At 41.5% G+C, this 72,089-nt stretch overlaps 1 long non-coding RNA gene across 2 annotated transcripts; it reads left to right on the plus strand.

Moving 5' to 3' along the window:
• Positions 1–31,692: 31,692 nt before the first annotated feature.
• On the plus strand, positions 31,693–39,143 carry LOC115352212. Of its 2 annotated transcripts, none has more exons than XR_003927023.1 (3): positions 31,693–34,690; positions 37,564–37,643; positions 37,773–39,143. It is a non-coding gene; the product is annotated as an uncharacterized LOC115352212 (long non-coding RNA). The 2 variants fall into 2 exon arrangements; XR_003927024.1 differs by having other exon boundaries at positions 37,777–39,143.
• The last annotated feature ends 32,946 nt before the right edge of the window (positions 39,144–72,089 follow it).

Genomic DNA, 72,089 nt, shown 5'->3' on the forward strand with positions numbered 1-72,089 from the left:
GAAGGGCAACACAGCAGGGCACAAACAGTCAAGGGAGTTTCTGGAGAGCATTGGTAACTTCCTGAACTTCCTGACACAGCCGGTAAGGAGCTGACAAGGGGAAGCTCTTTGCTGGACCTGATGTACAAACAAGGGAGACCTGGTCAGGGATGTGAAGGTTGGGGGCAGCTTTGCCTGCAGTGACCCTGAAACTCAGGAGAGCAGATTTTGTCCTGTTCAGGAACTTGGAAAAATCCCATGGAATATGGTCATGGAGAGAAGAGGGGTCCAGGAGAGCTGGTGATTTTCAAGGATTGCTTCCTCCAAGCTCAAGGATGGTCCATCCCAATGAGCAGAAAGTCAAGCAGAAGTGGCCGAAGGCCTGCATAGATGAACAAGGAACCCCTGACTAAAATGAAATAGAAAAAGGAAGCATACAAGAGGGGGCAGCAGGAACAGGTGACCCTGGTGGAATATAGAAACACTTTCCAAGTGCGCAGGGATGGGATTAGGAAAGCCAAAGCCTATTTGGAGTTGAAACTAGCAAGGGATGTGAAGGGCAACAAGAAGGGCTTCTGTGGGTTTATCGTCAGCAAAAGGAAATTAAGACACATGTGGGCCCGCTGCCACATGGGGCGGGGGCTTGGTGAAAATGGACATAGAAAAGGCCAAGGTACTTGATGCCGCCTTCACTCTTTTTTTTTTTTTTTTTTTTTTCTGGCAATCCGCTGATTGACCTCAGCAATCACAGGTCCCAGAGTCCAGTAGGAAAATCTGGAGCAAGGGAGGCAACCTTGATGGTGGAGGATCAGTTTAGGGAATATCTAAACAAACTGGACATACACGGGTCTATGGGATCTGATAGGGTGCTCCTGCGAATGCTGAGGGAGGTAGCAAATACCATTGTAAGGGCACTCTCAATTATCTTTGAGAAGTCGTGGTGATCAGGGGAGGTTCCTGAGGACTAGAAGGCGGCAAATGTCAACTCTATCTTCAAGGAGGTGGATCTGCAGAACTACAGGCCAGTCAGCCTCACCTCAGTCACCTAGAAAGGTGATGGATGCGGCAAAGGCGGCCAGCAGCCTCCTGGCTGCATGAGAAAGAGCGTTGGCCGGCAAGTTGAGGGAAGCGATCCTTCCGCTGTACTCAGCACTGGTGGAGGCCACGTCTGGAGCGCGATGGTCAGTCCTGGGCAACGCAGTAAAAGAGTGACGTGGACATACTGGAGCAAGCTCAGTGAAGGGCCACAAAGATGATGAAGGGATTGGAGCATCTGACGGACAAAGAGAAGCTGAGAGAGCTGGGACTGTTCATCACGGAGGAGAGAAAGCTCTGGGGACATCTTGCCAATGTCTGTAAACACCTCGTGGGTGGAGAGAGAAAGACAGAGCAGACCCTTCCCAGTAGCGCCCAGTGACATGAGAAGAGGCAATGGGCACAAGCTAAAATACAGGAAATTCCATTTAAACATGAGACAGAAATTTTTAAGGTGAGAGTGATCAAACACTGGAACAGGTTGCCCAGAGATGTGGAGTCTCCATCCTTGGAGATACTCAAAACCTTACTGGACGCAACCCTGAGCACCCTGCTCTAGTTGGCCCTGTTTTGAACAAGGGAGTCGGACTAGATGATTTCCAGAGGTCCCTTCCAATCTCAGCAATTCTGTGATCAATGGTGAAAAGGAGAAAGCAGAAAGAAGTAAGACTTTTTCCTGTTATCATAGTTGTATCACTTTAAGAAATACATTGTTATCCTTTAAAAATGGCACAATATTAAAAAGTTTATTACATATTATAAAAGTTAAATTGTAAAAAAACCACTAAGGCACATTCTGGCATGTAAGTAGTCCAATGTATTGATTCTGCTTCTAATCTTAGTAATCAATTTAAATGCCTTCGGAGCAAATCATTAAAAATACTAAACTATCTCATGTCAAGTTTATACTTAAAACATTACTTGTACCCTTACCTTGAGTGAATCAGTTTATACAATATGCTTATGACTGTTCTTTCTAGATAATGCCAAATAATAACAAGACTGCAACATCTTACAGTAGTTAATAGATTATTCGGTTTGTGTTTGTCAGTAATTTATGATATGAATTAGTGTGAAGTCTCACATATTTAGACTTTCACAAAGTACTTCATGTTCGCCTATTGTTAAAGCAGTGCAAAGGACATTATACAATTGAGTTTAATTTTTCATTTTACACTGTAAAATGTAAACTCTTGAACGTAAAGCTATTCTTCATCACAAGGAAAAGAAAAAAATGATTTAAAGAGCAACGTATGAATCTTCTTTAATTCAATTCTATAATTTTATTATAGTAGTGGCTAAAACCAACTAAAATTGGGACAGCTGTGTACGACAGATTTAAGTACAAGTGTAAGCCCATTTTAATACTTGAAGGTGCATCATTTAAGCTGACAAAATAGACAAAAGCTAGTACGAGTATATGAGTATATTCATCAGTTTATCGTGTACGGTGGGTGCAAAAGCTGATCTGATGCATTTCACTTCTACTATCACTAAGATACCTGGGCTCCACAGTGTCCCTGATGGGTCTGTTCTTCTTACTTCTGTAACAGTGTGTAAATCAAGTGCCAAACATTTATAAATATGTCATATGCAACATGGGTTATCATTATATTAGTTAATGAATGTCTGTTAAGAGAGCCTGACTTTCTGCAGTCTAATATTTGTCATAGGGCATACAGAGTAAAAACTGTTACTTTTTAATGCTGTATTTATTTAACAGTTTATTTTCCTATTTATTCTAATATGTAAATAAAACAAAGATACGTAAGGCAGCTCTCATTAAAGACAATAAAAACTCCTAGCAAAGCCACCGCCGTGACTTACTAGAATGTTCTCTTAATGCTGTTTATAGGTTACTTCCATATTCTAAAGTATGTAAAGCTTTTGGTTCACTGCAGGTTTGTTTTTTTTTTTTTTTTTTAAAGGCAGAAAGTAATTTTAATGGCTCATGCACTATTCTCTTCTGTGTGTTTATTTGATATTAATTTTACTATATACACTTAGGAGAAGTCTGGACTCCATAAAATATGCAGAGTGTCAAACTGTGTTTCTGTTAAGTAGAACACGGGCTTCACAGAAATAGTCTGCACATTATCTTCAGGATGTAGAACTCTGTGCCCGGCTTTCTCTATAAGGACCTCCGCGATGGATTGGTATGAAACTAGTGGATTAATGGATTAGTTGTTAATCTCTCCAGCTGACCTTGCCCTGTGGAGATGTCTTACGAGAGTCAGAAATTTGACAATTGTATATGCTACCAGAAGCTCATTAGTGTTTAGATGAAGGGACAGCATTTTGCTGTAATTTAAATGATTAATTTTGGATTAGCTTACAGAGGTTTCTTGGGACTCTGGTTTAGTTGAAGAGCTATATACTATCATGTTAGTATTTCCTCTAAAAGTTTTTCTGAAATAGCATGTGGCCACCGGTAAGGTGTGTTGACATAATTATCTGAGTGTGTATTTAAGAATTTGTATTTGGGTTAGCATTTATTTGCTTGTAGTGACATAAAATAGCCTATTGTATGAAGATAGGTATTGATAGCATTTATATTAACAGAGTAAGAAAGAATCTCTGGCTCGATTCTGCTGTAACACATCATTGACGAGATTTCTGTTGAAGAGTGACAAATGGCAATTTAACAGGGGTTCCTGTGCTAATCCAAATAGAGTTGTCCTTCAGGATCGCATGTCTGCACCCAGGGTGAAGGGCTAAATAAATCTTCAATGTGTATTTCGTTCAGGAATGGGAATATAGCAGTAAATGTTGAAGTCTAGTAGTTTTCTTTCAGATGCCTCAGCCAGAATAATCAAACTGAGTACTTACTGGAATTCTGGTTTAGAGATGTTAGAAAATACTAATAAATTTCCACCACCATTATTCTGTTTTTTCTCCCAACCAAAGATAGTGTTATTTTTCCTCCACCAAATTTTCTGTGGAAAGGTTTATCCTGTCTTCAGAGTCAGAACAGTGTTTCATTTGGAGACAGCCGGCTTTAAGTGGACTTACAACCCCTGAAACAGCAGCTTTAAGATGAGGCCCTTGCTGTAGCTTATCTATAGCATTGTAAATGTAGTTCTGTCCTAACGAAATTACAAATAAGGTTAAGGCAAGATATCTCATGAGTGTACATATTGGCTCCGATTCAATCAACATAATGGTTTTGCTGAGCAAAGAGAAATATTGTTTGGATTTTTTCCAACAGGGTATCAACCACACAATAAAATGATCTGACCTTGTAGCATAATTTAAGATTGTATGTTACAGAAAGCTATAATTTCATGCTGTTGCAGCAAATAATTAATTTACACCATTCTTTCTCAGATGTTACAAAGATAAAATCTTAACACTTTGTTGTAGCTTAAACAGCATTCTGTAGTCTCTTATTAAGTTCTCTCCTGGATTTCTCTGCTCATGGAATTTCACAGTAGATCAAGTTTCAGAATCTCAAATTACTCACTAGAAACCATCCAAGATCTTGCATCTTGATGTCTATGCTGCTAAAACAATATGAGACTCAACTTCAGCTTATTTTCATCCCTTTGTTTTTGCAGAACTTCTGGTTGCAAGAATTCATAGACCACTTCAAAATCCCGGCTGCTGCATCCTTCTCGGATTCACAACCTTTCCTCCTCTCCACCTGTCAGTCCTAGAGTGCCCCAGTCAACCTCACTGTGATGGATTACAGCTCCTGTGAGCTTTTACTGGTTTCGAAAATTACTGTGTAGGTGCTCTGTAAAGTAGCATGACTTTCCAGTAGTTGACGGTGGATCTTCACACAGATGTTTCAGGGTTGAAAGTCTACAAGCAGTAAAGTGGATCAAAAGAAGCCCTAGAAGAGCATACGATAAGAGGTCACTATTGTTGTAGGCAGCCTTGCGTTCTTAGGAAGTAGTCCGGTTAATGGAACATAATACAACTTCCCCGTTGGAAGTTTTCTTACTGGTTCTGGTGTGGAGCCAAGGCTTCACCTGAACCCAATAATTGCATCAGATTCTAATAATGTCCTTGACAGTGTAATGTTTAATTGTAAAATTAATTTCTTAATTTATCATTTTGAAAACCAGATTGAAAAACAGTCAGTAGTCCTGAGATAATTTTCACTGGGAGATTTTTGTGAGTAAATATGGAAGATTTCACACTTTATTGCTGTGGTCAAAAGGTGAATGTTCCAGACTCCTGTCCCCTGGGCAACGTCATGAGCTGTGTTTAAACTCGGTAATGAAAAGGAAATCTGAGCACCCTGATCTAGTAAAGTGTATAAACACTTGATTAACTTGAAATGCGTTAGGGAGATCATTGATAAAGCAGGGCTAAAGCAGTCATGCTTTCCTGGATTTGAGGCCTAGGACCTAAAGCCTATTCAGTTAGCATAGCCTCCATTTCATATATAATGTTATGTCCATGTTTTTACATGTGTAACTCATTTTATAATGACCTATTAGACAATTCTTTAAAACTGTAGTTAAGCGAGAGTGCAAAATGTGAAGACTTTTTCTTAGTATATGGACTTAAGCATTTGCCTGGTCTAACTAAGTGACTCAAGCAAGGATTGCAAATATTTAATTCACAGGCAAATTTGAATTTACAGAAAATTGGCAAGGTGGGTGATTTGAAAAGTGAGATACTTGAGGCTCTTAATATCAAAATCTATTGAACTATGCTGTGGCCAGATGCAAGGGTGGATTCAATTATGTTACTGATAATGATATTGTTACAAAGGACTTAGACTTCGGTTTCTTTTACTAAAGTCACAACAGAAATTATTTCAGTATTATTAGTGCTAAACAATAATAAGTGGTTAGCCCACCTAGATAAATATCCTAATAGGTGCTTTTGTGTATAGGTTCTGTGGAAGATGGGTCTTTGACTTTCACAGGTAATTCATTTAAACAACACAAGGTTGTGTGTTTTGGGATTAAGGCAACAAGTTGTTAACAAGTAATCCAGCAATGCCAAAATGTTAATAGATGCTAGAATGTTTTCTCCATAACTTGAGTCTGACTAAAACCAAAAAAACCCTACAAGTTTTATTATACAATGCCACCATATATAGTTGTACAGGTATGAAATCCATAAGGTATAGGTCCTTTTTGTTAAGACGTTGATCCCCGTAAGGAGAAAGCTCTTCCGTTTCCCCTTTACATTGACACTTGTGCGTCCATCTTTAAATAACAGTTAGTGAAAGCTATTTAGAATATTTATCAGTACCCAAGAGGAAGGCGAGACAGCTGTGGTATGCCTGAGTTCAAAGAGCCCTTCAAATATACCGATATAAATCCACATGTCAGCCTTCGCTAACAAAATTGCGATCAAGTTCTAGAGGATGGATCCCAGGAATTCCTGTGTTGTTCTTGCTAAGCGAATGCACTAGTTTAAAAGGCTAACACCAATGGTTTTATTTCCACTGTTCAGAAGTGATTTCTCTCTCTGTTTGTTAGAATGTCTGTTCCAGTTGAGCATAGCTCAGAGCATGTTGAGTCAGGCAATGACAAATGTATAAAAGGACGCGGGAAGTTTGCAAAAACAATTTCCACACTAGATGTAAGTGCCAGGGATGCAGGAAACAAAGATGAAAGGCAGATGGCAACTGAGGCTGCAGCTGTGAATGGGCAGAATAAGGTACCTATGTTGCATTAGTTGTTTCACACGACATAGGAATGTATGCAATGTTGAACCAGAACAAGTGAGTTATTGTGCTCATCCAGCACTTTTTGCTATGCCACCCTATGCACAGTTTGTCAGAGGTGTATCAAAATTATCCCAAGCCAAGTGTGAATGACAACAGCTTGAAGTACCCTCACCAGTAGAATCTAGACAGTGTGATATTTATTAAGCTAAATGCCAAAGCTGCTGCATTGATATAGGGTTGAACATTAAAGCTTTTGGCTAGCACTTGTTTATAATGTTCCAGGCTATTGCAGCTGACATAAACTGTATGAAACTTCCTTGTCTCCTTGCGTGTACTTCAACCTCAAATGGCTTTCCAGAACTTAGTACTGTTTCATATCCAAATTCTTGTACTCCTCAGGAAGGAAAATGGGAGGGTAAGCCTGTTTAACTCTACCAAGATTCTTGGTGTAGGGGAAGTGGGTAATACGACCCCAATGAATTTAGCAAGGAAAGTATTCTCATACTGGTTTAATCTGCTAGTAATACAAAATGTTACAGGAACTCTAATTTGAAGAAACTCTAGGATCCAGGTGCCGCTGATGTTTTTTTCTCTATTTTTTTTTTTCTTCTTGTTTTTTAGGCCTAAATTGTTATTGAACTATTTGTAAATAGTCCATGCTTAAATGCTGACTATGGAACTATTTTCACTTCCATATTGGTTAAGATGAACAGCTTTGAAAATCGGTAAGGTTTTATGTAATCTCCTGAATGTAGTGGATGTGCTGGTTGTGTTTCATGAGATTCCAACACAAACAAATCTTTGAAAAAAACCTCCCTACTTTTTTGTTATTTCAGGTGGTCCGGGTGTGTTGCTCATACATAAAATTGTTAGGGTTCTTCTAAGACAGCTTCAGAGGTATAATATTTCAGGATTAAAATGCTTAAACAGGAGTAAGGCAACTAAGCTTCAACATTATACCTTTTAAAACTCTTGAAAAGTGGCATTGCACCTTCCAACTTACCCTTAAGCCTTTGATACTTTTAAGGCATAATCTTCTTGTAAAGCAGTTCAAATGTTTGGTATAGTCACTTAAAATATGAATCGACTTCATGCCTAGTTCAGTGTTTTGAATGGTGATTTATCATTAATTTACTGTCCTTGCCAATAAATTTACAGAATTTGCTCTCCCTCAGACATTGCTGTTGAAACTGTTGTGTTTTTTTACAGAATAACTTACAAGTAATAATGATTCCAGAGCCACTGGCCTAGAAAATAAGATACGTGAGTTTTGGTCTCTGATCCATGAACTTCTGCTTGTATATGCAAAGTAAGATACTTCGAGCAGAGGGGATTAAACATCTCCAGGTAATATATCCTTATTTGGCCACTAGCTCTCTCACCTGAATTTGCATGGGAGAAATGAATGGAAATCACTGGTAAGTGTTGACTACTGGGAAATAAAGTGTTTGGGGTTTTTTCAGAAGCTTTGTGAAAAAAACTCTTTATCATCTTATATTTTATTTATAGTAACAATTAAAATTGTTTTATCTCAGAAGTTTAATGTTGAGTGAACAATATTTTAGGCTTTTGTTCTTGATAAGGACAGTTTTAGCTTCTGTTTGGATGCAGTTTGAATGATATTTTGGGGAAAGGATTGAGGTAGGAAAATGCAGTTCCTCTACTGATGCTAAAACCCTAATTATTTTTACAACAGTGTCCCTTAGCATCTAAGTTACAGTTAAGGTTTTGCTGCACACAGCTGGTTGGCAGGATACGAATGCATGGATGGTGACTCATATCTGTGCACTGCAGCTTGTTTTTCCCTGTGTGGTCAACAGAGAGGCTAGCTAGGAAGAGAAACAGGATTAATTAGCGTTTTGACTTTATTTGTAATACAAGTATTGCAATACTGTGCTACTGTTTCCTTTTAATTTTGCACATACTCAGTCGTAAATTATGTTTAAGTCCTATATGAAAAGAGTTTGCATCTAGACTTTCTAGACCAAATCACTGGTAAACAAAAGACACACCTCACAAGTTAATGATACGATCTACAAAGTGTATCTGGGGATTGGTTTGTTTTCTTCTTCCTTCTAACACTGTGAAGCATTTTTGTTCTGTTTTATCTTGGGACTTTTTCAAGGGTATAAAATTATATTTTGATTTGCATAAAGATTTCAAATGTACTTCTCTTGGAGTCTTAATATATATAATATGTGTATTTTTATATATATGAAAAACATTTGGCTAAGTTTTAGTGTTGCTTCAGTTCCTGAACACAAAAGGGAAGTAAAATGAATAATTATAAGCTTTTGAATCACGATCTCAAAAAATAATTCTTGTCTAGCTGTGTATAGTTTGTAGAATTACACAGTACACTCTTTAATTAACATCGAGACAATATACAGTGGGTAAAGAATGCTGTCTTGTGATGAAATCAAAGAACTTGATTTAAAACTCCCGAGTTAGATATCTGACTCTGCCTCTGCCTCTTTGTTAGATCTAGGACAAGCTAAGTAACTTCTCTCTGCCAAAGTTAGAGCATGTCTGAAAGCTACTAGCTTTCATAAATTAGCACTTTTGATTGCCAGGTAGAAACACACATATGGAAGAAGGTGTAGGAGGCAGGGTTACACTGAATAGCTGAGTGATAAGGGAGACTTTCAATTGTCTGGCTTTTTTGTATCGGCTAGCATGTACAGTATTATTTTAACTGCACTGATGATCCATTGCTATAAGAGGCACTGTCTCAAACAGATGCAATTAAATATTATCTAGAAACCAGATCACTACATGTTTTCCACAACTTTGTTTTAATTTTGTTTCTATCTTTGCTGCCACGTTGTTGTTCTTGATTATGAGTTAAAGGCATGCTCTGCTAGGCAACTAAATGCACTTTGGCAATATGAACTTTTTAAAAAGCTAAAAAATATAATAAAAGCTTCCTGGTAGAGCAAAAACCAAGCTCAAAGAATGTCTGGAACTAACATTATAAGCCAGATGTGCTTGCCCTTTCAAAAAAAAAAAAAAAGAAAGAAAAAAAAAGAAAGAAAAAAACTTTGGCAATATAGGAAATCATAACCAATTGTAATGTCCAATACCGCACAAATAAGTACTATATGCAGAGCAGTTATTACTTAGTAAAAGTTTTCCTGTCTCTTACTAGTTATAAAACATGGTAACTTTTCTACACTTTGAGTCCACCCCAAATCCCTTTGGTAGTTTTTTAGGGGAAGAAAAAACAAAAACCACAAGGCAAAAAAGAAACAACCGCTCAACCAATCCCATATGAAACCTTGACTCACTGCAGCCTGAGGCATAGTTTAGAATCCAGTTTTTTGGAAAGACGAGTTCTTCCTGTTGCTGGAGAAGGGAGGGGAGGGATGAAAGTCTGTGTCATGGATTTCAAATGCAACTTGATTTGCAACATCGAGATTTGGTCGCAGTGCTGTGTACTTTCAAGAGTGGTTATAAGTGCTAGTTTTTTCCTTAGGTGATCAACTGTTGATATGCCTCAAAGTGGGTGAATTTTAGAAATTGCTCATCAGTTTAAATCAGATATACCTTTCCTAATATTTATCCCAAAGGAGTGGAGACAAAGAAAAAGCGAGTCACTTGGGTTCAGTTTCATCTCGCCTAACTTTAGACACCTACCTTGTAAACTACTCCCACCATGTTCTTTTGTATCAGTGGATACATATTGGCATGCTCAGGGTGCAGCAGTGGTCTTCCAGAAAGGCAAATTAAACTCTAGAAGTGTGTGTTTCTTTCCATTGTATATAACTACTATCTTGGAGGGTATCTACCGTGCAGGCCTCTGCTGCTTGGTCAGGTTAATCCTATCTGTGTCACTTCAGTTCATAGCTTTTGTAGCATTAGCTATGTCTTGAGATCAACTGGGTCTATTATTATTGTCACTGTCACAACTTTATTCTGAGTCTTGTATTTGGTATTTTTTCATTAAAATCCTGGATTGAATGATAATCTCACTTTCATTTAAAAAAAACCAAAACCCACCACCTCGAAATACTATGAAAACAGAGGAGGCTTAGTGTTGTGATTTGTAAACTAATGCCCCAATAATTTACTGAGAATCAGCTCGTGCTTCTTGTGCTTTTGGTGAGCAACGCTACTGGTCAATCCAAACTGAATTTCTATTTGTTTGGGTTCCGGTTCCTCCCAGCCATAAATTGTACCTGTCTATCAGATTTTAGCCGTTGCTGTGTCTCACAGCTAACTTAATTTGCATTGTCAGATGGGGAAAACCAAGAAGCAGGTCTTAGAAGTATAAAGACATCATTTGCTTCTATGGTTGTGTAGGTTTCTGGTAGGACTGAAGAGTTGCTAGCAGCCTGTATATCCTCGGTCCTTACAGAGTTTCCAGCATCACTTTGAGCAGCACCCAAATGTATCACAGATCAATGAACAGTATGGGTTGTGCATCTGGTGCCTAGCAGCATTATATGTTGTGAGAAAAGCAACATAACAAAAGAGCAAAAAACAATGCTCTATTTACGCTGTAAAATTGAACACCCTGCAAATTGTCTGGAAGATGAGTCTGGAAGATGATTTCTGTGAAGAAACGTCTATGAGACTTCTGAAGCTTGTGTGGTTGTGGCATTGATGAGGTAGTTAGCTGATGATATGATAAATTCTCAGCGTACGGTTTAGTAATGATATTGCAGTATTGAAAATTGTGATATGTGAAAAACCAGAAGGGTTTTTATGAAACCTAATTAACCTACTTTTTAAAAAAATTCTTTGCCAGCAGCAGTAAAATACCCAGTATACAACACTTAATTTTGTGTTCACTGTCACTAGGACTGTTACTCGCCAATCCTTATAGATTACCTAACTATCCATTTCCTAGTGCGTTTCAGCAGCTATGCGAACACCTTTAAAAATCCAGACATGCTGCAACTCGTGAAATGATTGGGAATTTCTGAGAAATCCTGGTTTAGGAGCCTCTGGCCAGATTGTGATACAAGAGATTTGTCAAAAGTAATTTGATATGTAACCATAACTAATGATGGAATCCTAATCAATGTGAAGAAGAAACTCTTATAGATAACTGAAGGTGGTCTGAACTCAATATTTATGGGATTCCCTTTTCTTTCAATCCAAAATTTTCTCACATCACCACAAAAAGCAAAGTTCACATACCAAAAACTCTGAAAATACCAGGTCAAACGTAAGCAATTAAACCTAAGCAATTAAAACCTAAGCAGTTTAGTAGGTCAAGGATGTCTGACCTAGCAAAAAGGCCAGCCAATGGGTAATACAAGGTCTGTCTCCATCTCAGCAGACCGCTGCATAAAATGTAGGACTAAAGACTGAGGGGTCTGTTTTCAAGGGGTTCTGACAAACAGAAATTCCCTCTAAGCCTTTCCTGCCCTACTAACATAGTCAGTCTCAAACTTAACAGGGATTGTAATAGTGTGGTTGGAAAATAGTTTTTTCCCCTCAAGTTCTTGAAGGGAAAAAATCAAAAAAATTCTGTCCTACTGCTCCTTTTTTTAAAGAATATTTTTTCTTAATGAAAGATTCATAGGGAAACAAATATATATGCAGTGTATATCCAATATATGCTATTTATTGTGTATAAAGGTCAATATGAATTTGCTTAGATTTAAAAAAAAAAGGGAATTGATAAAGACAAAGATGTAGACAAGAGAATCTGACCTAATTTCCAATTTCAAGCAATCTGAATGTTTCTAATCATTACCAACCCTTGGCAATTTATAGTGACCCTGTTACAATACATTGATTTTTTTTTTTTAAACCTCCATTTTTGATTATGATTATTTGATAATTTTTACTTCAATTTGAATATGTTTCCGTTTCTCAAATGTGATTCATGTGTCAATGTTACCTCTTTGCTACGTAGTCTTCCACACATGGTTTCCTAGCAGAATGTCAGGGGTTCTGCTCTCTGAACTGATTTGCTTGCTCTTTATTTTGTGAGCCTCAAGAAGCAGTTCTGATGTATTTGAAGCTGATGACGGTAGATTGCTTTAACTGTATTTGCCAGGCCCATGGGGAAAATAATTAGCTTCATCTTTTTATTGATTCAGGAATTAAGTCATTCCAGGTTTTTGTCAAACTTCTTTATGTCAATACAGTTGTGAAAAACTTGTGTTTCCTTTAAAAAGAAAGGAGGGTTCAGGCATCCTGTGCCATGTGCTTCATCACGGTTTTTGAATTTTAATTTAAATAAATGTGCTCTGTAGTGATAAATAAACCAGGTATCTGTTTAACGGGTAGGACTTAATGCCAGACCTGCACTATTGGCAAGACCAGTAAACATTTTTTCTCCGAGTTCTTATGGTACTGGGTCTTTACTAAAGCAAGAACATGATAAAAGACCAGAGCGTTGCGATGGTAAAAGCCCCCAAGATAAGAAAAACTACTGAATAAAACTTGAAACAACACCCAGACACACAGATTGAAGGATCTGCCTCAGCCATTTTTGGGGAAGGGGGAAATGGCAGTTGCCAAAGCACTAGCTGAGGTATGCCTTTCCTGGTGGAACTTGAGTTTTTCCTTTCACTGCTGAGTGGAATGCAATATATGAATACAGCTGGGTGTCAGAGATCCCACACAGGTGGGTTTTGATGGAGTCTCTTTCCACTCATTTCTTTTCCTGGGAACTTTAAGAGTCGTAAATGTACAGTGAAAAATTCATACAGTAATGATACTCCTCTAGCAATGATCCCATAGACTTCTCATATCTAATAACTAAACCCAACGCTGTTTAGTTTATATAATGTAATTTTACTTGCAATATATTTTTCACTCACTAGATGTCTTGGTGCTCTGTAATATTCTGGACATTATATGGTTCTTGGTAAACTGAGTCTTGAAAAAGAACCTGAGACGTAACTGGATTTTTGAATTTTTTGGAACCATACTTGTTGGCACAAGTCCCATCCGTTTGAAAACCTTTTCCGGGTTTTAGTATCTAGAATGTACGTTCCTCATTGCCTGCTATGTGATGAGTATGTCATTACACAATTAGACCATATAGCACTAATTTTGCTTTTTAAGAAGGAATGGGTACTTTTTGAATCTGAAAACAATTCTGTCAAACCAAACCATCCTCATCTCAATGAAAGGTTTGCAATGTTTGTCCAGTTCTTAACCCAGTGGAAGATTAATATTACTGCTCCCACTAGCTTTAGTTTTTTATAATATGTAATCGTTCACCTTGATTTAAATAATAAAAAGATTGCAAAGCAAATAATTCAAAGAAAATATCAGTTAATCAGTGCATTAGGCAAATGGCAAGGAGTTTGACTCTAAAGACGTTTTCAATCTATTCTGTTTAGATGGAAATGCTGATAGAAATGGGTGGGATTTTTCTTTCATCTAGTTGAACTCTAGGTCCTAATGGATCTCTAGGTTCTCTTGTCATTGCTGGAAGCTCATTCTCCCCAGCTGCTTTGAAAAGCAAATGTTTCATCTTTAGGACGCAGCACATTGCATGCCTTCCAGGCCTTCTCTCGTGGAATTGACTTCTTAACCCCCTAATCATGTGTTCTTTATCTCTTGTTTCTCCTCCTCCAAGTAAGTCTTGATAGCAGAGGCAGGTTACAGGAAGGTAAGGGAATATGAAGACTTACCTTTTCGCCTTCTATCACCAGACCAGTATAAGGAGGGGTGCAACAATTAATGTACAGTCAGTCATGAGATATGAACCGGTTGGGCATGGTCTTAACTACATATATAACTAATACAGTTATGGGTTTCCTTTTGATTTATTCAGGAAGGTAGTATGCTTCTTGGAGACATTACGTATAAAGTTTTGTGTTGGTATATGTGCTTTCAATAAGGTTTTCCAGACTTCTTCAGACTAAGGAGGCAACTCTTCAACATTGCACGAGGCTCCTTTCATCGCTTGCATAAATATCAGTCTGTGTGTTTTCATCTAACAAAAGGAGACAAAGAGTTGATATTCAATTAGATTGACAGATGCTTGATTTTCACTAAGTATTTCATAAAATGTTGTGGAAAGAGTAAACTGTTATGGAAAGCAAGAATTTGACCTTACTGTTCTTTATAATGCTGAATATTTATGACTGGCTAAAGTGTTTACAAAAGAGCTAATCTGCACATTTTAAAGAGGTTCCAAAAATTAAAAGCAGCTGAGGAGAACAGTTCAATATCTGGCAAAGGATCTGGCTGTATTTTCCAAAGTATATCTCACATATATGATATACATGTGAAATACAAGAACTTATATTCTATGCGTTGGATTTATGTGATGAAGATAAAATGTCAAATTCCACGTCTAAATCTTTACGTTTGTCATTAGGTTACACGTATTCACGCACCAGCTTGTAAAAACTTGAACACGTTGTTAACATAGGCATTAATTGTTCATCCTGTTTTTAAAATGTAAGGTAAATCCTCATCGTGCATTGTCATCACTTGGAAGGATGCTCACTATCTCTAAGACTGAAAACCATGCTGTGGAGTTAGGTATCGAACCTCTGGCACGCACATTCAGGTAACAGAGGGCAGGAGACTCTTATGCCACTGTGTTGGGTTTGCGTGGCAAGGTTTTGGTAGCGGGGGGGGGCTACAGGGGTGGCTTCTGTGAGAAGCTGCTGGAAGCTTCCCCCGCGTCAGACAGAGCCAACGCCAGCCGGCTCCAAGACGGACCCGCCGCTGGCCAAGGCCAAGCCCATCCCCATCAGCGACGGTGGTAGTGCCGCTGGGAAAACAGATTTAAGAAGGGGAGGGGGAAAGCTGTGCAACAGCAACTTCAGCTGGAGGGAGGACTGAGAACATGTAAGAGAAACAACCCTGCAGACCCCCAGGTCAGTGCAGAAGGAGGGGAGGAGATGCTCCAGGCGCCGGAGCAGAGATTCCCCTGCAGCCCCTGGGGAAGACCCCGGTGAGGCAGGCTGTCCCCCTGCAGCCCAGGGAGGTCCACGGGGGAGCAGATCTCCACCTGCAGCCCGGGGAGGACCCCACGCCGGAGCAGGGGGATGCCCGAAGGAGGCTGGGACCCCGTGGGAAGCCCGCGCTGGAGCAGGATCCTGGCAGGACCTGTTGCCCCGTGGAGAGAGAAGCCCAGGCTGGAGCAGGTTTGCTGGCAGGACTTGTGACCCCGTGGGGGACCCACGCTGGAGCAGGCTGTGCCTGAAGGACTGCAGCCCTTGGAAGGGACCCATGCTGGAGCAGTTTGTGAGGAACTGCAGCCCGTGGGAAGGACCCACATTGGAGAAGTTCACGAGGGACTGTCTCCCGTGGGAGGGACCCCACGCTGGAGCAGGGGAAGAGTGTGAGGAGTCTCTACCCCTGAGGAGGAAGGAGCGGCAGAGACAACGTGTGATGAACTGACCCCAACCCCCATTCCCTGTTCCCCTGTTCTGCTGGGGGGAGGAGGTAGAGAAAAATCAGGAGTAAATTTAAGCCCAGGAAGAAGGGAGGTGTGGGGGGAAGGTGTTTGAAGATTTGGTTTTATTTCTCATTATCCTACCCTGATTTGATTGGTAATAAATTAAGTTAGTTTTCCCCAAGTCGAGTGTGTTTTGCTCGTGTCGGTAATTGGTGAGTGATCTCTCCCTGTCCTTATCTCGACCCACGAGCCTTTCGTTATATTTTCTCTCCCCTGTTCAGTTGAGGAGGGGAGTGCCAGAGCAGTTTTGGTGGGCACCTGGCGTCCAGCCAGGGTCAACCCACCACAGTGCTCAGCATTTTAGAGTTAGCCGATGCTCCGCAGCATCCTCTGCTAGTGTACCTCTATGTTGCAGCTTCCCGGAAGATCTCAATGGTTGCAAAACTCAGAAAACCCAGGTTAATGGAAACTTCTGAAAATGTTCTTTGCGTGCTTGTTTACTTGATAGAACCAGCAAGAGGAAGCTACAAACATGCAGCCCTTTGTTGTGCTCCCCAAATTCTTGGGACACTGTCAGCCCTCAGTATTTCTTGTGGCTTGCTTTGTGCATTTCGCACTCTATTTTCCAGCTGTTGTCATGAACTAGGTACCAAAATCCATAAAAGAACATGCTATTGATAAAGAGATTAACTGTCTGAGTGAAAGGAAGTTTTTTTTGTCTTTGACATCTATGCTGTCAGCACGTCTTTATATTTGATATCTGTAGGAAGAATTAACGTGCATGATTTCTGAGATCCAAGTATCTCAGCAAAAGAGAGATTGATGTCAGAGACTGCAGGAGTCTGTTCTGACATTTTGCATTTTAGGGGAACCAGATGCTCTGCAACGGGCTCTTTCATTGCAGTTCCGCATTGCAGGTTCCCACTTGGGCCGGTTCTTGACAAGCGAATTAAGACGCTACAAGGAAAAAAGCCTCATTCTGGGTGATTTGGGTCTGAACAGCCAGACAGTTCTACCAATCCACATAAAAACCAGCACGCTAGTAGGGCAAGAGAAAGCCAGCTGTGAAAGGAGGGGGTTGAGATACTGTTGTACGTGTGAGGCAATATTATTCCAGGATAGTTTCTGTAATCACAAAGCTGTCTTCAAATGCAGTTAACAGAGCCAAATGTTGACACAATATCATGCATTTCTGCTCTGAGGAGTGCTGTATCTATTAAGAAAAAACATAACTGTGCCCAATTTCAATAAATGTTTCTTGACCAGGCTAAACCTGAGTTGTCTTTCCTTCCCTGACCCATCTTGTTTAGCAACGTCCTATCCCGGACATGTATAAAGGTAGCATGGTTTTTTTGTTAATAGGCTACACTGTACGACTCTGATCTGCATTATTGTTAATTTTTAGTTCATAGGATACCGATATAATCAAAATTATTATGAAGAGTGACACTATTATTTGTTGCCCTCCAGCACTTATGAAAGTATCAGAAAAATAGAAGAAAAATTTTCCAAATCATCCTCTTTTTGTGACTGAAGGCAGATTTTTAAGGCAGGAAACTAAGATTATTTTTAGAAAGAGGCCACAGTATACAGAAGAACTAAAATACTTTCCTGAAATCAGAAATTACAGCATTTAAAGTCTTTTGTAGATAACAATTCAAAGTTCTGGAGGAAGACCCCTTTGCTCAAGCTATGAATTAAGCCTGAATGTTAAGAATTAAAGTTAAGCAGAGCTTTTTTGTGTTGTTATGTTTTGTGCTTCATCAGGACTCAGAAGGGAGCAAATGATACAGCACAAGGGAGCTACCTCATTTTTGAAGATGAGGATGTTAGTATCAGTTCAGTTTCCTCTTCCTGTTTGTACAAGTGTTTGAGAATAGCTCGGTGGTTTGATGGGATGGGAGAGGAGGCAGATGAAGAGATGTTTTTGGAAAGATCAGGATCATGCTTCATGTCACGGGACTGGGTAGATGCAGAGCTGAAAGATTTCTGTCCTGATCATATTAAATAATTGGACTTTCCATTATAATTACTGACTTCAGAAGAAAGACATTGCAGCAACTGTACTTTTTTTTTCCCTGCAGAGTCACGCTTCTGAAAAATAACATCTTGCAGTGTTATACTGAAAGCATTACGAGTGCTGCCAGCAGGAGATACAGTATGAGATGGTGGAACAGTATATTGGTACTAATTGCCATCATCTAGGGTCAGCCTGCTGTAAGTCCTACGCCTTCTTGTGTGAGCCACTGTTAGCTCTGTGTATTCATCTTCTCTCTTGAGGTTGTAACCAACAGGGAAGAAAGAAATCAATGTTCTGGACAGATGATGCTGAAACCCAAAACCAAAACACAGAGGTATCCCTGTTCACAGTTAGAAGCATCCAGTTTACTGACTTCCATGGATTTTAAATAAGGTCCTACAAAGAAGGTAACTCTTTATGGTGATCCTGTTTTCTGAGGCCTGTAAGAAGTGGTGATTTATATTTTTAACCCCTTCTCTACAGTTCAGTTTGAAGGGTTTCTGCTTGTGCTCAGTGATTCTGGTCAGATGAAGGTTTGGATTCTGCCCAGCAATATTTCTGGCAGGAGTTCACCTGAAGGAAGTAGTACAGTGAAGTATGATCCTGTGCCAAAATCAACTGTTGTAACAGTTCATCCTCTGGCCCCTCTACCCTATCGGTGGACAACAAGTGCTTCCATTTTTATGCTTGAATTCTTCATGCATTAAGAGACGTTTTACTGTTCTTTCCTCTGTGGTTTGGCTGCCACATCTCACCTTTATTGTCAAAACTGTTTATTTCAGATAACTACTTATCAAGCAGAGCATGGCAAATTTAACACAGTTTCGGTATCTTTTACCTATTGATTTGCCTACCTCTGCCAGGATCTTTGGTAGCTTCTGCCGCAAGGGTCCTGTAAGTATGGGCATGCAGATAAAAGACAAAACTTATATAGTTCTTGTAATGCTTTTCTCTTTATTCACATGAAACTTTTTAATGAAGTAAAGGTATGCTTGAAAAGAAAATCTTGTCTGTGTGCTGCCAGCCGTAGGACTTTCAACTAGAATGGGATCAGGATTTCATTGTATGTGTGTAGCATAAAGGCTGTAGGTAGCACAAGTGGTGTTAGTTGGCAACGAAGTTCACTCTTCCGACTGCGTGCCTGTCTGGAAGGCCAAGGGCATTACAAGTTTTTCCCACAGGGAAGAAAGCATGGCTGTGGACTGAGGAGTCTCCAGAATGATCCCGTTCATTTACAAAGAAAGTAGGACAATCAATTTCTCTGAAAACAAGATAGGAATAATAACAAAAGGTTTCCTTGCTTTCAGCTGTCACCCTCATTCAGCTAGCACCAGACCCAGCAACTTTCTCAAAGTTTTTCCCTTTTATTCACAATACCAAGACTTCAGCAACTGCCTAGATGTCGTCTTCTTTGATGCATCTGTCCTTTTCCCCGTTACTTTTTCCTTTCCTAGTGCCACAGTTGCACATCCTGTTAAAAATATTCCCCAGGAAACAGCTCTCTTAATTCCTGAGCAAACCTGAATATGCTTTCTTTGTATCCTGGTGGCATTAGGATCTGCATATGGATATATACAAAGGGCTCCAGTCATCTTTGTCAGCAGCAACACGATCTGTGTTTTAGGTTACGGGGATTACACATGCTCAGTTTCTACAGGGAAGATCTGAGTGTAATTGATAGACATTATCCCTTGAGTTAAGGGCTGGGTGCCGACCTGAACGGGCTGGTAACATCTCTGTAAGAAACATCTTGCTGAAGTTGTGTTGCCTGTATGCTTTAAATAAAAGTTTTTGAACAGCTAGTTTCAGGCCAGCCGGAATGACTCCATATTTCAGAGATGTTTAGAACAGAAAATCTGCTAGAACACCTTCCTTTTTGAGGTGGAAACATGACAGGAGAAAGCGGGAATGTCTGCAGCCATTGAAACTGCCTGCTGAACTGATTTTGACCATATAAGCTAATAAAGTTCAACTGTGACCTTGTTTAAGCTTATTCCAAAAGTGAAGTCATTTCTGGCATCTAAAGCAAGTCTTGAAGCTTTAAAATCATGGCTCTCTAAACTGGGTTCTTCTGCATTACAAATAAACTATTAGTATGCACCATTTAAGACGTGAATATGGGCTGTTTTGCTTCAACCCATATGCACAGTTCAGAAGGTCAGGCATTACCGCAGTATCTCTCCTGTTATTTTAGGGCTCTCATGTGTTATGGTTGGCCCTGATCACATGGCATTTGGTTTCAGTTATTTTTCCATGGGTTTGGCTTTTAAGAATAGACACATTTCAAGAAAAATCCAACAAGTTGTAAAGTTCACAAAGGCTGAAGACTGTGATCACTTTTAGACTGGAGCAGCTGAAAGGAGATAAGCATCTTGTTCTAAGAACTGTGACTGTTTAATCTAAATATAGTGTATCTAAGTTACGGGTAATGGAGAGAGCAAAACTCGGTGTGGGTTATGGGGTAGGGCAGAGGCAAAAAGAAAATAGAAGCAGTTAGTGTTGTAGTAGCCCTTAGCAGCTTTCTTACTTAGACCAACTGTGGCTAAATTACTCAAAATTTAGAGGCAAACAGAGCCAAAATTGGAGGAACAGTGCTCTTTGTTGAAGCAAAGTCCAGTAATTAGTTTGATAAATAATACAAGGAGTGGAAGAGGGATTCCCTTCTGGTGAAAATGCTGACCCTTTGATCCCCAGCTGTGGCTCATCATTTAAACTGGTGTTTTTCTTGTTTCTGTGGTTTTTACTGTAAGAAGTTTTTCCTAACCTCTGTGTAAAGACCTGTACAGCAAATGTAGGCACCCTTTGTTTAAAGAGTGCCTGGGGGGTAGAGTAAAAATTCCAAGGACTGCATTTCAAAATGTATGTGGCTGTTTAAATGATCAAATACTAGTAGTATTAAAAGGAGTGTGTGTCTCCTCTGTTGTCTCAGTACTGAAAATTTGCCTCGGGGCTTATAGACTGGCCGTCTAAACGATGTGGTAAGGTTTTCAAAACCAAGAACTGCTTCGTACTTTAGAAAATTTGTTTGCCTCGGACTCATTCCTAAAAGTGCTTTTGAAAATCGAATGAAATGCCAGCATGAAAGAAGTGCGTTTTGTGTAGCTGTGGATTGGTAGAGACTCTAGCTGCCGATGTAGAAATATTAGAAGTCAAGGGAGACCTGAAGGAATGTGTGCTTAGGTCTTTCAGTCATAAAAAACAGTGTTATACACACATAAATCCAGAGAACATGCAGTTGTATAAGGAACTGGGGATGTGGAGTCCTAAAAGACTGGTGAATGTGGCAGGGTTTATTTAAGCTTTTCAGACTCTGCAAATAAACCACTCAACAGAAGTTTGATGCTGCAGTCCTAACACTCGTGCTTGGTTTGTATCTCACAGGAATGCACCTAAAGGTCGATGAAAGACTGAAACGCTTCATGAGAAGCTACAGAGTAAGATGATAGGAAGGATCTCTCTCTCAGCTATCTCCTACGCCTCCTGCAGTACTTGTCGCTCATGCAACAGGAAAGATGTGTTCTTAACTTACTTTGACTGTTTTGGTGTAACTGATTTCGTTTAAATACTTGTGACAATATCAAGAGCCGAGATTTGGGTTTGTTGCAAAACTCGCCTCTTTTGTCACTGTTACTCTAATCCAAATTAAAACTTGATTCATTACTATTTTGGTAATGTAGATTTATCATACTTGCAGGAGTTTGGATGTGTGAAGAGTGAGATTTACTATACTAATAACATAAGTTTTTGAAGACATGTGACGTCTTCTGTATTTTTTCTACGCACTTGTCTTAAAATTGCTGGAAGAGCCATACAGTTAAACATAATATCGCTTCTGCTCCAGAGAAGAGCACAACATAGATAAAGTAAAACATCTACTGTAATATCTCTGGCTTCTCTCATTGCAGCATCACATTGAAATGAGACTTTAAAAAGTTGATGTTCTGGCAGAATACAGAGACATATTCTTACTTTCTTTTTACATTAAAACCAACTTTGATGTGCTCCTTACGAATTCTCAATTCTAACTGTTGCTCACTGGGCTGGTGTCACCATCAGAGGGAATTACTGAGTGAAAATCAGAAGCGTGTGTTGAACAGTTTAGTGGAGTAACAGGACCTCATCTGCTATGGCACTGGAGGAGTACTGCCATAAACCCAAATGCACCACTATTTAATGAACTGTAGCTGCAGTATTTGAATAATGCTGATTAGCTCTACAGTGAAGTGAGGATTGAAACTGGGAACATAATAATTTCCTTGCTGCCTAAAGAAAGTAAGAACCAAGACTCCAAAAAGAAACAAGAATGTCGTCTTCTAATGATTTTTTTTTTATTTCTGCATAGCGTTGCCTAGTTCAACAAGGACTCAGTTAACTGATTTAACCGAGGCCCCATTAAAATGGATTTTACTCTGGGTCACCTAGAGTTTAAGAAGTTCAGGAAGAGAGCAGAAGAAATATTTTTCTGTGTGCTTTCAGCATGCCTCTGCAGGGGCTCTGTGGCAAGCGAGCTATTGTGTGCGAAGGGCCAGATCTCTTGGACAGACCCAGTTAACCTGGGCGGGGAGAGGGGAACCTTGTCGTTAGTGGCAGGAAACCTATTATTTATTATCAGTCAAAACTAAAAAGTATGTGCAAGTCTCCAGAGAGAACAGGGATGTAAAAGTAGCATCACGTTCATTAGAAAGTATCTATCCTCTGCTTCTTTCCTGCTTAACAGTATAGAAGTACTAAGACCCTTTCTCTTATTTTCTCCAGTGTATTTTGCTAACCCGCACAGCTTCCAAATTGTTTTTTTCCTCCCTCCTCAGGATTCTTCTTCGCCTTAAGAAAACTCCATCGAAAATCTAACACAAAAAGACAAAGGGAGAAAAGAAATACCATCCTATCTTCTCACAGCATTCTTCAATTTCTGGAATGTATGTACCTATGTAACTAGTTTTCTTAAAACGAAGGGAACTTTTATTTGTTTAGTGTATATTTGCAGTGGACGAGTATTCTGTGGCTGCTCCTCTCCAGAATGAAATATGAGGAATAAAAGCAACTTGAATTCATAGAGGAAGTCATTGAGTTTTAGACTTTGTTCTTGACCGGGAACCGCTTAGAATTTGTCCCTTTTGTGGTATGGTTGAGGTGCAAGATTTTTTTGCTGGAGGTTTTACTTAAGCCTCAGTAAGGTAGTGAGCTTATGCAGACTGAAATAAGCATCGGTCACAAGTACACAGCACCAGCTCTCACAGCGTGGTTCAGCTGTTCTTGGAAAATCTGGAATCTGGATAACTAATAGAAATTCTCAGCTCTGGTCTCCTTCAAGGTGGTGGTTGTAGATATTGCTATAGAGGCAGAATGTTTGAAATACTTGAATAATGGGGATTTTACAGGTCAATTTTGCCGTAGGTATCGAATCTCCATCTAAAGATTCAAGTATTTAAGATTGTAGCCGTTTTAAGATTTAGCGTGAGGTGTTCTACAGACACAATCATCTTTTGAACTGTGTTCAGAAAAGAAGAGAATTTTCCCTTTTCTCTGTATAGAAGAGAAAAGATTAGGGCTAAATATAATTGGCCAGATTATGGATTAGGTCTAAACTTCTGGTGTCTTGGGATTCTCAGGTTAACAAGGGACCAGCAGGCACCAGTGCATTCCAGAGCCATCTTCAGATGTCTCTGAAATATGCTGGGAAAAGTACAAATTCAGTGTTAAAATTTGGAAACTGTGTTGTACGGCTGCTCAGGCTGGGTTCGTAACTTTAAGGGTTCGTCTAACATGGGAATCGGTGCTCAGAGGGAGTGCCGTCCGCGACTCAGGCTGCCTTTAGGTCTGGTATGGCAAGGGACGTAGAAATGCTACCACAGAGCACGGTGCCTGCTGTGCCAGCCCCGAACAGAGTCCCCTGTGCTAGAAATAGAGTCATGGGAATGGCACTGTTGTTTTAGTCTTTTGTCTTCTATGAACCACCGACTGCTGCTGGTCAGAAATTTTCTGACAAAATGAGTCAATTCACTGAACTGGAATTGTTGCCAAGAAAGATTCAGCTAGCTGAGTCTCCTGCTTAGAGGTTTTCTGGGTTAAAAAAAAAAAAAAAAAAAGGCCCTTTGACATTCCCATTCTGACATTTTCTCTTTTTTCTATTCTTCTCTTCCAGCGTTGAAATGCTGCTTTCGCTCAGATAAAGAAGGTCAAAATCTGAAGGAAACGTTTCACAAGCGTGGAAAGCAAAGCCGCTCTCTCCAGCCAATCTGTTCTCCCGCATATGCTTAGTCTGTGGACAATTTTCCCTCCAAATTTTCAACTCCTTTTGTGGTAAGGAAAAATGTTTGAGTTCTTAAACGCTGACAGGTTAGGAAAACTGTTTCCCTTGCTGCTCCCCCTGTAACTGTGCAGCCCTTGTTCGAGGGCTGATAGCGCTGGGCCGGCAGCCAGGACCGCGGCGATTCGGGGGGACCGGGGCTGGCAGCAGCGCTGACGAAGGAGCTGCTCTGAGATGCCTTTGTTTCGCTGTCATCAATGTCCCATTGTTTGCCAGGATAATTGCCCAGTTAATCCTAACTGGTAGGATAATTATATAAAGCTCATGTCCAGTGTAAACAGGAAACAATATACTTTCCTTATCTTTGCTGGGCACGAAGTTCCCGCGACTCCTATCAGCCTTCCAGGATTGGCCCCTAATTGTTTACTGCCGGGCAGTATGGGGTGACAAATTAACATCAGGGACATGGGATCAAAGCCTAATCTCCCTTTTTACGCAGGTGAAATCCCTGGGTTTAGGGCTTAATTTTACTGGCTCTAAGGATTACTCCTAGTTAGATTGTGTCCTATATCTATAGCTGTCCAGCTGGTTTTTCTAACTTTGAAACAAATAGTTCCAAAAGTTCATGCTTTAACAAGCCTTTTCTCAGTTCTAATAGTAGTTCTGCTACCGTGAAAAGGTACTGTGTAATTTTTTTTATGCCCACAATAAAGAGGACAGTTACTGAGTAGTAATACGGCTCGCTGTATAAAAATCTTAATATTACTATAGCAAATTCTTGAATACTTGGTTTAATAATGATTTTCAACCAATTGCTTAACTGATTACAAGTATGAGAAGCCGTTCTAAAAGAAAAGTGTCTCATAGTAACTGAAAAATCACGTTTAGTTTTTCTCCTATTTTAACCCTTCAGATTTAGGAACAGGTTTTGCTTTGCATTCTCACGTTGAATATCGGTGCCTTACAGCATGAGTGGGGCTGTTTGCTTCAGTGGGACTGTTTGTACCGGTGAGCATATCAACACGTGGCTCATAATAGTAACTGTTTCAACAGTTACTGGGTGCAAACTGGTAAAAGATTGCTGAAAAATTGGATTGGGAAGACAAAAAAGTCTCACTTTTGATTTGAAAGTCATGAGTAGCACAGAACCACATGAGTACGTGTTGTACGGTCAGATATGGACCTAAATGTCATGAGCTAAGTGGATGCAGTGAGTGCTGCCTGTGTACCTTTCCTGCTGCCCGTTGCTTTGCTCCATAAAATCTCTTGTATTTCCTAGGCTTGCTAACCTCCAGGTAACCATGCTGGAAGCACTGGTGGTAAATCAGGCTCTGAATGATAGCATTTCACCACTGGTCGCTCTAGCCTTGAGCAGCAGACCCTTGCATGCTCTGATTTATGCGCTTGTAGTGTGCACAAGATCCCCGATACTTTCTTTACTCCAGTTCTCCCACTACAGGTTTTGTGGTGGGTGGAGTTGAGCCAATGGTGGAAGTGGCAAGAACATTCCCTACGATAGCCCGAGGGGACTAGTTTAATTTGCCTGCCATTTCCCACTTACGTTAATGGAAAAGGCATGTCAAAAATAGCTGAAGAAAAGGCATTTTAAAGGGTTATGTAAAACTTCCTAAATGATCTGGTACATTAGGAAAGACTTTTGTGAGTAGTACAGAAATGTATCCTTTTGTCCTCAAACACCCTTTCCTTTCCCTTCCAGATAACACGTTGTGGGTCCACAGAGAGTTCTCTACTATTTTAACATTTATTAGTTTTGATTCTTGTTAACCGTGTTATCCGCTGTTCCATCCGAATTTCTAGCTGGAAGCTCTGGATAGTGCTTCATACAGTGCAGCTTCTTTGTTCCTGTAAACCTTTCTGCCACCTTTTAATCATCAAAATTTCGATTTCTCGAGTTACCTTGCAAAATTTCAAAAGTGCATCCAGGAGAATTAGTGAATCCATATTCCTCTCATCCATCTTTTGGGGGATTTTGCTTTACGTGACAAACAGCCTTTGAAATCTGTAGTACTGGGCAGGCCGACAAATCAGATCAACACTTTCTGTCATTTGGCTGTTGAGACTGTTGAGAAAACAAGAGCGTGGACTGCTACCTGTTTGGTAACTTTCTGGAATAAGCTAGATTTTGGAAGAAATGAAGGCTTTTTTTTAACCAGCAGCACAACTCCAGTGAAACACCACCTGTCTGGCAGGTTTCTAATGGACTCTGGCCTCGTTCTCTTTATCTGGCCGGCTTCTCCTTCACCAGGTCACTCTGAACGATGACCTTCCCCAAGCTGTAGAAGCTGCATCTCCAGGGATGTCCAGGAGACAAGAGCTTAGAAGCCCATGGCCTGGGCTGGGCCAAGGGTCCCAGCTGAAGCAGTAAGGGAACGGGGTAGTCCAGAAATATCTAACGGCCCCTGAGCAGCTCTGAAATGCCATTTTGTTGAAGCGTCTGGGTTCCTAGGCCAGCAGGCAACAAAGCTGCATGTGGAGTAACAATTTCATTTCAGAACACAAACGGTATTTCACCATATGTATGTACTTTATCGGATTCTGGAAAATTTCAAAAAACGTGGTGTAAATTGAAAGTCTTGAATTTCAGAGACATGCAGCAATAACGAAGTGGGGAAAAATAGTGCAAGATGCACTTTAACTTAGATTTCTGAAGTAGAATTTGCTATGGTAGTTTACAGCTAATATTAGGATTTGTCCTATTAGTCAGCCCACAGACTTTTTCTCTTTCAAATCTGCGAACAAATGAAATTAAATGTTCCGTTACCATAACTTCTGAGAAGGATACACAGTAAATTAAGGCTATCAGTTTCACAATATCTGCTGCTATCAGTTTCCTTGCTTTTTTTCTTTCTGGTCTTTGTCTTTTCTGTTATTGTGGTTGTTCTGTGAACTGGCAACCTGCTCTGTACAAGCTCAACATCGGTCGGATGACGTTAGCTCTGACAATGCTGTATCTGCTAACCTTCCCCCGAATGAATGCGACTGTCATGGCGTTCTGGGAAAGAACAAGTAATGAAGACCTTATTTAGGGCTCCTCGATGAGAACAAAGATATTAGCAGTGAACTGGGAACCAGTAGAGGTGTCGAACAATATCCTGAGCTATGTCCAGCTCTTCCTGCCAGCAGCCGTAGGTCTGAATTTGCATCCCCTGGCACCGCGTTCACACCTACACAGCGCAATGATACAGCAGGCAAACAAGCCTTGCTGTTTTGCCTCATGGATGGCTTTCAAACTTGGCTCAGAAAGATGCCTCCTAGAACAAGCAGTCGTCGGTGGAACAACTGCTCTCTCCTGATCTGCAGGCGTAGTTGGAATTTTCGACTGCCGATTGCTGACGGAGTTGCTTTCTCAATGCGACTGTTTAAGGCTTGTTTTCTATGCTGATGTTCTTGGGTTCAAGCCCTCAGCTAGAAGTCAGACAGCAAATGTTTGAGAGGAAGGAAGGACCTGTTGCACTAGTGCTGTAATTACATGCAGAAGATGTAGGTTCAAATTCTGGCTGTGCTACAGATTTCCTATGTGACCCTGCACAAACATCCCAGTGCATCAGTTGCCATAGCAAAACAGAGATATCGCTTCCTTCCTTCCACTGCCTGTCTCCCGTACAAGCTTTTGAGGACAAACATTTTTACTTAGGATTTTACAGAGCAGCACTTGATGCAGTACGGTCCTGACTTTTGGCTGGGGCCATTAGCTGCCTCCATGTTACCAGTAATAAATAAAAACAAAGCAGCCTTGTTCTGCAACGGCAGCCCTGGACTGCTCTCCAGGCAAGCCTGATCAGAAGCATACGCACTGTCTAAAAAGCATTTTATCTCATATTATCAATTCCCTGGTTCATCTACCCTTCCAGTTATTCTCCTGTAAAGAAACAATGCCAAAAGCCAACGAGCGAAGCTGTAGCTTCGCTCCCTTCGCTTCTTGAACGGGACGTGGAGAAGTAGCAGCTGCTCCTCATGTTCTGGCATCATGTTGATGCCTAAATCCCCCCAAGGGAGAGTGTCCCCAAGGGCTGGAAGTGGGACCAGGAGCCAGAGCAGTGTCTCTTCCTTCAGCGTGTGCTAACGGACGTGACGGGAGGTTCATCCTGACCTGCGTCTCTGGTGGAGGACGCACAGAATCAGCCACGTGCTGGGGGTCACCTGCGAGGTGGGGACTAGGAATGGGATCATCCCTTGTGATGCTGCCCTGAACGCTGCTTTGGGCGTCAGCCGCAAGTGCGTTTCCCATGAGGTAGGTGTCAGAGTCTGTGCTGTTTTAAACGGCTACATAAAAACAGCCTTAAAAATAGGATCACATATTTATCTAGAAAAGAGCTTTAAAAACAGGGTGTTATGGGCAAGTCTTTCCAGCCACCAGCCTCTGAGAATGGAAAATAGCAACCGACCCATTAGTCCACATAAGTAGCTCTGGCCTGGAAGTGGACGAAAATGCCCTGCACCCCGAGGAAACTATGTAGGAAGAATTCAGCTTAAGAAACATGTTAGCGGTGTCTATACTGGGCAAGGGCGCTCTTGTTAAACTGCTCACTTCTGTGGAAGATTGCAGGGGTCTCTGGGACTTTTGTGGTGCGTAATGCAAAACTTTGAGAGATTTATAGTAGTTGGGGAGTAGAAAGGGAGTAGTTATGTTGGTGTGGTGATGCCTTAGCAAATACACTTAGTTGTAAACAAGCCGTAGGACAGCTACCGCTAGTATTGGAGTGGTGTCTCCTAATGGCATAGTGGGATGCTAACAGAACAGTAATTCACAGGGAGGAGTGCCCTCTGCAAAATTACAATGTCTCCCTTTTAAGGTCCTGGTATGTTTCTGGAGGTTTTCATCAGCCAAACATTGGCACAGCATTGTTTATCCTGACTGAGGAGACCACAGCTTGAAGTGATTGTGGGCCATTAGAGTTATAGCAAAGGGGAATATTTTAGGCACATTTGGGGACTTTAAGAAATATATTGACTAAGGAGGCAACACTTTGATTGGGTTCCAAGAAGAGCATATAAAAACCCCTTTTTGATTAAAATCAATTTCAATTCTGCAGTAAGGTGAGAGAGGGAGGGAAAAATGCTTGCTAAAGTAATTCCTGTCAGATACCTCTGCTTCCTTGCTGACCTGCCCGTTTCCTTGTGTTTTCCAATGGGTAGAAGATCTCTTGCCCCTGCTGCCTGTCTGTGAACTCATCACATCAGTGGCATTCCCTCTCAACTTTCACCCATTTTTCTCCATTTTCAGTCCTTGTCCTCCTTTTTCTTTCTGGTTGCTCTGTTTCTTGTCCCCTCCTGCCTCACCCTCTATATCCATCATCATGTTGTTTATTTTTGATTCTCCCTCCCCAAATGCAGGGGAATTCTTTCCACTTTGGTCATTTTGAATCTACCTGTGAATGAGTATGCTCTCGTAAAGGAGTAGTATTCTGAAGTGTTTGGTGTGCTGTCGCTGCTCCTGTTAATTAGGGTTTCTGTAAAGGTTGTTTGTTGAAGGTCAATTCAGTGCCAGAACATTTGTGACTTACTTACAAAAGGTTCTCAAGCAGCCAAGCTCACATGACTCTCAAAATCGTATTGTTAAAGGTCTTTGTAAGATCTGTGTGAACTCCAAGCCAAACGTATACCTGCCACAGTGAGATCCTTTAGCTCTTAGAGCTGTGCTTGTCAAAAGTGCCAAAGAGCAAGTGCTCAGCCAGATTTCTGAAGGTCTGTTTAGTCGTCTAACCATCTCTGATGTGGGAGTTTGCCCTCGGTGTTTGTTGCAGTGCAGTTGAGTTTGGCTACCTAGTTTTTCCTAGTTTTTCTCTTTTGAGAACCTCTTCTTCTGTGTTTGTTGCAGAATCCAAGCTTCACCATGCATTAATGTGGAGGCCAGAAACTGTAGGAAAAGCAGATGAGGATGCAGTCACATGATAGCAAAGCAGGAAGGTAATATATGCAACTCGGTTCTTAGCTGATCTTGACAATCAGCCAGCCATACAGGTTGTCTGGGGCTGTTCCTTCACGTTTCACAAGTAGAAACTAAGTTTGTGTTTGAATGTTGGATAAATACTTGCAGGAGAGTATGTGCGTTTGTCTGTCTTGATGAATCCTAATCAGCTTCCCGAGGAAGAGCTCTTACTCCCAAACAAGCACCAAGGACAACTTTCCTTAATTCCCCAAAAGAGACGTTTAACAATAAATTAATATTTACAAGATGGGAATCACACTGAAGTGAGAAGAATTATATTTGTTGCCCATCCATGGGCATATACTTTTCAGCTTTGAATGTGTTTTGCTATAAGGTGAAATACATGACTTTTTTATAAGGAAAGTTGTCAGTTAACACTGGATCACTGGTAATTTTATTAGCCTCAGAACCATCCAGTGTTATTTGGAAGAATCTGCTTCATTTTCTATCTCACATCTGCGTAGCAGCTGCAGGCACATACTTCCCAGGGGCTCAGTCTAATTTGTAGAATTACAGGGGTTGTGCCTAGCTATAGCAAAGGTCTATTAGTGTTGCTCATGTTGAAAATTTAGGCCTGATGCCTTCCACATGTTTTTTTGTTTTGTTTTGTTAGTCTTTTTCTGGGTCCGTAATTAACCCTTTGGAGAAATTTCTCTTAAAGGAAGGTAACTATTGTGTTGTCTAATCCCCGATTAACTGTTTTCAGGAGGCCACGGCTTTGTACCGCGTCCTCTGAGTTTCTAACAACAGTGTCAGATGAACCGTGAATGCAGTTGGATGTTTTTTCTCTCCCTCTTTCTCTCTCTTTTAATTGCATACAGAAATCGATTTCTCCGTTCCTGGAAAGCAGCCACTCCCACAGAAATAGCAGTTGAGAGAAGAAGTGTGTACGAAGCACACAGAGAAGACTATATCGGCCAAATTAAACCCTGAAGATACTTTTGGATGGCAGGGTGACGTTGACCAGATTTGAGTCTGATCAAAACACCAAACACAAGGCTTCACTACAATATTTCCCAGCCTCCAGCAGCAGCCTGCACCTCCTGCCGCAGCGAGGCACAAGGCTGTATTCTTTGACCACAGTAAATCAGAAGTGGCAGGGTCAGTCCTGCAGGCAGCTCCATGCAGATGGACTCCTCGCCTCTCTATTTTAGTCCAGCTGAAACCTACCATATGTTTATGTTCTGCAAGTGAAAAGCATCAGGGGAAAAAAAAAAAAAAAGGGCAAAAAAAAGCATTTTTCCATTTCTGAACCTTTGGACAATATATCCGTTGTCTGGGGTCTGACTGACCGGGGCTTCTTGCCAGATTGGAACCTCATAGAGAAAAGTGCAACCTACTGAATAACCACTACCACATCCTGCCCTCTTCCTTTTCTGTCTGCTGGCTAAAGACGGCGAAGGCTCGGCTCATCCCCTCCAACAAAAGCTGACAGCTTCATGTCAGACCCGGGCTGCTCTTGGAGGAGCCCTCAAGCTGAATTTTGGAGTGGGAAAAACATTGCCCTTTTGTGTGAGCTGGGGGGTACTGCTCTGTCGTCTGGTGGAAAGTGAAATGAGGTCTTTTTAAAACTGTTTTGCTGGAGTTTTGGATTTGCTACTGGAAAAGAAGTTGCAGCTGAGAAGAAAGCACTCACTTTTTGTCAGGCTAGCTCTAAAACCATCAGTTTGTAAAACTAAGCCAATTCTTTTCCTTTTAGATCTGCTTCTTATTAATCTGTGTTGATCTCAGTTGTTATGATACCTTCACGGTGCCTTATTTCACTCCTGCTGCAGGGCCTGGGTTCGCTGGAAGAGCCACGTCTTTCATGCCAGGTTATGGCCACACAGCACAGTCTGCCTCACAGAAATCCTATCACGGTGGAAAGCGTAGTCCATGGAGAAGTCTGGCACAAAGCACAGAAATGGGATTCAGGCGAACTTCGTGAGATGCTGAGAACGTTCAATGGAAAAGAGTCCAAAGAAAATATTTTAACATTTCCCAGTGTTTTGGGTGGAAAATGTCTTTGCAGGGAATAAATCTCAGTATTTTAATTGTTCCTCCTATATTTGCAAAGTTAAAAGAATATATATTTTTATCCATGAGATCAGATTTATAGCTTCTGAAGGCTGTCTTTATGGATAGGTTTTTGAATGGAGCATTGTGAGGAGGCCATTTAAACAGAAATTGCCCATAGGTGTTATGGGGTTGAAGGAAAAGGTGTTAAGACATTATCTATACAACCAGCAGCTATGCATCATTGAACTTAGTATTGTATCCAGACCTTCTGTGACCATTCCCCGTATAGAATCACTTCCTGCAAGGAATATAGAGAATTTTTGTGTTTTGTAGTTAAAAGGTGCTTCGTAATCTTTATATCTATCTAACCTGACTCTTGCTCCATATGTTCATATCCTCTGTATTCCTTTCTCTTCCATTCTTTAACCACACAGACATGTATATAAAAGAACTAACCATTTTATTTTAATTTCATTGATCTTGTGGTAACCATTTGAAGCGATAACTACTCAATCACAGCAATTTGTTTCTGGAATGGTCATCAAAACTTTTAATGAAGGAAGGAGCAAATTATTTTATTTGTTTTTATCAGAAAATTTATTATTTCCAGTCAGCTTTCTACTCAGTGTGCTCTAGCTAGTGAATTGTTCAAGAGATTATTAAGAAGATGATTTACCTACTTTTTTGTGGGAACAGGGTTTATAGTTTGATAATCTAAGCGATTTGATAATGAGTTTCAAGTAGAAAGGCAATTTCAAGAAAATACTGTTCATTAACTGTATGTGGACTAATGTTACCTGACATTGATCTGAAATTTGTTGCACAAGATCCAAGTGCACTTTAGCCACAATTACCATACTGATCCTGCTGAAATAATTGATTAAACTCCCGTAATCTTCAGTGGAGCCAAGAATTCATCCTCACTTGAGGTCTTTAAGCCCTCGTTCTCTTTCTCTCCTTAAAATCTGCCCTCTCCCTTTCTCCCTCACCCTCAATTCCCCAATCTATGTTTATGGGTTTACTACATCCATCATTAAAATGCAGCTATTCCTGTTCAGCAGCTTGCAGCAGTGTTACATAAACAAACGAAGAGAAACAGGAATGGGGTATCAAATATCGTAGGTGGCCTTAAAACTTTATTTTTAACATTTAAAATACGATTAAACCACATTTTGACATTTAAAATTACACCACCTTGCCTTTGCATGTGCCCTTTCTTCAAACTCAGAGTTTTACTTCTGACAACCTGAGCTAGTTCTGTAAGAATTGCTCAAGTGCTTGAAAGCACGTGTTGGCAGGTGCAGCGAGAAGCTTGCCACAACATAAGCAGGCACGTACAAGGAATTCAAGACTCTTTTGCTTGCAGTTAAGGGTAGTTTTATCATTGATTTAGGAAACAAAAATATCAGGCCCAGTGAAATAAATTAAAGGTGACTAATCGCATTTTCCTGTTCATTGTTTACCTTTCCCTCATCATCTGTTCTTTAACTATGAGCTCATTATTTTATATTACTTCAGCTGAATTTGTGCAAAAGAAATATATTTTCACATGCTGTGTAACCATCTGTTTGCTCTGGCAAGTTATATAGTTTTGCCTTTCAGGAGGCTGCCATGATATTATGCAAACATGTCTGTTCATTTGCTACACCATCTTGGTTACCACTTCAGCCATGTTCTCCGTTCCAGCTTTCACATCTGTATTTCTAACTGTGTCATGTCCGGACTTAAGCCAACTCCATCGCTATTTGGAGAACTTCAAAATGAAAGGAAAAGATTAATGGGCATTTAATAACCTGCGAGCAAAGCTCTCTGCTTTGGTTGTCTTCATTGTTTAACATGAGTTGATGTATGTGCAAAAGAGAAAATGAAGTAGTGGGAACAAACTCAGCTAAAAGTCAGATGTTTGGAAGTCAGATGCATTTTTGGTTTAGTGAGAGCCTGAAAAAGTAGCAGATCTGTGGGAAACATGAAAATATGTGCATTAAAGCAAAGGGAGTCTCCATTGGTCAGCTTTACTAAAATACACTGATAGATCATGCAGTACTACTTTTGTGGTCTGAAAAACAAATAAACATTGGGTCACATTCTCAGTACATGCCTGTAAGCATAGGTCCTTGAAGTCAGTGAGGTTACGCCAGTATATTTTAGCTAAAATCTGTCCCTGCATACAAACAAAAATGGTGATGATAGGCCAATTTTTATGACTGCGTAGGTCCAATTCAGGTTTCTGAAAAGCTGTGGTGTCACTAGTAAGTACCTACTGCCATTCAACAGAATGAATAAAGGAATACAGGTTGCATATATTATATAGCATTATTATGCTATGGATATTTTTTCCTACTATCATACTGATAGAAATATTGCTTGGGTTTTACTTTCCTTTTTTTTTTTTTTTTTTTCCTGCTAACAGCAAACTACATAAATGGACGGCTTCTGCTAAGCTCGCACTCCTGCAAAACTCAGCTCCTGGAACGGACTGCCCCGAACCTGTGCTGAGCGTGAGTACCGTTTCTAGAGAGCTCTCCCGTGATGGGCGCCTGTAAAATTGTTGGTTAGGAAAAGTAACATCACTCTGAGGCGTACAACAGAAATAGAAAAAAAAGATTGCTGTTTGGCTTTGTCCCAAGCCAGTGCTAAGTACTGTAGTGCTTCAAGACGTTTTTAAGGAAGTATCTTTTTCTAGCTGATTTTGAAAACAGAAAATTCGAAGGAGCTTAAGGCTTGTCGGGGCAAATTTTGATATTGGCCACACGGTACAGTGTGAATCAGGAATAACTCGACTGAAGAAAAGAGGGCTGTAGTAGGAGGTACCTTGCATTTTAATTTTGCAGTATCATATTTGCTAGTATAAAACACAAACTTAAAAATAAATTTTACAGTAGCTTTATTTCCATTAAGAAGTACTGGAACATTAATTTTCTGGGTTTTACTTTTTATTTTTGAGTATTTCACTGTGAGGCAATCCATAAAATTTCTCAATGTGAAAAAGTGTTCGGGGAATTCTCACAAGCCCGAGTGGATAGCTACACCGGTGTGCTGGGGAAGGGGTAAGGAGCATTTGCATTCAAGGTAAACATTTATGACATCAGGAAACAGTAGTTGAAAATGTAGTCAAATTATTTAAGCCGCACAGCCTCACGAACTAAAAGTAGTTGAAATAAGAGGTTTAGAACTAAATAGAAGAATATAGCATTCTGGGGAAAATACTGATATGCATTTGGTTTGTTTTAAGATTGGATCGAGAGATTCCCTGTTTTTTGGGGTTTTTTTTGTCACTGCTGAGTCCAGATCTGGCATGCTGTTGTCACATCAGTGGGCTTCAGAAAAATGCTAGTAATTTGAAGGAAATACAGGCAGAAGCAATACATTTTATTTAAAGGCAGGGAAGAGTCCTCCTTTTGTAAATGCAATAGAAAGTCTGGATTAATAGTTTGGCTAAAACACAGTTAATGCTTTCTAAGTATCTGTGCACACAAATATATTTCAAGGAGAGTGACTGTTTATTTTTTGTCTTGTAGGTAATTATTTCCCTTTACGCTCTCCCAGACAGAGGACAGTTTTTGCAAGCTATCGAGAAACTGATATTAAAATTTCTTTCTTATGCTGGTCTTTCCCTTCAAGGAGTTAGCTGTGGTCAGCCTTGTGCTCCTTGCAGTTGTACCGAGACAGTTGTTTTAGGCAAGTGTTGCCCTCCGCTGGGAGAGGGGTAGATGACTTCAGCAAGGGGCCCTCCAGCTCTCTGCTCTGCGTGTCCTAAAGCAGTTCTTCTCTTACAAGGAATTTTGGGAAGCAGACAGCTCCTGGCACCCCTCAGAGGGCATCTCCAGGTTGTCCCTGGGAGGTTTCGTCCTCATCGGGGAGAAAAGGGGCCGTGGGTCTGTTCCTAAAAACAAAGCAGGCTCTCAATCGCTGCACGCAACATGTTGGCAAATTGCTATGCCACCAGGACAAATTTGCTGGAATCGGTGTGCAAATGTCCATGGCAAGTCTCCAGACTTACTGAAACTTTCCTTCTCATGTAATTCACAGCAATTCTTGAAAGCTTCCCAACTTTTTCCTATGTTGCTATTTTTATTTTGAATGGGAAAGGGGGAAAGAGCCTATGAACAGTACCAGATGTAGACACCTTTTATGTAAAATTATACCCTACTCTTCTAATAGCACATAGAGATGAATTCATGATATGCGTTGGCATCAATGTATGGTCTTCATTCACAAGCACGTTGTGAAATTGATTCCAAAGCAAACATTGGTATTGCATCTGGGAGAAAATGCCTTGGTTAGCTGCCTATGTACAGACTGCATTTTTCGAATAATGATGGCAATGCCTCGCCTGCCATGTTCACTTCCAAAAACCAAGATCGGTTCCAATTTTTCCTAAGCCTATTTTGGGAAACAGCAGTGCTTGGCTCTACAAGAATTCGCGCTAGCAAGGAACTTAATTGGCTCATTAGAAAGACTAATTTGGCAAATCAAATCGTCATGTTTTATCCAAGCTTTACAGTTTAATTTGATTTTGAGTAATTTTCAAGACACTTGGGAAGCCAGCTGCAATCAAGGAGGTTGTGAATGGCAGCTCCAGACGAGCTGGGGAGCTGGCTGCACCACAAGCAGGGGTTTAGGGATGGGTCTTCCCCAGCGTGTGTGGAACAGCAAATGGGATCCAGAGCATAATCCCCAGCCTTCTCCGGTGGCTGGGGGATGCGTCCTTCTCTAGAGAAAGACCCCGCAGCAGCAAAAAGCGTATGGCAAGTCCTTTGTGATATCTGGATACAAGGGCTCTCCAAACAGTACAGTAACACCCGAACACCTAACCACCTAAACAAAGGCAGGCGATTGCTTGGTGGTTTGTCTGTTGACACGAATGCTCTCCTTTCCCTTTGACAGCTCACACTGAGTTGAGACCGGGTGTTTTGTAATGCAAATTGCAGCTGTTTATTGACCATAACCACACCATGTCTTGAGAACTGTACAGTGAACCCAGTTGTTTCGGACATTTACAACTATCAGTTTCTAAACCACTTAAAATCACTTGATTGAGACTTCAGTATTTCTAATGGACAGTGGAGTTGCATTTAATGAATATGCTTGGTTTGAGTGGTTTCCAAATATGCCATTTAGCTTATATATCACGGTATTCATCACTTCTCCTCACTTTGTAACTACCTTCGTACCTGTTACATTTATGCACACACACATACCCACGGTGTGAGCAGTTCCCTGGAGGGGATATTGTTGTGTAAGCCAAGAGCTTGCGTGTTTCTATCTGTTCGAGACTCTTATGAGTCTAAAGCACTTTTTAGTTAAAAGATACGTAGAAATTCCTGGCTCTCAGTAACTATGTCTCTTTCTCTCTCCCTCCATTTTCTAGGAGGGGTATTTCTACATGACCTGTCATGTTGGCCTGTGAGTGCTCCGGTGATTTAAATGATCTGGAAAATCTGTTTCAAGGTAAATCTAGTATAGTTTAGTTAATACGGGAGTTTTAGTAACAGGCAAGCTAATGAAAGAATGGTAGTCACACAGAGCAAAAGAAATAATGATTTTTTTTTTTATTTTATTTTTTTTTTTCCCCTTGAGGAAGAAGTTCCTAAACCAGAGCTGGCAGCTTAAGAGCAGGAGTTGCAAAGCTGGAACTTGCAAAACTGGTGGTGTCCTTTATGGGCACACATACCAGCTCCAGAAGACTATGCCGTGAATACTTGTTTCCCTCTTGGGGTGATGGGAGGAGGAAGACACACTCCACTTCAGCTTTCCAAGACACAGGAACACGCGATGTAGTTGTGGGTCATTTTTCCACTCCCGGTTTCTCTCTTGACGGTGACAGCGGTATGCTACTATGGGCTCAAGACTTGGGCTGTATTTGCGAAGCGTGAGAAGTCATTGCCGAGAATAGACTAATTTTCTAATTAGAAGAAATGTGTCCACGTGCACATGGCTTTTCAGCTAATTCCTGCTCAGTCATGCAGTTCTTAAGAGCTTTTCTTCACTTACTATGTGATATCTCCCATGTGAGCAAGCTCAGTCAGCCATGGTACAAAATGGTATCACAATGACCCTGTTATATTGTCAAAACCAAACATAGGCATTGGCAATTATATTGCCACTGACTGAACAGAGGAGCTAGACATACAAAAACACATCATTCAGCTTTATGAGGAGCCGAGTCGGACAAGGGGAAGATAGCAGACTCCGTTTAGTACCTGGCCGTTGTAATGCATCTAGCTCCTGAGTGCACAAACCGTGCAACGTGACATATCTGCTCTAATCAGCGTAGGATTTTGTGGGAGTATGGGTCTACGTGCACTCAAGGCGTTTGGCATTCTTCTATAAGCCAGATAATATCGCTGACAGGGAGGGCACCGGGCCGCAGTGAAAAAGAGGCTGTTTGAGATGCAGGGTCACTCGGAAGGCGATGCAGTGCAGGCACTACAGAGCTCTGGGCAGGTTTCATCGATCAGAAGAGTTTACACCAACACGCAGAAGGAGGCATTCACTCCTGAAGTTCTTCTGTCCGTGTATTAGAAAGAACAACCCAGTAAGATCTAACTGAGGAAAATGCCAAGTGTTTTCCCTGAATGTGGCAAGTTCGTGGCTTGATACTGGTTCCTGCCTAAGGTCAATATTTAATTAGATGAGTGGAGCATTTGTATAAAGGTAGCTTCTTGAGCGTCCCAAATGCTACATCTATTGGTAAAGTACTGGCAAAGGTTATTTAAAGTACTTACAATTATTCAGTGATACAAGTCCCTGCAATAACAAGTTGTTTGCATCTACAATTACCGTGTGGAGTTGAACCAAAGACTAAGCGAGGCTTTCCGTGCCTGTAAAGTTTTATGATTGTACTTCTTTCTTATTTTAACAGAATTTTATACAGTAGATGGTGTGTGCACTGTGTATTTTGGGAAATGAAAGCAATTACTGCTTTAATAAACATTCAGCAGAATGTGATTACTTCAGCCCGCCTGCAGGTGATTTTTTTAAATCCATAATGCAAGAAGTTACAAAGATACTCTAATCACCTGCAGGAGAAGCAAACCAAACAAAAACGCAGCAGGAAAAGCCTATTTCTGATTAAGCCTGTGGAACCGAGACTAGCCAAAGCAAGCTGTGTGACATAACAGGAATGGAAAGGCCCAATGCTATGTTAGCGTCAGGAAAGTTACAGTAGTCTGCAAGTTAATTTGGATCCAATGTGCTCTTTGTTAACAACCTGTTCCAGGATTCTCAGAGGTAAGAAAAGTAACCTCCCAATTACAGATGGGATTAGATGCCGTGCTACCTGTTTTATTAACCCTGACTTGAGCGCAGTCAGGATTTCATCCTTTTAACAATATCCAGCCCCCAGAAGTTTAGCTGTTTTGATTTCACCAGGTCTGCTCTTACCTTCCTGCTTTCTTTCTGTAGTATTGCAACTTTGAAACTTCCAGTGTAAGTCTCTAAAGTAATGGCTTGTGCAGCACCCTCTGAAATAGGTAGCTATATGGCCTCATACAAACGAGAACCTTAGCAATTTACCTGTTCTGTAACATTTCCTGGGCTAAAGAAAGAACACCACAAATGGACTTTTGTCTGGGAAGGTAGTCTGTATTGGTTTTGCCAATCTACACGTTTCTTTCAGAAACTACATTTGCATCTCACTACATAGATCTACAGTGGTACCCACCATACTGCTAATGATGGCATTTATGTTTGGGATTATGTGATTTACTTGTGTCATAAAATAGTATTGCTAGAGTAGTCTGAGCCATACTCATAGCTAACAAAAGCCTTATTTTACTCTTCCTCTGTGGTTTTGCTTCTTCTTTAAATCATATGTTGCAGTTTCCATAGCTTTTCACTGCAATGTTGTCAATGTTTAGAATAGGTATTTATGCACTGATATAGTCTCTTCTCACAAAAGGTCTGCAATTAATTTTGATTCAGTATTTGTTAAATTTTATCCAGGCTATTGTCTAAACATCCCTAAAAGCTACCCAAAATTTTAAATAATTTTAAATTTTAAAAGAAGAATTTTACAGAACATGCCCAGATTGTGCAAAATAGGAGCTGGGTGTGGGCTACCTTTTCTTATTAAAATATATCTACTTTGAATATGATTTTAAGTCATAAAACAAAGTTTATTCATCACATTCTGAATGGTAGTTGCCTCCTCAAACAATGTCTATGCTTGCTTGTAGTCAGTAGTCTCTTACCTGGAAACACAGGTTGCTATCTTGCTCATGAAGGTTATAGAGAGCATCTCCTCAAGCTTCATGACCTAACTAGCAGTGTTGGTGTATTTTTCTTAGAGTTTGTCTGCTGTTTTGTTGTTCCGTTAAACATGGGGGAAGCCTTAATGCTTCTTCCTTTCCAGACTGCCCCGGGATGCTGCAATGCAACCTCCCCTGCTGTAGCAGCAGCTCAGAGGTTCAGCAGACCTATGTATTTACATATTTCTACCTTGTTACTGCCATGTGGTCATGGATTAGGGACTATACTGCTCCTGCATGGTGTTCAACGATTTTATGAGAGAAGAAGGAAGTCCTTTTTTCTGCGGTGTCAGGTGGGTTAATTCATGTGGCCTTTACTTCTAGCAGCTCTTGGAGACTATAGCTCAACTGGAAACCTTCTTTGTGTATCTACACGCGGGGAGAGACACCTCCCTTCCTACGAGCAGGTAAAGAGCCGGCGCTGGAGAGCGGTGCTGCTCAGGCGTTTAGTCAGGCACAGACCCAAACTGTCCTGAGTCACAGGAGGCCCGACGACAGCCTCGGGCTGCCACCCCAGAACTTTGGGGTTTTCTATGTTTTTTTTCTCGCGTGACTTGCAAAAGCCCCTGCGCCAGCGTGTCCCATTCAAAACCCGAAGGGCCAAGCCACCGCTTTCTAAATGGCAACAGCCCTTAGCACCTTCGTTCTAGCCACAAGCATAAACTTGAGAGCCCTGGCAGATCCCAGTACCCGATCACCTGAATCTGTGAACCGCCAAAAAAATACGTAACATTTGTGTAATCCCTCAAACCTTTTTTCCATGTCTCCCACTGCCCCACACACCACAGAAAATTTGCTGATCGCTTCATCACTAACGCAAGGGTTGCAGCAAAAGACAGGCAGCCATAACTGCAAAGTGTCATAAGGTGACTGCAAAGGGACTGAAAAACATGTTTTTTTCTGAGACCGACAGCATCTTAGGTCCATGAATACTTGTTCGTCAGGTCTGACAGTGGGAGTTGGAGCTTCCCTCATGCCCTCTGATACGGAAGAAAAATTTTACATGAGCCCGGATTTGGTGCTCAGTAAAGCTTTGTAGTGTTCGGTAAAACACACTAACCATTGAAGTGCTTCTGGATGACACTGGCTGTGTGTTTTTTAAGCAAAGCAAAACTAGTGAGCTTAGTTAACAAGCAAGAAGGGGTTAAAACTGAGTAGCACACATTCTTTGGGAAAAAAATGTAGGGAGGAGAGTTGTGGTACCTGATTTGTTTATTTTTGCAGCTGAGGTTTTTTTCCTCTTAGGACGCCAGCTTGCTGGAGCGGTGCTCCGTATACAGAAGGTTCATTTACAGTGGCAGGCAGGCAGCTGCGCTCTGAGCTCTATTTAGTTTATGTTGTGATGGATGAATTGAGTGGGAGACGTGAAGAGTGAATTAACAGCTTTAGTAAAAACACATTGTTTGTCTTCCCGTTGACTTTCCACTTTGCGTTACCTTGCTGTCTCTACCTCCCCCGGGTCGCCGTTCTTGTCTGTCTTGCTCTCTCCTTGTGTCTCCTGTCTTTCAGGACTGCTTTCCCGCCTTGTTTTGTTGCTGGGTTTCTTTTTTTCTTTTTTTTTTTCCCCCTCTCTAAGCTAGTTTGCTGAAGAAATTAGAAATCATTGCTTCTGCTGCTTGTGCTCTGGGTGGAAACCCGCTTCACGGCCAGGACACTGTTCTTGGTGTGAAGACCTCAGCAATCCAGTAATGCCCCTGTTGGTGAATAATTCATATCTGGAGGGAAAGACGCCTTCAAACACCTTTTCCAGCTGTGTTTGTCCTAAAAGGTGGCTGAAGGAGATTGCCAACACCTTCCGCTTGCTTCCCAGTGTTAACTGGTTTAGCTCACCAGTCACAGAAATGGTTTAGGTTGCCCTTTAGCAAGCTCCACTCCAACTTACAGCTAGCCACCAAAATATTCCAACGGAGTCAAGGCAAGCCAGACCTGTCTCTGTAGAAGATAGTTCTGGAGGAGAATTGAGGTAAGGCATATTCGAAGGGTAGTCAAGCTGTTAGGATTGTGACCAGGAATCTGGGAGGCTGATGTGCAGGCTTTTTATTCTTCTGTGGGCTTTTTGTGGTGCCTAACCACTGTAACAGAAAAATGTCACTGTCCCGCAGAGAAACGTCCTATTGGTTTTTGTTTCTTCCTTTTTCCTTCCTTGTAGTACCTAGACATGCACTATACAAGATGACTAACTCTGAGCGAAAAAAAAAAAAAGTGAATTGTATCACCCCTAACTTGAGATTTATAGAATTGGAAGTTTTGAGTTCTTGTCTTGTCCTCATTTTTTTTTTTTTTTTGTTTAAATGTTGAATGCCACAGAAACGTAGGGCTAAATGGGACCTCGACAGATCCTGCAATTTCTTCCCCAATGCAAGGCCAGACAGCCCGTATTTATGAAAGTCCTCACAGATGTTTTCCCGCTTATTCTTAGACACCTGCAGTGATGAACACACTGTAGTCCGATGCATTCTTGACTTCTACTATCCCAAACATGTGGGTTTTTTCCTTAATTTTCTTAATTCTTGAGTCTTCTGTGATGAAATGTAATCCCCATTACTTTTATTCATCACACATCTTCAGAACAGATTTCCTTTCCTTTCTGCAACGTCCTTTTATTTAGTATTCTACCTGCCTCCTGCACTCTCATCTACAGGCTAAGCAGTTGGTTTTCATCCAACTTTGATCCAGTTCCAATAGCTCCTCTTCTTTCCTGAAATGCGGCACCCTGAAATTAGGCATTGAGCTCCGTCTGGGTAGGCTGGGCACTTCCCACCTGAGCCTAACAGATTGTATGCTGGCTATACATCCCAGTATGACGTTCACCTCGTCCAGGGTGAACTGCATTACTGCATCCCTCTATCCAGCCCATAGTTCCCTGGTTGGTACTCGTAAGGCTGTCCGTTCCTATGTACTCGTAGCACCTTGGACTTCTCCTTATGGAACAGCATCCGCTTCTTTACACTCTGCCCTCCAACTTCTTGGGTGCCCCTCCTTATCTTCATGTCATTCACCAATTAATAACCTCATTCTTCCACTCTCCCGACTATTGGCTACCTGCTCCTCATCATATAGTCATAGTAAAAATCCCATGGCAATCCCTGCCAGAATCCTAGCTTCCATTTACATTAAACTTTGATAAGTAATCTCTTTTCCTACCAGTTTTGTGCCTCACCTATTAAATTTTAATCTAGGACATGGTTGGTTGTTGTGATTATAAGAAAATATGAAAAGCTTTACTAAAGTAAAACTACATGATATATTCTCTTCTGCATACCCACAAGACCTGGTAACGTACTATAGTTAGAAACTAGAATAGTTTGACATTATTTGCCCTTAGCATAGGTTCACACTGACTGCCACTCCTGGAGCTCTTTTCAGTGCTTACAAATAGATTGTTTAATTATATGTGCCAGTATTTTTTTTGATAAATGAAGTATGCTGTCAGGTCTGCAAATTCCCAGCTGCTCTTTTTTTTGCTCCTTTGTAAGAATAATCACTATTTTCACTCCTCTGCAGTTTTCTGGTGTATCATTAATCCTCCGTAGATTCCCATAGATAAGCAATTGCCATGGGGCTCTGAGATTTCCCAAGTCTTCCTCAGGTTTTTGTATATCTTAGCCTGAGTTAAAAGCATTTAACTTACCTAAGTACTCTCTAACCTGTTCTTTCCATGTTCTTGCCTCTCAGTATTATCTAAAATTGCTGTTTAAGTGTGATTTACCTTCTGCATTTTAGTGTATAAAAAAGCTTTATATACTTTGGTCTTCTCAATACTGTCAATGGATCCTTATGGGCTCAGTGGACAAGCATTTTCCTTATAATTTCTCAGGCTACTACTGTACTTAATATAACAAGAGATGCTGCTTTATAGGGACTCCTTTGCATCTTTTAGGATAGGAAAAATATTATTTTTTCTTAATGTGAATCTAACTACTAATGTATTTAGGGCCTTAAAATATCAAATATATCAATATTCATGAAAAAAAAAGAGAATTTGTAACATTTTCTATGTGATGTAGGAATGTAGCTAAATACACGTAGACCAACTTAATATTTGGGAAACAACTGTGTAGCTGGCACACTATTTGCTTATTGTTCTTCATCAAGTGACTGGATCATGGCGTCAAACTGCATTGCTTAGAAAATCTGCGTGGTGTGTCAGTTTTGAAATCTGATGGGATTCAGTTTCCCTAAGTCAGATTTACACTGAAGCAGAGGTGGGCTCTGGTATTTTTAATTCATTGGGTAGACTTCGACATGTAGTACAGAATCCTAAAAGATGAGAATTGAAATGAATCACATCCTTTGCTGCCAGGCATAAGGGTGCATCTGAGACTACAACAGATGAAACACTGGTTGCATTTTATTATTGTCTAATGGCCCTTTGGTGTCAATTTAATAATGAAACACCTAACTAAATAGAAACTACCAGTAATTTCTGGTGTGGAGAAAGTAGCACGGCCATTTAATTTTCCCGCTAGCGACATGTCCACTCTTCTGTTTTATTGAACCATTTTTGCTTTGGTTGAGGGGTGTGCCTCTACATGCACATGAAGTTAGGCTGGAAAGGGAGCAAATACAGCATTAACAGACCTGGACAGAGAAGATAACTTCTGGCAGTAACTTGTGAAGTGACCAATTCTGATGACAGTGTCACCTGCATATATGAGTCTAAATAGTAGTTGAAATATATATTTTAGGAATGAACTGTTTTTCTTCTCATTTTTTTATGATAAATCTCACATGAAACAACAGTCAAATTAATTCAGAGTTACAGTCCTACCATTTTCGAATTCATTGAGGTTAAGGCAAAAAGATATTCAAAGATGAAGTTTTGGGTCTTGGGTTTTTTTTAGTTTGTAAGAAGCAGAATAAAGAGATGGTTTATATTTATTTTTTGGTTTTCCTTTTTACGGCACAGTAGAACCTGTGAAAAATGAAGAAGTCTTTATCTGCGAAGCAGTAGTGTGATCTCTCTTCCCACTATCAGTGAAAGCTGTGGGAATTGATTTTATAAATGTGGCATTGAAAAGTAAACGGTTGCTCCTAACAGATAGTCTAGTTCAGCAGAGAAATTGGTGAACATGTCTTTTTTTGAAATTGAAGTTATAGTTTGGATAATATATGTGTGGCATAAGACTGTGTGCTTTGAAATACAATGTTTATAAAACTAGTTATAGTTACTAATTACTGTTTGTCTTTCAGGAAGAAAGAAAAGGGCTCTGATGGGCAAGGTGCCGTACAAACACACGGCATCTGCACGGATATTATCACAGAACCACAGGCTGAATGGATTTCAAAAGATCAGAGTTTATCGTGCTGCCCCGAGGCAAGATTAACTATCCCCATGTTATTCCTGAAAGATGTTTGTCTAACTCGTTCTTTAAGGCCTCCAAGGATGAACACTCCACGGCTTCCCAGGGCAATTTATTCTAGTGCTTTACTACCCTTCCTGTTAGAGAAATTTTTTCCATCATATTTAACATAAATTTCTCTTATTGCAGTTTAAGCTCTTTATTTCTTTTTCCTAGCCACGGCAGATATTGGAAAAAAGATTATTTTCTCCACGTTGCAGCAGCCTTGAACACTGCTATTTTAGTCCTCCCTTCCTCAGTCTCCTTTTTCTTTTTTGGCTAGATGACAGCAATTAATTCAGGCTCTTCTTGTGGGTCGGCCACTCTGGGCTTCTGGTCTCCCTCTCTTGTCTTCCTCGGAAGTCTTCCCAGTGGTTTGTCTCCCCCAAAATGCACCCAAAGCGGGATGCCGTTCTTCAGCTGGGGCGCTACCTGCAGGGGAAGGTCTCCTGCGGGACCCACAGCCTCCCCGCCTGTTTGCGTCCCGGTGAGGTTTTTTTTTTTTTTGCTTTTTTCATAGCAGATTACGTGGTTGATTCGTGCTCAGCTGGTGATCCATTATAACCTCCAAGGCCCGTTACAAAAAATAACAGGCCTAACCCTGGCTAATGGCTCCCTATTTTGAATTTGTGTAGCTGATTAATCCTACCTAAGCGCAGGACTTTTGTTTTGCCAAGACAGACTTAGGGTGCCTTTTCCAGCAATACAGAGGGTTCAGGTAGGGAAGAATAAACTCACTTAGACAAGATCACCCAGGGAGTTTGGGGAAGAGCCAGGAATCATTTCTGAGTGACCTCCAGAGGCCTCATCTACGGAGTCTCCTCCCTGGCTTTAGTGGAAAATCATGGAATTGAACACTGAAAATATGGCAGGCTCTAATACATTTTCAATCTGACTCATTTTCACTCCTTGCTGTTTTTATGGCCCTCTCTAATGAGACCCAACAAGACGAGTCTTTGCCAGCTGTCTATCAGAATTTCCTGCGCGTCCGCTCTACGCATAGCGTTATTTATAACTGCGTACTAAAAGCAAAAATTGTTAATATTGCAAAACGTAAATGTTGCATGAATTAGTAGCTTTTGCAGGCAGGCAGACCGCCAGCCTATTGGACAGCAGCAACTTTGTATTTCATCTTCTCCTGAGATTAACAGCCGTTCGACTCTGTTTTTCTTAATGAGGAAAACAGACAGGCGTGTAGAGCCAGCCATTGGTATCCATCATGCTCCCCTCCAGCTATATATTGAAGAAAAGAGAAGAAAGGTGGGAATACCATGAAATTGCTAAACTGCCTCTTCTTTAAGAAAGCTGGTTAGGTACAGAGTTTTCAAATTGAATTTCCCCAAATGATATTTCAGAGGGAGTTGTTTGGTGTGCCAGGATAACTGGCTCTTTCAGCGAGTTCTCTAATGGGAACAAAATCCTTCAGGAAATCTGAGCAGTTATCTAAATATGAGTTGCTGAGTGATTTTAAAAATACAGTGCTTAAAATAAAAGTTGCAAACAAGCAAAAGGAGCTGGTAACAAGTAAGAAAGTTGGTGCGACAATGGACGAGGTGGGCATAAAGCAATAATACAGTCTGCTGGGTAGGACACATCAGCATATACAGTTTTATTGTCTTTGGTGGTGTGGTTTGCAATGTTTAGCTTGACTCTGATGCTGGTGATTAGAAACATGCTGTTCCTTATGAAAAGAGCCAAATGCGCTCTATTGTATTCTATTCTGGTTTTTAAACTGCACCCATCATTGTGGTCACCAACTTCTTTAAACATTTAGATATTTTTTCCAGCACAATGTTTTTCTAAGTATTTTCTAGCTTTATCTGTACAGTTACAAGTGGTTCAAGTTAATACCTTCTGTCAAGTTGCTGCTGTCTTCTCCCAGAATACATTGATACTGGGTTTCCAAGGTTTTATTTGGTTTCTGGTCTGGAAAAGAGCTTCCCTTTCAAGTAAACCATTATTTTAAATGCTGCTAGGGTTGCATATGGCCTTTGGGGCAGGTGTGCTTGCTCAGCTTAGCTACAGGCAAAAGTCCGTCCTAGAGTGCAAGTGAAAATGGCCACGCAGGCACTTTGCAGTTTAATTTCTTCTATGTTGAGATGAAGAAGTCTCAAGCCTCGTCGAGGCTTAACCTTGGCTCTTGTTATGAGTTCATGTTTCCTTTTGGGATGCTGAAAACAAGTCCCTGGTGTATTACATGCAGTTGGGTAAATGAGCAGATCCATCCTAGAATCAGAAGGACGAATCTTGATGTCGTTTCATTCTTGCAATAAAAAATAATATATGTTTGTGCTGTGTTTATCCTCACTGACCATCAAAAGTCTTGCCAGACATTATCCTCTCCATACTTTCTCAGACAGAAGTCTGGCCAGCTGTAAATTTATCGCTGGTGTTCTAGGTGTAGCACTTCCATTACTGTGGCTGCCCTAGCTCTGGTCAGCCAGTGGTGTGTGTCCCGGTTACCTTCGTGCACTGCTGTATCGCTTCTGTGCCCTTTGACTAGGCAGCTTCCACAATGCTCTTTAAACAAGCAAAAGGAAGGAGAAAAGGGTTATCCATTTAAATGATTTGCGCGCTACTTAATGATGCTCCCGGTGTTCCTGTGTTCTGCAACTTGTGCATATTAAATACCCCCATGTGCTTATGTGATTTACCCTTGGAGTTAATGAGAAAAATCCCCCTGATTTTAGCAATCTCAAAATATAGCTCACTGGCTAACAAAAGCAGTTCTTGATGTTCCTGATTCACAGTATGGCTGTACAACTTGGATAAAAAGGAACCAGAACCTCTAACCACAACATGCCCTTCTAATTAACGATTTTTCAGATCCTATTTAATTCCTTCCCAGCTGAGCACTAGACAATAATCTTAGCACTAGAAAATAATTTGAGCACTACAAAATAATCTTTTCTCCAATTAGAGATCACATTTAGAAAAAAAAATACCCTGCAATTTTGTACTTGCAATCTGCTGGAGGGTGCAAATAAGTGATTTTAGATTTCTTTATACTTGACGATGCAGTCATACTCTCCTTTTGATAACTCAAGATTTACTGCTAAAACAACCGTGGAGATAATGAGAGGCACGCTTTGGTGCCAATGCTTTTGCCTGTTAATGAGGAGGGAATTAAGCTTTTTGTCAGTTTACAATTTTCTAGTTTGTCCTTGGCCTTGGCAATTGGCATAAGTGAAGCCGATAAACCCTCAGCGTTCCCTGCGCTGCCATGCCTCTGGGCTGTGCACGCTACGCACCCTTGCAGCTCCTCGATCCCTCTTTTCTCCTCGCTCGCTCCCTCCACAGTTTTCACATCTGCCACAGTCCAGAGGACCTGGGTGACGTTTGTTTTATTTTCTTCTTCCCTATTCTCTCTCTCTCTTCATTCTCCCTTCTTTCTCCTCCTGAATACCAAACCACGAACCTTCATTTTCCACCTCACCTTGACTTCTCCTCCATCAGTACCTCGGGCTCTTCTTCCTTTCCCCATGTTCTCTAAAAGGCAGCTGTGGGAACCTACTCCTCCCTTCCTTGGTCACCTCGGTATTTCTTGCTCTCTGCAAGCCAAGTCACTCAGCGTGTCAGCAGGTTACTCTTGTGTTAGAAGGAGGGGAAGAGCACACATGGTAGATGAGACTAAGGTGGAAGTCATCAGTGGCTAACAGTTTTTAGATCCATTGGACAGTTAATATAGAGCTAGTTCAAAGTATTGGAGTTATATGTGTTTAGATACACTGGGCTCATTTTCTCCTTGGTGTTTTCTGAATTTCCTCTGAATCCATACCTTCTTGCTGATCGCGAGCACACCCTGAATTTTTGACATGGATCGTATGCCATGTTAAAAAATGAAGACCAGATTGCTGACTACAAGGCTACATAAGTTGCTGTTTGTAGAGACTGGGCTGGTAGGTGCATAGCCATTAGCAGAGTGCTGAATTGCTGTGGAAATCTAGCTTTAATAGTGTAATTTTAAGCCAAGTCCAGTCTTCTGCTCATTTAGACCTAGAACTTTCCCCAGATTTTTCTGTTTGGTATTTTTGAGAGAGACAAAGAAAGAGAGAAATTTTAAATGTTGCCTTGCTTGGCCGTTTCTGGTCTGGAAACTGTAGAGATAACATGGACCTGACTTCCAGAATAATAATTTTTCAAAAAGTAAAATAGTAAAAAAAACCCCAACAAACCAAAAACCTGCAGTCTTTTCAATGCAAGCTAATCCTGACTATGTTCTCTATAGAAATACATATAAACTTCTGACCTCTCTAATCTTTTTTTTTCCTCTACCACACACTCACTGTTTGCCAAACTTCCAAATATGATTGGAACTTCTAAAAGCTTCACAGTAGTTTTATTGCAAGAATACTCGCACTTGGCTCTAAAAGAGACCAAGCTTAAAATAAATGTTGAAGGTTGATCTGCTGGAAATCAGTAAAACCCTTACATGTGTTTGCACTTATATGTTGAAGGCATTAGTGTGGGTCTTATTGATGGGTGTGTCTTTCATCATGCTGATAACAAAAGAAGGTATAGCGCAATATAGCAAGATGTCATTGTGCGAATAAGCACTTGAAAACAGCTCAACGGGGTTGTGAGGTCTGTAAATGGGCGGGCGGTCGTCTAACGGGGCACTCTGCAGCTGATCTGGTCTCATGAGGAGGCCAGGATCTGACCTTAGCGGCTGCAGCTTGCTGTTTGCAAGACCCCGAGACCTTGGACCTCCTCCCGGCTCCCCTCTTTCTTAGGGACCATAAGCACAACGGTTCTGCTGGGGAGACCAAGGTGTGGTGGGTGCTCTCTGCGTCATGGAGAGAAGATGAAGCGTGGGCTGTTTCTAACTCTCTGCTACTTTACTCCTAAAGCAGAGGGGCTATGCAGATAACCCTGCCCGCTTTTGTGGGGAGAAAGGGCAGAGGAGCTTGGAGGTGAGGCTGCCCAGATGGGATGGGGCACAGGTTGGCACTGCGGGCGCTCTGTTTCCTGAGGGTGCTGGAATCTGGCTGTTTCAGTAGTGCTGTGTCTCACACACTTGGTATTACAGTCATACTGCAGCATCGTCATGCTGCCCGTTGATAGCGTGCTTGTGTGTGTAAAGGGTAGAGGGAAAATTGTTTGCAAACACGTAAGTGTTAGGGAGCTTCCCAGATTCAGATCTGAGCTGCTGCTGTCACATTCAGCAGTCAGAAGTGTGGAAACCAGCTAAATCTGCTAAAAATTCTGCTATCTTCGCTAGAAGTCCAGCGAGACCACCTAATCTTGAGAGCCTGCCATCACCCTGTGATTATATCTTACAGGCTTGGCTGCTCCCGCATGGAAGAAATGCCGCCTCTTACGTTTGGGTTCGGTTCAGATGCCATTTCTCACGAAGGCTAAATTTACATTTGGGTTTGAACATGCAGGCGGTGGGACAGAAACCCCACCCATCCTTAATGCTTTTGCCTCTGCACGGGGTGAGAAGGACAGGGCTCTCTTTCCCCTTCCTCCTGCTTTTAATTCCCTGGCTGCTCGCTCCTTTAAGAAGTGGATTGCAGGCATTTGGTGGGTCCTTGGCTTTCACTGTGTGGCTTGCAGTCAGCTCTCCTCCAGCCTGACTGTACAGCTCGGCCAAGCTCTTCAAAGGCTGATAACAAAGTACTCACAGAAATCGGCTGTAGTAACGCCATAGTGTTGTACATGCAGTTTTCCAATGTGTAAACACTACCGAATTTTTCTGCCAGTGGCAACAGCAAGACGGAGAAAGCCGATTCAAAGGCAGGCTGCAAACTGCATTTGGTAAGGGCTTTGAAAGCCCTCACAGCCAGCAAGTAGAAAGGATGAAGGGGTAGCAATAAAGAAAAAAATACTGGTAAAAGAATAAAGCAAGCCATTCCTGCCTCAGAATATAGCTGGTGATTATAATGAAGACCAAAGTGGTGCTGGTGAGAAGATCATTTGCACCTCCTGGTGGCAAATAATAATAAAAAAATCTTAAAAAAAAGTCTAGATCAGACGTTCATACATTTACTATGCTATAATGAGTCTGGTCAGAATAATCTGTAATAAGACAGCAGCAAGTTCCTGAAATCTATGTCTCAGAGGAAAGAAAAATGGATGCAACAAAAGCAACGTATTGAAGACTTGGAGCTCTGCACATCACTTCTGAATCAAAAATAGACCCACAAGAAGTGGGATATTCCTTTTAAAAGCCAGATTTCCAATTAAACCATCTGAATACTCATATTTTCAATGCGTATGTTGCAAAAGAACACAGCTATGCAAAATAAAACCAGGAAAATGCTTGTATAAATGTGCAACATGATGGGCAGTACGTGTTGTCTGCTGTTTCGCCCATGCCGAGGCAATATACCTGCAAATATAAGACAGCAGGAAAATGCTGGCTGCATTAGAAAAGAATATTGCCCAGCAGTCTTGCCATCCAGACTCCAGGGATGGTGTCTAGCTCTCGGATTAGCTGCGGGTTTCCTATGCGTCTCTGGTTCCTGTGACTTAGTTTGTCATTTGTAAAATTTTACCAGGCCCTTTTTGAAGCTGCAAGATAATAATTGAAGTAAGTATCAAATAAGGTAAGAAGTATCTGTGGACTATGAATATCTCTAGGGACTCCTAGGAGTGTGTATTCATATTCCTCTCCCTGTGGGTGGCCCGAATACTCACACAAAAGGACTTCTCTCATTTTGAAGTAATTAATCAGATAAAAATGAAGTACAGGACTTCCAGTTTTTTTCAGACATTGCAATCATTGTAATAGCGGGACTTCTGAAACTGCCCCCAGTCACAGTTCTACTGAAAAATGTTTTTTAAAGAAAATATATCTCCCCAATTGTTTTGATCTTCTTAAACTTCTATGGCTCTTCAGAAAGTCAGAAAGGGCTGGTAACTGTAATTTGGAAGGGTGACTTGGAAAATGTTCAATGTTCAATCCTAATCGTATAAAGTTTGGGCAGAGTGGAAAGGACTAGACATTAGTTTTTCAATTGGATCATAACTCATCATAAACTCAGTAGTGACCTTGCAAGCTCGGTAAGAAACTCTCTTACAGGATGCAAGCCTTTGTTAATGTTTGTTAATGTAAATGAGACAAATGATTGTGTAGATTTCTCTCTGGTTTTCACAGCTTGGGCTTGCAATTGACCTGATCAACACTGAAACGTTAGCTGAATTATGCTGCTGGTCATGGGGTACGATTCTTGGGATGCTGGGACTATGCTTGTAAACGTGGTTACATTGGTAAGAGAAAAGGTTTTCCTGTTATAACTTTATTTTGGGCACCGGTCTAAGCTCTGTCTCATGTACAGTATTGTTTTATAGGTTTATCTTTCAAGTAGAGACAAGGTCTTAAAGTCACTAACAAAGAAACGCGGTGAGGTGGTTGACTCATGTGGGCAAAATCTCGCATCTTATCTCATCCTGCCTGGAGAGCGTTGCTAAGGTCTCCAGCAGCGCCACGCACGTGAGGCTGGGCAGGGGCCTGGGAGCGTCCGTACGTGCTCGGTAAAAGCCTGCTTAACTTTGGAGCGTTGGAGGGACAACTCAGCTGAAATGCCAGTTTAGTGCAAGGTCAGTTGGAATTTATTGAAAAATAGTAGGTGAAAAAACACGCCTGGTGGCTCAGAACCGGCTGGAGCATACCATTTGTTTTAAGCTCCATAACAAGCCTTGCTTTATGGAAGTTAAGTTCAGCTTCTGCGGCTGGAAACTTGGATACTCAGAGGATATTCTCATAGGGTGGGAACATGCGCACTTTGGGAAAAAAAAGGGTTCATGAGCCTCCGCTCTGTTGCAAAGTCTGTCGCAACAGCGAGGATGGTGAGACCGCTTGCTAGAATGACTTCCAGCAAGGCAACGTTTGGCTGTACAAATTCCCGCTCATCCATCTAGTTACCGAACCTGTCCCGGGGTACCGAGTGGCACCGTCCCTGCAGGGGTGTACGACGGATAGCGTGGGGGCCCGGTGGGTGGCAAGAAGGGAGACGTCTCTGGCAAGCTGTGCTCAAAGCCTTTGTGCCTGGTCGCGGTGCAGCTGCCCTGACCGCTAACCGCAACGTCGCCGACGTCGGGGTCAGGTCCACGCCGAGCACCACGGGTCCCGGCAGGCAGCGCTCAGCTTTCTTCAGGGCGATGCAGGAAGGCTATGCTAGTCCAGCTCCATTCCCGTTAGCACTGTTCGTGGCTTTTTTGTTGGCGAGCTCCAAACGCAGAATAGGAAGACCTGCAGCGAGGATTTGGAGTCTCCCTGGTCCTTTGCTTGATGCTTTGTGTACTCGGGGCAACCCCTGCCCAGTGGCAGCAGACAGCTGGTATCTGTGGGATCTGGCGTATTTGGGCTCTGCTGGTTTCTCATGGAGAGTAGCACCGTGTGCCCTAGGTCTCAGGGATGCGTAAATCCAGCTTCTCTTGGTTTCCTGGTGACCTAGGTGTCAGAATGCCTTCGAAATGTCAGGCTGTGATCTTGTGGTGAATGCACACTGGAAGTATCCGTGAGGAAATTAATAATGTTTCTCAGCCATAATTTGTATTTGTGCAGTATAAAAACTGAATGAAGAAAAATTTTGCATTCAGCAGCTCCAGAAATGTACGCCATGAAATGGGCAGAGGTCCTGCAGAAAAAACGAGTGATTGCCTTTATTATGTATGAGCACAAGGACACCTTCTCCAGTCTTCCCAGACAAACTTCTCACAGTTTATAGTTTCTGAGTGCCTGATTTTATAACATTTATATTCTTTAAGAGTAGGTTTTGGGAATGCACTGCATTTAGAAAGTAGAAAACCTATATATATCTATATAGCTGTATACACTAGGAAATATATACAGAAACTCAGATGTTATGTTCTGGTAACTGAAACTGTTGAATATGTAATAGCACCCACTGCAGTCGTAACAAGTTAGCCAGCTTTGATTCGGCTGGGATACTGATGCTAACACGCAGCCTGCATTTCCAGGTTCACAGCCTTAAGAAGGGCTGCTCTCTCTGGAGCATGCTATTCACAGAGCACTGTAAATACAGGATTTGCATACATTGTACCATCCAGTGCAAGCACAATTACTGGTAATGTGAATGGCAGTCTTAAACAATAGCATATGCTGAAAAGGTATCTCTTTGCAGACTATTTAGCAGGGCAATTTCATTGCAAGGTTTTTTTCAGGTAAAAATCAGTTTCGGTGTTTACAGCTGATAACCAGACTTGCCAATTAAGAGTAATAACTATATGCGTTTAACATCATGCTAATAACATCATGCTAATTTCCCAAATAGTTGACATGATCTTCTCTGAAACCTTACAAGCCAATCAAGCTTATAATGAACAACGGAGACTAGCTGATGTTTTATATAGTCTATTTAAGGTCATTGTTATGCTCTAATTTGTTTTGTTTTGTTTTGTTTTTAAAACAAATTGCACAGGCTGGAAGGAAACACAGGGGTTCATTTCTGTAATTGCTAACTGTTCTGTTCAATAACGTCACGCTGGCAGATGAGCAAGCTCTATAGGAGCTAAATCTGCTTAAAATAATCAGTCAATTGGAAGTTGCTAATTAGGATCTGAAGTAAGAGTACCTATCAAAGAAAAATTGCTTTTTGAAGTGGACAGCTGGGATAAGTGGGACATAAAAGGGAGGGAGGGAACTCAGGAAGTTGGGAAAGGTTTTTTTCTGGGAGTTGAATAAGTCATACTCTTGTGAAAAAGATGAAGTGCAATGCTGAGTACCAAAATGCACGAGGAAGAATGTAGCCTGCTTGATATGTACAGTAATCTTTCTGCTATTCTCAGCACTGGAAAAACCTCGGCTGGACTTCTCTGGTGTTGCAGTTCGAGAGGATGTGGACCAGTTGGAAAGTGCCCAAAGAGGAGCATTGAGCATAATTAGAGGTCTTGGGTATGACCAAGGAGGTAAGAGCTAATCAAGTTACATGGTTCAGCTTCTAGAAGAGAAGACTTTGGGCAACGCAGGGATAATCCTCAAGTGTGCAGGAGCTAGAATCAAGCTGTAAAGAGGACAGAAATAGTCTTTCCTAAAAGCCCATGTTTTATTTGATAGGAAGTTTCAATCTTACGCTAGAGGAAGAAAGATACAGGTTAAACTACAGGGAAAAGCTTTCTAACAGTGAGGATAATGAAATATTGGAGTTTCTGTCTTTGGAGGTCTTTAAAAACACGTTAGACAAACATCTGTCACAAGTGACATAGGTATAGATGATCCTGCCTGGGGCAGGGGGATAAACCAGGTGACTTCATAAGGTATTTTCTTTCCCTGTTTTTCCATAATTCCACATTGAGTCTGCACTCACTTATGCATGTTTGGATCTGATCCATTAGTCTAGTCTGAGAGTCACATTCCAGGATAGGATTTTAAAAAGAGCTTTGAAAAAATTTGGTGCAATTTGGTCCCTACCTCCCTTTTGATCCTTTTGAGAATCCTAGCTTGTAAAAATATTCTTCATCCAGATAAAGCCAGATAATTTTCTGTATGTTGATATTTAAATCCTCTGGCTAAATCTGTGTTTCCCTGAAACGTTTCTGCCTGCTCCAACATGCCCTTGTACGTTAAATTGCTATTTTTCTGGATGAATCATGCTGAGAACATTCAACATATCAAGCTGGGTATAAAAATGTGCAGTCAGAATGTGAACTAATCAACAGCAGCTTTTGTATTTCTTCTTTACATGCAAAAAGGACCATTTCCAGATCTCTCTACTGCCTCTGGGTAACCCAAATAGCTGAGTGAACAATAAACTGACCCAACCAGCAGACAGCCCCATGGGAAGCAGAGGTTTGGCAAAGTCCGACTGATCTAGCATGAAAACAGAACAGAACATATTTTAAATGAATAAAGTAAACACCATTGTGAAATTCTGTTAATTCTTTCTTATGAGCTGTGCATAGCATCTGTCCTTTTCACTTCATCCATGCTTTCTATCGTCTACACCTTAGGACCTCCCTGTTGGCTACTGCAACATTTTTTCTGGTGCCCTTTTATGTCCCATCAGTACTTGTCTTGTGCCCTGTTGCTCCACCGATTTCTCCAAAGAGTCTTTTCCATCTTTCGTCTTGTTTTACATCAAGAACAAGGAGCAAGTTATATTGGGGTTAGGAAGTCAAGCAACTCCACTTGAGTGTGAGCCAAAAAACTCCACAACTGAAAAGTGCCTGTCCTCTGCATAACAGCCAAGGGAGTAGGGCATTAACCCAGGAGCCTGGTGTGCTACTTCTTAGTCTAAGGGACTTGAGTTCACATTACTCAGAAGTGTACTTTCTACACAACAAAAGAAAGAGGGAGTAGAGTTGTTCCTCAACCCTTCTTCTCAAACTGGGTCACACTTTGGAGAGGGCATGCCTAGGGCAGGAGAAGAAACAGGTACAAGCAGGAGTCTGTTGCCCTGCAAGGAAAGGATGTTAAGGGAGGAGAGCGCCTGCTTGCAACTCAGCCAGGGAAGTACTTGCCAGGGAGAAGGGTTGAACCACAGAGGACCTGTAACATTAGTTTTCCACAACCTGAAGGATTATGAGAACCATCAGCCCATCTTATGAACCGCATTTTAAAAGAAACGAACAACAAAAAAAAAATCGGTCGATTACAGATCAGAGGCACTTCAGTTCAGAAAGCCGTTCTGGGCTTGCGATGATCCGGGTCTCGCACCTGGATGACTTATGGCTCAGTCTGGGAAAGATTATTTCGGATACTTTTCTCTCTTCTGCATTTCCTGCTTGCTAGTTTAGTGCCCTCCACATGCCCCCCCCTTGCCCCGTTTCAGGAGAATTTAATTGCAGTTATCTCTCAGGATTTACTGGATAAAGGAAGTTTGGGGAACGCCTTAAGACCGTGTAGCGCTGGAGGTAGGTGTACTTTGCTAAAAGCCACCCTGCAGAAGTGCCTCTGCAAACTCGTGCCCAAACCCTCACTTTCAGCACTCTGCGATTCTATAAGGCTGGTTTGCTTGCTTTTAGCCCGTGCTTTGCAGACCTCCCTGTGCTATAAATGCTTCCCTTTCCTCTTTTATCGTGCTATATTCCTTGCTTGCAACAGCTTCCCACTTCCTTATCAGTTATTATTCCAGTTTATGAACCCCCCTTTTTCCTGTTAGCGGTTGTCTATATATTCCCCCGTGGGGTTTTCTCGCAACACACACTCTGAAGCTCAGAGATGCACGTCTCGGTGCCCGCGTGGTGTTCAGGCACCCTGCATCTCCCTCAGCCTTTGCATCCCGGGAGCATGGGGCCGTGCCTTTTTTGCTCTTTCAGGACTCGGGACGATGCATTCCTCCATCCCTCGCCCACCGCTTCCTTCGGACCGGCCGGCCTCGCACATGCGCGCTTGCTTTTTGCCCACTCGTTTTTTTCCTTAAGCCTCTGCGCTCTCGGGGTGGTGTGTCAGCGTCGTTGGTATCTGTGACTAAGCGTCAGGCCCCGTTTGATCACGGCGAGGCAGGCAGATATAACTAGCTGCCTGACCACAGCTGGTCTGCCTAAAGACAAGGGCTGGGCTTTGAGCCTGGCCAGCTGCCCATCGATGACTGACCAGAACCCCACCAGCTCCTCGGGGCTATTGGGTGATGCTTTGAACCCTGACCGTGGAGGACTGCCTGGGTCCTGCTTCCTGGTGGTTCTTGCTCCGGCTTGTTCTATGCCTATAGCACGGGATCCCTGGCTTCAGACAGAGCTCCTGGCCTCCCTCAGCCTCCCGTCCTTCCTCCAGCCCTAGCCTGGTCTAATCTTAACGTTGCCAACGTGCTCGGATGGCACCCAACTACCTACAGCGTGGTTAAGCTCTCCTGACGTTCGGCGTGGAGACATCAGTTTGAAGAATGAACTTCCCTGGCACTGCGACATGCCAGAAAACACTCTGGTGTGTGCTCCTCCTCTGCCAGCACTGCAGAGACAAAGCCCCTCGGGAGCCGTGACTGCCTTCACCCTCGCAGCGCTCGGTATCCACGCCAGCGGCATGACCTACGCTGAAGTTAAATAAAAAATATAACTAATTAATATAACTAAATCAATATAATTAAAATAATAATATTATAAAATATATAAATTAATATAACTAAAAAAATAACAGGCATAAAAAATATTTGCCTGCCTTTTCAAATTCAGTGGCTTTGGCCTGTTCTCCGTTGCAGTGGCAGCACGTGGCGTTGGCACAGCCGGTCCTGCTGCTCCCCTGTGGGAGCGGAGCCTCTGCCAACCCCCCGAAAGCGGCCACCACGCTGCCAGCGTTCCCACCCGTGTGGCCACCAGAGCCCACTCGAGGGACCGCCAGGCTCCGTGTGTCCTGGTTTCAGCTGGGATAGAGTTAACTGTCTTCCCAGTAGCTGGTACGGTGCGATGTTTTGAGTTCAGTATGTGAAGAATGTTGATAACACTGATGTTTTCAGTTGTTGCTAGTAGTGTTTAGACTAATGTCAAGGATTTTTCAGCTTCTCATGCCCAGCCAGCGAGAAAGCTGGAGGGGCACAAGAAGTTGGCACAGGACACAGCCAGGGCACCTGACCCAAACTGGCCAACAGGGTATTCCATACCATGGGACGTCCCATCTAGTATAGGAACTGGGAAGTGGGGGCGGGGAATTGCCGCTCGGGGACTGGCTGGGTGCCGGTCGGCAGGTGGTGAGCAATTGCACTGCGCATCATTTGTACATTCCAATCCTTTCATTATTGCTGTTGTCATTTTATTAGTGTTATCCTTATCATTATTAGTTTCTTCTTTTCTGTTCTATTAAACTGTTCTTATCTCAACCCGTGGGTTTTGCTTCTTTTTCCCGATTTTCTCCCCCATCCCACTGGGTGGGGGGGGGGAGTGAGTGAGCGGCTGCGTGGTGCTTAGTTGCTGGCTGGGGTTAAACCATGACACCGTGCAAGGTCCTCAGCGCTCCCCAGGACAGTCTCGCGGTAGCTGGTGGCCAGATGAGGACACCCTGGAAAAGTGACTGGGACGTCTCCGCAAGACGGCATCTCCAAGCTTTGAAGCCAAGGTCACTGTTCGGTCCCGAGGCAGTACTGGACTGCGACACTTAAAGACAGGTCCTGGAGACCCCGATCTCATCCCATAGCCTCAGTTCTCATGAAGGAAATGTCTGTTTAACCTGCTACTAGATATTTCGTTATCTTGTCGGTATTGTCTTACCTCTTTAAATAAGTCTCTCTCCATTTTTTAATTTAAATACATTCAAAACAGTGTTTCCAAACCGAAATGTCCTGACTTTTCAAGAAAAAATGTTCTGACTTCTGTGGTGAAATGACTTCTCAAAAATAAAGTATTCGTGAAAGATTGTCCTAACTCAAAACTTACTGTTAAGTATCCTTCTTCCTGAACACTTCTCCCTCTATACTGCTGGGCACACAGACTAGACAAGATCAAGCTTTAAGTCTGGATGGATTCTGGTGTCTTGACTTTTGTGGATGTTTGCTTAAATCAAGCTGTAAGCAATTCAAGAAAAGCATCTGTCTTTGTGAAGTGTGTCTCATCTGCTTCTTGACCCACAGTCTTTCAGAATATAGCTCCTTTCTCATTTTTCTTTGGGTGTCTTCCAGCCCTACTGTATTTTCCATTTCATCTCCTTCAGCAGTGTGACTAAGCACCTCTTGAGGGTTAGTCCATGACATGGTCAGTTCATTTGAGTCGATAATTTCTGGGAGTTATACAGCTGGACTCATGTTTTTAAGTTTGCCTTTACCCCATAATTTTTTTTCCCTTGGAATGGCTCAAGGAAACGCACACAAACTAAAATCTGCATGTGGTTTTACTTGGAAGGCTTAACGAGCGACATTGATCTATGTGCTTCTAGTTTGTTTCTACAACAAGAAAGTTGTTCTGAATTCTGTACAGAGCTTCCCTTACATATGCAAAAGTGAAGATATTGGGCAACTACTATTTCAGCTAGAAAGCATCACATTTATGAACTTTCCTCTTTCTGCCATCCAGATCATCTTTTAATGAAGGAATGACCTTGATGGTCATCCTTTATGTTCCTAACGTCCATTTGCTCCCAGAAGTTACCCCCATATTCTGTTCCAGGCTTTCAAGGCACATTAAAAAACATCCATTGCTGCATAGACTGATGCAGCCTTAATTGTGTTTGCTGTGATTAAACTTGGCAAGATTGACATACTGGATTTAAAGGAAAGTGTCTGGGTTAAAGGGCAGACTAGACTACTAGGAAAAAGAAAAAAAAAAAGGCAGAGTGAGGGCAGGTTGACTGCTGGAGGTGTAGCAGTCCTCTGCTGCCTCAGCTTGGGCTGGACAGTTCAGGCAAGTCTAACTTTGATCTCGGACTCTCATGGTGGCTAAACTTTACTCACACACTGATGTCAATAGGATTATGTGTGAGGTTAAAGTAGATTAATAAGCGTTTGCTAAATTGTAGCTTTGGACTATACGCACTACTGGAGAGCACACGAACAATATTGTTGTGGGTAGCTGGAGTCACAACTCTTGAGTGACACCACTCGATGAAACAGAAGGAGCATCTGTTAATAGAAGGTGCTGTAACTGGGAATAAAATAAAGCACGAAAGTTTAGTTTCTCATCTCTTCAGTGTATCCAGGCCCAGTTGCTTCTAATTAAGCCTATTTTTCTTCACAGAGCTGCCATTTCCAATCACAGTTCCCTGGGGCACCTGGGTGCTAACAGCCCTCATGTGTGCTGGCCTCTCCCTGACAGAGCTCAGGGGAGCGGTGTGGCTGTTTGCTGACTTTGCTCTGTGGCCAGGGAAATCACAGCCATTCTTTCATCAGGAAGTAAGTGTACTTTCCTTATCTGTATCTAGAAATCTGAGAATTTTAAGTAGTTGCTCCATGTGTATCTTAATTGATCAGGTTTGTGCTGTACTGTGGATCTGAATGAAAATGTGGCAACTGCTTTTGGGTTTTGGTCTGCAAAGACACTCAGAGAGCTTGGCTATTCCTATTACAGTTAGTGGAGAAAGGTCCTTCCTATTTAAAGTCAGCATTAAATGCTCGTTGGCTTCAATGTTTGTGTTTTAAAGGATTTTCCAGGTTGCTCAGAGCCTCCAGAAGTGCTTTTAGTTGGTATGTAGCAGAGTTGCTGCTGCGAGATGAAGGAGGAGATTGAGCGATGTATGAAACGTGGCTTGTTTGTTCTCCCAGAAAGGATTCAAAATAGCAATTTGTGGTTTGGACGTGAAGTGTGAAGAGGTTATCTGGCTGACCTGGGATCACACAGAGTTATCTGCAGTCGCACTAGAAAACAGTTCTCTACCTTCCAGTGTGATGCTGCATCTAGTCATGTATGAAACAGCAATGAACCCTTAAGTGACCTTTATTACAAAACCAAATTCATATGTACTTTTCTCCTTTTTCTGAGTTTTTGTAGGCTACTGTCACCGTATTCAGGCGGTATTCGCTGCCTCTTAAACTGCAATTTATTAAGGCAGTATTAACTAATCCAAGAGCTACAGAGAACTTCTGCTCAAACTAGCAAATGCTTTTCTTTCTTTTTGAATACAAGTTAGTGGAAGTCATGAGAGACTATGGTAACAATCTGAGGGTCTATGGCTTAACCACACAAGTGTGTACACATACCTGTACTATCTCTTTCTAGGTTTGATAGTCCTTATTGCTTAAAGGACTGGTAGGAATTCCAAAATGAATTGAAACGGCAGGATTGGATTGTTGCTATGCACAGATCTGAACGTGACCTATAGGCAACGCCATTTTGTAACTGCTGAGAATGTAGACAGCAAGGCTGGTGGAAAGAAAGCTATAGGATAGGTGAGAGAAAGTGGATAATCTTCAGCCAAGCCAATGAACTGCATGTCTTTGATACAAAGTCACACTTCTTCCCTCTTTCAAGTGAACTTTTAGCGTAAGGTGGTCTGAGAAACTTGGCTAAAGGCTCTGTAATGCACTGTATTGGTCGTCTTGCCTTTCTACTGCTTTTTTTTTTTTTTCTAACTGGGGAGGTATAGCACCCTGAAATATGATCTGCACGTGGTAGGACAGAAGTTAGTGGTATAAACAAGTCTCCAAGTGATTTGCACCAATTTTTCTTCTAAGAATTCATGCACTCAAAAAATGATGCATTTAATTTTGAATGCTTATTAATGCAAAAAGCAGACTTTTGAATCTCAGGTATAAAAGGTATCAAAGCAAGTATACCTAATGAGAACTTTATCCCCTTTTTCCTCTGTATGGTTTCAGAATAGCCCAAAACCAAAAGAGAGGCCCCAGTAACTTCCCTACAGCAGTCTCACAAGGATGCAACCACAGCAGGGACCGACTGAGATGCGAGCCCTAAGATCATCTGTGATATAGTTATGAGATTCTGTTTTCCTTTAATTAACCTTTGACCTCCAAATACCCGGGTTGCAAGCCCTGCTGAGACATGGCAACGTTGTTTGATAACAAAAGAAAGCACACGGGAAGTTAAAGCTGCACTCTCAGTTGTCACCACCTTGTTTGCCAAAGGTGTGTGATGATGGTCAAGGGGCAGGCGTTGAAAACACTGTAAGAATTTTTTCCAAGGAAAAGCTAAGTACGAGAATAAAGGGGATGTGTCTGAAGATCAATTTAGCTTTGCATATGTTAGCAGTGTGTTAGAGAGGATGGAAGTTGGAAACGAGACTCTTTGGCTGTCTAGATATCTGAGGAAATATAAGATTTACTATTTTCTGACCTATACTTTTGGTAAGATGTGTTTTTGTGGGCAAATTCAGACTTATTTTTGTTGTTAGTGAATGCAGTGTTAAAATACACACAAAATTATTGTTATGGTAAGCCAGCAAAGTAGCAGTATCTCCATCACAAATCTCAGTTCTTCAATAGCAGTATCTTCGTAGCTTCCTCTCTTCCCCTTCCACCTTCCCCCCTTCCCCTTCATGTTTGGGGATGTGGTTACCCCTCACCGCTGCATTACCAGTTTTGGCCTACTGCACTGGGGCAGCTGGATGGGGCGATTCAACTTAGTTTACTGGCTACCAGGACAGCTGTCTCCGGTCAGGGAATCCCCAGACAGGATGGAGCAAACACGGCAGCTCTGAGCTATGTGACTCTTGGTCACTTATTTTGGATAGTGGGGGTGAGTCCTGTACTCCACTTATTTTGGGTAATTATGGGGTCCCCTTGGGCCCTATGACATGTGGTATAGAGTAGATTGAGCTGTGGACTGCCCTTTTTCATGCCAACTGCTGGATCTGTGCCTGAAAGCAACCAAGACTGGGAATCACAGTTGAAATCCAATATTTGGGTCTTAGGGAGATACTGTCTTCTGATTTTTATAAGCTTTGTTTCATAATTCGCATCCCTCCAGCTTGAGTGAGGAGAGAACATGGATTTGGGTAATCTATTTTCCAGGATTTTTCTTAAGTAGTCAGAACTGAAGTAATACTCTCCAGAAAGTGTCAGTACTCTGTAGGGGCTGTTTTGGAGAGGATGTGTCAAGCAGAATTCTTGAGAACTTCTTTCATGTTACAACTCTTTCATCAAAGCTTCTCATTATCCCGCCATTCAGATTAACATACCATCAACCTGATTTTCTTCTGTCTTTTTAAATGCATTTCATCCTGGAATTAACGCACAGTGCCACTAAAACTCTCTTAATTTATGTTCTGTTTGACAGAGCAACTCTGATTTTTGGATGAAGATGTTCTTGCAGTTATGTCAAGCTCTGTAAATAGTGTATAGCAATCACAAAAGCAGTGAGATTTGAGAGACCAGATTAAAGCCCAGAAGCTGCAGTTAAAACTCCTTGAAGGTAAAGGGAGGGTTTCTGGTGACCCATTAATCTTTGCATCCGCCCCAGCGTACATGGGAGTTCGGAGTTTGCAGACTGGTGCGTGCCCTATGTCAGGAATGACTAGCACGTGGTCTTTACAGTGCGTTTAGCCTCCTCCACATGCAGGAATGAGAGCCCAAGTACCTTGTCCCTTATCTTATGTGTTTGTCCCTTACTTGTCACTGTGTCAATCGTCAGCACTGCTAATCTGGTTCATGTTTTAGATGGCCTCTTGACCTTTGCCTGTTTAGTTGACATATCTGTAAATACAATGCTTTTGGTAGAGTTTCACGTACTCGGGATCTGAAACAGAAGAAAAATTTAGGGACTGAATGCAACGTATTGAAATGAGTTTCAACTTCTTTCTTAATCAAAAGTTTAGCTCTTGGACAAACCTGCCCAAGAAACCTGTAATAAAGATTTCATGAGAAATTTCAGGAGAATGAGTTGATGAACTTGTGTTCTCTTGATCTTTCTTTAGCACTTAAGTAATTACTGGACTTCTATTTATCTGGGTGGGGATTGATAATTTCCTTGATTTAGAGGTGAGTGTGTAACATTGCCTTTCAAGTGTAACCAAATCTGCACCTCTGAGGTAGCATGTTCTCCTCCAAGTCAGAAGGAATGAATTGTTTAACAACTGCTGGTTCTTTGTTTACTAACCTGTACGTCTCAGATGAAGATTTTCAATATTTTGTTCCGGATTGCTTAGCCAAATTCTCGTATTCGGTCAAGTTCCTGCATTTAAGTGAACACTGTTCCATTCACCATGCCGGTTTCTAGGACAATATTTGACAAGAAATACCTTAAAGATATTTCTAACTGTTCTGAGGCATGCAACATTCAGGTCTGTTGAGGGTATTGTAGCATTGACAATTGTCTTTCAGGGCTATCAAACATTTAAAATGGCTTTATATGGTACTATGTACACTAACTGATGTGCATTTAGAAGGCAAGAGAAGGGAATAAGCTTGCTATGCTCTTATCAGGGACAGACAAAATGCAAGCCTTCGGCTCTTCCTTGGATGCGCTGAAGCATTTAGGGTTAAAATGTTCTAGGCGATGGCTAGAGAAACTTTCTTCACCTTTGTATGTATATATGAGCCCCAATAAAAAGCAGAGTATTCATAATAGGCAGCCAGTCTCTTAAATATTTTCCCTTTTAATCAAGATCAGAAAGTATTTATTCACACATGTCCAGGTCTCCCCATTGTCACATCTAACTCTTTTGAAATGAAGGAGCATTAATGCTGTTGCGTGGTGAGATGGGGAATAGTCGTGTTTTGGAATGATACAGGCCAGGCGGGAGACCAGCAAGATGTATTTGATTTTTAAAGTGTGATTTTTAAAAACAATTTCTCAGTGATACATGTAGAGGATATCTTCTTCCTGGGCACAGCGTAATCAAACGTGCCAAAGTTTTTTCTGTGGCTTTTCTTGTTTGAAAATGGACATTAAAAAGCATAGTATGGCTGAACTTCTCGTTGTACTGTGTCGTGAAACAGGGCAAGGATGTTGATAACTAAATTCAATTGTCTGAAAATGCATTTCACTTTAAAAGAAAAAAAAAACCCAGTCTAACACCAAGCGAAAAAAAAATAGTGCAAGACATTTCAGACAGAAACCTGCATGCTAACTGCAGTTGAAAACTTCTGAGGACCTCCTTTGACGCTGTTTCTTGTCTCTCCAAATGCTAAGACGTAGCAGTTCACACTATCATTGTGCCAAACATGCGAAAAGTAACGTATCTGCAAACAAAGAACTTCAATATACGCGATCTCCTTTTGAAAACAAAGCCCCAGTTAAAGGTAGTTGTTTTGTTTGGTTTTTTTTTTTTATTATTCCATGGTTCTCACCATTTAGAGAAAAAAAAAATTCTCAGAAAGTGCAACTTAAACCGAATCTTTAAATGAGCCAATTTCAGTGTTGAGAGAGTCCCTTGAAATACTTAACCTTCTTGAAAACCAAGAAGAAACCCCCCCCACATCCTTGAATCTAGAGACTGGTTTATTTGTTTTGGGTTTTTTTTATTATTTTTTTTTTTAAGCTAAAGCACTTCTTTCCCCCAAAATACTCACCCCAGAAATACTTCATGGGAGAGCCAGTTAATTGTTACTGCTTCAGGGAACTTCAAGTAAAAATACTGAGGCTATTTTAATGATCTTACTGATGAAAATATATGGTTCTACTGTCTATATTTTACATACTAAGTATGTATCTAAGAAAATGTTGATGGATTGTGAAGAACAAGGTTATTACAACTAACTTCATTGGAATTCTGCTTTATTAGGACAGTTGTTTGAAATGATGTTTAACCAACCAGGAACCATCATAAATTTTAATAAAGTTTAATTAAGTGCAATTATTTTTGTTGCTTCTTGGTGTATTTAATTTTCCAACAGATAAGATACATAGATAAATATAAAAATACGTGTATGTGTGCTGTATCTATATATAGATACACAGATATATCTGCACACATAATTTAAATTCATGGAAGAGTTCTAATAAGTAATTAACACATGAAAGTTGCAATATATAATTATTGCCACCCAGCTAAACACGTAATAACTGTTACTGAAAGGTACTGGACAGGTCATTGTGTGCTGTAGTAACCTCCCAGGTACAGTTTTGTACTCTGGTGACAACAAGATATCACATATGTAATACACATCTGTGCAATACATACCTGTGCCCACACTGCTGACTGCTATCTGCTTTTCTGATGATAAAGTCACCTAAAGGTAGAATTGGTTGCAGAGATCCAAATGGCACCTCAGGTTTAGGCTTTGAGTCATGTTTCTGGATGGACAGCTTAGCTGTAAGTCTCTGATGGGAATCAAGAAAATGGTATAACTCTATCTTCCTCCTCATACTCTCTGCCTATGAACAAGATGAGAGATGAAGAAAATCTTTCTTGTAAACAAATAATGGGATTAACTCGTATACAAATCATGGTCAGTTTGCAGAATGGTCAAAGATGAGGAATGGGACATAAGAGAGAGGATAACCCACGCTCTCTTTCTGCCGGCTGTTGTGATTCTTGCCTTCCAGGTTAGCCCAGTGTTTTGCAAGCTGCAACCCTTAGCTTTTTTGGAGACTAGAACCGAACTAATGTAATATTTGGAGTTCTACATTCCTGAGCCTTCTCATCTACACCCAAAGTCTGAGGATAACACAAATAGTTTGTTCTCGCTCAGCCTGACTATTGATTAAAGGCTGTCTTCTGCGCTTCCCTGTGTTACTCTGCAATGAAGGGAAAAAGAGTTTGTACTTGAGTCCAAGTACGGTTTTTTGAATTTATTCATCAGTTGAAAGAATGAATGATTATAGTTTGTGACCCTATTTAAGCATCGACTAGTTTTTTTTAAAAAAAAACACGTTATGCAATATGTCAAGCAAAAAAGTCCATTTAAAGAAAACACAATAATAAAAAACCCTCCCAGGGGATGAAGACTGTTATAGAGGGCTGTCGTTTGATACCAACATGATTGTCCGGTGATCTTGACTACAAAGAGTGAGGGAACATTGAGCAGTAGACTGTCTCAACAAGCGCTCATGAAATATGTTTTTTCCTCCCCTGTCCAGTCAAAAGCTCATACCTTTCACACACCCTTAGGGCAATTACTTGCAAAGATATTTAGCGTAATCCTCATCAGCGCATGTTTGCGTAGCCGAGGCGGTTGTGGGCAGGATGCAGCAAGGCCGAGAGTGAGTGAGTTGCTTTAAGTTTCCCGGCTGCTTAGGGTGGGCAGAGCGTCGGCAGAAGGACGGACAGCAATTGTACGCGGCGGTCGATGGACCGAGAGGGACAGGCTGCTAATAGTGCAGTGATGTGAAGCGGTACCCGTCGTTCCACATGTCCTCGCTCTCACGCCTAGCTGCAGAAACTCCAGGTCTGCCCAAGGTGCCAACACACCGGTTTTATATCTTCAACTGATACACAAGTGTCTTCCTTCTATATATACACTGGGTGAAACCGGCTAGGTTTATTTATAGTTGGTTTCCTTCCTGCCCCCCAATTTTTTTATCCTTACCAAACTTTCAGCCTTTCAAGCCTTTCATGAATCTTGGGTGCAAATAAAAAATGGCTTAAGAAAGCAAAAGCTTTGCCCTGGTGAAAATCGTGGTGTTACTGATAATCATACTTCAGTTCTGGTGAGATCCTTGAAGCAGGGACAGTATCAATTTTTGGCAATGCCGGAGCCTAGTGCTTCTATTGTGCTAAATGCAATCCTGCTATATTAAAGGACCGTCTTTTCTGCTTTGAGCCTGAAGAAATTTTCTTATAATAAATAACTCCTCAGGGAGGTGACACTGGCCTAAGTAACTCAGAGAGAAATCCAGTTTCTGCTGCTCCCTGAAATGTGGGAGTGCTGGCGCTCAGCCACCTCAGTGCTGTGAGCTGTACAGAGGCTTATCTGAACTTTCCCCAGTGGAAAAAATGCACTTCTTTGCTCCTGCTTAATAAAATGTACGATGTGAGATGTTCAACAGCACTTAGCGACTTGGGTTGCGTCTGAGGGAATAACGACACGTCCGAGCGGTAGGATTGTGCAGCTGCTGGGCCAGAGCTTCAAAAATGCAAGTGCCAAAGGACTGACCCCATCTCGCCCCCGGGACAGGGGCCAAACGCTGCTCCCCAGCCACGCTCGGCACCGTGCCTCTCGAGCCAATGTCTAGTTTTAAGCTGTTGAATAAACCTCCTGGCTTCAGCGAGGTTGTTCTGAGCACGCGGATGAAATGCATGCTCGTGTACCTTGATGCAGAAGAGTCCTGGTTTCCTCGGGAGCTCCCATGGGGGAGATGCCGGAGAGCATGTCCACGTGTGTTAGTGTTGGGTGGGGTAAGAGAGAACACCACAGACCCACCGCACGCATGCCTTTCTGCGGCAACTCTGCTGCTTGCAAACTGCAGTAGAGAAGTTTTGTAAGGGCAATGAATGCCCTCCAGTGGCAGAAAATAGGGAGATAGGTTGGTTCAGTTTGCTTGCCGTAATTGTTACGGAATTGGTGGCTGTAGTTCGATTTCAATTTATAGACGTGTCCACTTAACAACGTAGCAATGCGGCATTAGGAGCATCCTTGTCTCTGGTCTTGCAATTCACAACAGCACACAGCAAAGAGCTAAACCTCAGCTGAAATCTTTAACGATAGTTACTTTTATAAAAGGCAATGGACCTTAGGATACTCTTAGTAACAAACTTGTGTCGGTAAAGATCACGTAATCGGATTGTCCAGCTTCATGAGCTGCCGGTTAATACAGTTGTTTGCTGGAGCTTGTGGCAGAAGTGGGGCATCCAGCATGCTGCAACCACCAGCTAGAGATGGGGAGAATGGGAAATGTGGGGTCTGAATGTGTGAATCTCTTGTACGGCGAGGTTCTATGCAAGTGGTGGGGTTTTTTCTGTCTTGTTTTTGTTTGTGTTTTTGCTTTTTAAGCAATGCTGTCATAATGTGTGCAGGCATATTTGTGGGCCAGAGAGATTAAGGTATTTTTTGCTGGTTTAGAATGTGAAAGCATCCTTTAGAGGGCATCAAGTGTGCTGCAGCCTATTTCCATGTTTGTTATGGAATAATCTTCTTGTAATAAAGAGGTGATGTGGGATGGAAATGTGCTTGAGCACTCGACTCTCCAAATTCAAAGCAGGTTTATAAACAGACAAGAAGCTTTTATAACCATAAGCCAAAACCCAAAGAAGGGCTTGAATACCACCACAGTGCTGACCCCGAGGTGCCGGTTTGCTGAAGTGGCTTCCCCAGCCTGCAGATACCTCCTGGTGTGCCAGCACCGGGGAACTGCAGGACGTGCAGCAGGACCAAACAGTCATGTTCATGTCAAAAAGTCTGTACTGCTTCAGTGTTCTCTTAGGACAAACAATTATCTATGGGTTCATTGGAGAAAGCAAACCCATGAGCTGTTAGCTCTGTTGCTTCTGTGTCCCATGTTCATGTATGGGAATAAATCAATCTGATCACACGGTTTGGTGGTGGGAGCTTTTTCTTCTGTGTTTTAGCTTGTTTTGATAGGCAGGCATCTAGCGCGCAGCCTACTCCCAGTATAGGCCGATAGCCTGGAAGCAGAAATTTGGCCTTAAGGACCAAGTCCTGCCCAGCGTATTTTCACTCCGAGTTGCCCCAGAGTATAAACATCTGGAAATCACATTACCATGAGCATCTTTAAAAACAAAATTAAGCGGCACATATTTCTTTTTGCCATGTGAAGTGCAGCCCTTACAAACATTCTGGAAATATTCACCTCCGAAAGGGCTGATGCTAATGTCTTTTCCCTCTCCGGTTGCCCTCTGCCATGCCCGCTCTGGCCCCGGCTTGATTACTCTGTGGTGGGAAGACAGTGGTCTTGATCAAGGCCTTTTCAGTTGTCTTTGGTGACGTTACCTTGTTATTTGCAACACTTAAAGTAAGTCTTCCTTCCAAACAAAAAGACGATACCCTGAGCTCTAAAGTAGTATTTTTGGGGCGATACAGAGTCTGCCCTTTTGGAAAAGAGATCAAGCATATGCTACGTGAATATCGGCACGGGTGAAAGAAGTAATTTGTACTTTAAATGACCCTGGGTGTTGTCTCTGGAGATACTGCTTTTCCAGAAAGAATTCTCTGGGTTCATCATCATTTGGTGACTGCCCAGGAAGGAGTGAGATCAGAAACTGGTGCAAGCGTCAGTGCAAGACACGTGAGTCTCTTGCAAACCGTGGCTGGTTTGCTATATAAGCTTAGTACAAATTATTTAGCATTTCCCACTTGTTCTTGGGTGCCTCTGTATAACCAACTACATAGGCATTTACTATTTAACCATACATCGCTCGTGAAGATTACACTTGAAATTATCTACAGGAAAGAGACTAATAGTGGTCATGTTATTTATGTTAGTTCTCAAGTGCACTAAGAGGTCTGTTTTCCTTCCTGATTTTGGCAGATCATTGATTTTACACTTCTTCAAATATTTTGCTCAGTTCAGCAAGCAAATATAAAGAGGCATTTTTTAGTTTATTCTAGGAAATGCAATGATCTATTGGATTAAATAAAAGAATTACCAGGGATATTAACTAAAAGCACTGGTTATCCTTTTGATTGATATGACTTACTTAGCAAAGTTGATAAAGATAGTAAGAGTTGTATAGACCTAATCAGAGCAAAAAAATTGTTTTGGTTTTTTGGAAAAGAATTTATTATTACTTTTTCTTTTTTTTTTCCTTGAGGCTAGTGGTATGAATACACACATAAATATATATGAAGACAATATTATTAGCAATTCAAGAGCAGAAAAGATCCTCAGTTAAAGAAAAACATATTTTTCTGCTTTCTTCAGAGTGCTTTCCGAAGGCAATTTCCACCTTGATCCAAATGATATTTGTCTGCTGTTGAAGGCTGCCACATTAGAAGTCATAAGCAAAAATATTCTTCACAGGTTGTTCTGATGGAGCCGACTTCATGCTTACAGGTTGCAGCTGAACGTTAAGTTTTCAAACACCAGTTATAACAGCATGTTCATTCTGCACAACTCAAATAATACAAGTGTCCAAAAAAGCAATTCCTGTTGACTTTCCTGTTGAAAACTCATGTTCTCAGACT

Source organism: Aquila chrysaetos, chromosome 16 (genome assembly GCF_900496995.4).
Source record: "Aquila chrysaetos chrysaetos chromosome 16, bAquChr1.4, whole genome shotgun sequence".
Lineage (NCBI taxonomy): Eukaryota > Metazoa > Chordata > Aves > Accipitriformes > Accipitridae > Aquila > Aquila chrysaetos.